Here is a 72,089-nt window from a genome sequence, read left to right as displayed (position 1 = left end):
CCAGGACAAAGGACAATTAACCCATGGGCATAAAACTAAAATCAACACGTCAAACATCATGATTACGGAAGTTTAAATAAGCATAATTCTTTTATTTCATATTTAATTTCCTTTATTTTATATTTAATTGCACTTCTAATTATCGCACTTTTATTTATTTTATTTTATCGCACTTTTAATTATCGTACTTTTTAATTATCGCAATTTAATTTTATCGCATTTTTATTATTCGCAATTTCATTATCGTTATTTACTTTACGCTTTAATTTAAAGTCTTGTATTTATTTTATATTTTACATTAGGTTTTAACTGCGACTAAAGTTTTAAAATCGACAAACCGGTCATTAAACGGTAAAAACCCCCCTTTATAATAATAATATTACCTATATATATATTTGTATTTTTGTAAAAGTTAACTAATATAGCGTTGAGCTTTGTTTAAAGATTTCCCTGTGGAACGAACCGGACTTACTAAAAACTACACTACTGTACGATTAGGTACACTGCCTATAAGTGTTGTAGCAAGGTTTAAGTATATCCATTCTATAAATAAATAAATATCTTGTGTAAAATTGTATCGTATTTAATAGTTTTTCCTAGTAAAATAATAACTATTTTATATACACCTCGTTCGACATCAAGTATTTTTGGCGCCGCTGCCGGGGAACTATCTTAAAAGCCGGAAGCGCAACGCTAATATAAAAAAAAAATAAAAAAAAAATTTAGTTACTTTTATTAAAAGTCGTTTTTGTAAAAATACGTTTTAATTATTCAAAAATATAAAAAGAAAAACAAAAATATAAGCATTTTTAAGATTTTGTTAAATATTTAAGTTTTATAAGTTTCTTTATTTTTATTTTAGTTTATAAAAATATAAGTTTTAATTTTAATATCTTTTATTTAATTAAAAAAACAGAAAACAAAATAAAAAGAAAAAATAATAAAAAGAAAAACGCGTAAAAAGACAAAGCTGTCAACTGAATTCCTGAACCCCGCGACTTGCGGGGTTTTCCTCTTTATTTGCCGCGACTCGCGGAGAGCCTCTGACACACGGACAAAAACCCTAATCACGGGTTATTTTTAATTATTATTATTATTAAAACCTAAATATTATTATTATTATTAATTTTAGTTTTATTTTTACTTTTTACTTTATATTTATGTATTTAGTATTAATTAAGTTTTTATTAAATTGTAAAATTAATAGTTTAGTAAAATAAATAATATAAAATAATATTTTTATAAAAATTGTACTTTTTACAATTTTTTGTATATTTTTATATTTTGTACCTTTTTAATCGTTGTAGCGTAATATTTGTATTTTTTAGCTCATATTTAATTTTAAACTTAGTTTTAGCTATAGTTATTTTTACTCCTAGATTTTTAGGCTTTGCCGTAGAATTCCTTAAGTGCTTTTTCTTTAGACTAAGATTTAGGTGCTTTAGAATTTTGCGACGCCTTTTTAAGTTTTAGTTTCTTTTTAAGTTATTTCCATTTGGAATTTAGTTTTTCCTTGTAAGCTTTAATATTTTTAGACCTTTTACTATGTATCAATTATCATTCCAATTAGTAATTTCAATTTGCGATTATAATTTTAAGTTAGTTGTAGTAATAAGGTTAAATTAGTTAAGTATTTTTAAGTTTTTATAAGTTTCTTTTATTTTTCCGTCGTCCTTTATTTTTCAACCATTTTTTTTTTTTTTCGACCTTTTGCGACGAACTCTTTGTCTTTCTTATTTCTCGCCATTCTAGTTTTTAGGACTTAGAATTTTATTCTACTTCTTATCTAAATTTCTTAAAATTACGAAAATTTATTTTGAGTGGTTAAATTAATAGACATCAAAATTTTCTGGTTCGTAGTAATAGTTGGATTTGTACGTGGACCGGGTTATTGGAGCCAAACAGTCCTCAATTATATTGAGACCAAACGAATCCTGCCCCTCTGCTGCATCTTTTGGCTATTCGAAACGTGGGCAAAATCAGAAAAGTCTATTAATTGGATAACTTATTATAATTTTTCTTTCCTTTTTAAAACTAATAAGATATTCAGTGAATGCACCGAGCAAGACGTTCACCACCTTTTGTACGTTCACCACCTGTAACTCGATCAAGACATCGTTTAACAAATATAACCGCCGTTGATTTTTCTTTAGAATCGTCATCCAGTCGACCAAGTACTTCAGTTCAAAATACCGATAATCCATTTTTTGAACCCGACCTCACAATTGAGAATCCAGAAAATATTCAGGAACGGTTCATAGATCCTGAACCATTAAACTTTCCTCCGGAACCACCAATCATTCAAACAGAGATTGTTGAGGAACGAACTATTAAATCAGAATCATCTAGTGATACCGATTCAACAAATTCAATTATGGAGAATCTGGAACCTTTAAGTATGGAAGACCGAATGAGAGCTAAACGCACTGGCCAAGGTCACGCAATTACTCATCCAGACATTAATGCGCCAGATTATGAAATCAAAGGACAAATTCTACACATGGTGACTAATCAATGCCAATTTAGTGGTGCGCCGAAGGAAGATCCAAATGAACATCTACGTACCTTTAATAGGATCTGCACACTATTTAAAATCCGAGAAGTGGAGGATGAACAGATATATCTCATGTTATTTCCCTGGACTTTAAAGGGAGAAGCCAAAGATTGGTTGGAATCGTTACCTGAAGGGGCGATTGATACATGGGATGTTTTAGTTGACAAATTTCTTAAACAATTCTTTCCTGCATCTAAAGCCGTAAGACTTCAAGCAGAAATTGTTACGTTCACACAGAAGCCAAATGAAACTCTATATGAGGCGTGGACAAGATATGGAAAGTTGTTAAGAGGATGTCCGCAACATGGTTTAGACACCTGTCAAATAGTACAAATATTCTACCAAGGATGCGACATCACTACAAGGAAAGACATAGATATAGCAGCTGGTGGTTCGATTATGAAGAAAACCGAAACTGATGCTTACAAAATTATTGATAACACTGCTTCCCACTCACATGAGTGGCACCAAGAAAAAGATATCATTAGATCATCTAAAGCAGCTAGAGCCGATTCTAGCCATGACTTAGATTCCATTTCCGCAAAGATAGATGCTTTCGAGAGACGAATGGAAAAAATGACTAAAGATATTCATGCTATACGAATTAGTTGTGAGCAGTGTGGAGGACCACATTTGACAAAAGATTGTCTCAATATTGAATTAACAATGGAACAAAGAGAGAATATTTCATACATAAACCAAAGGCCTGGAAATAATTATCAGAATAATTATCAACCGCCAAGACCGATTTACAATCAAAACCCGAATTATAACCGAAATATTCCATACAACAACCAACAAGGTCCTAGCAATCAACAAGTATCCAATAATACTTATAATCAGCAAAGACCGAATTTTCAGAACAAACCACCACAACAAACCGATGATAAAAAGCCGAATTTAGAAGATATGATGACGAAGCTAGTTGAAACTCAAACGCAGTTTTTCACATCTCAAAAACAAACCAATGAACAAAATGCTCAAGCATTTAGAAATCAACAAGCTTCTATTCAAAATCTGGAACAAGAAGTAAGTAACCTAGCAAGGTTAATAGGTGAAAGAAAACCGGGAAGTCTACCGAGCGATACAAACGCTAACCCCCGGAATGAAACAGCTAAAGCTATTACCACAAGAAGTGGTACAACATTTAAACCACCTAAAATACCTGTAACTTCTGATGAAACTATTCCTACTCCACAAGAACCACAACCAGATCAAGATAAGGAAAAAGAACCGGTAGTTGAAAAGGTTAATGAAGATAACACAGTTAAGGATAAACCTTATGTTAAACCATACCAACCACCACTTCCTTACCCAAGTAAAATGAAGAAAGAAAAACTTGAAGCCGAGCAATCCAAATTCTTGGATATGTTTAAACAGATAAATGTAAATCTTCCTTTCATTGACGTAATTTCAGGAATGCCAAGGTATGCTAAATTCTTGAAAGATCTAATCACGAATAGAAAGAAAATGGAAGAACTCTCGGCTGTTACTATGAATGCTAATTGTTCAGCAGTGCTGTTGAATAAGATACCAGAAAAACTATCTGATCCAGGAAGTTTCACAATTCCATGTTTTCTGGGTAGTCTTAGTTCAATAGAAGCATTGGCAGACTTAGGTGCTAGTATAAATCTAATGCCGTATTCACTATACGCTAAACTAGACCTTGGAGAATTGAAACCAACAAGAATAAGCATACAACTAGCCGATCGATCAATAAAATATCCTAGAGGGATAATGGAGAACATGCTAGTTAAAGTTGGTACTTTAGTATTTCCAGTAGATTTTGTTGTTTTAGACATGGAAGAAGATTCTCAAGTTCCTCTCATATTAGGAAGACCATTCTTAAACACGGCTAAAGCAATGATAGACGTGTTCGGTAAGAAACTGACCCTAAGTATAGAGGATGAGAGTGTTACCTTTTCAGTTGATAGAGCAATGCAACAACCACAATCTGCAGATGATACATGTTATTATATTCAAACTATAGATGCACATGCAGAATTATTAGAAGAATTTCCAGAATTACAAGGAACAGGAGAATGTTCTTTAGGAGAAGGTAATGAACCAATTGATGAAGCTGAAATGTTAGCTACACTTATAGCTAATGGATATGAACCAACAACAGAAGAAATTCAAATGCTAAAAGAAGAAGACAGATATCGATATAAATCATCGATAGAAGAACCTCCGAAATTAGAGTTAAAGCCACTTCCAAACCATTTGGAATACGCTTATTTACATGGTGAATCTGAATTACCTGTAATAATATCGTCTTCTCTTACTGAAAATGAGAAATCACAACTCATTTCTGTGTTGAAAGCTCATAAACCAGCCATTGCATGGAAGATTCATGATATTAAAGGAATAAGTCCTTCGTATTGCACACATAAAATCCTTATGGAAGAAGGTCATAAAACGTATGTGCAACGCCAACGAAGACTAAATCCTAATATGCAAGATGTAGTTAAGAAAGAGATTATTAAACTGCTAGATGCAGGTTTGATATATCCAATTTCTGATAGTCCATGGGTAAGCCCAGTTCAATGCGTACCTAAGAAGGGTGGTATGACTGTCATTACAAATGAGAAAAATGAGCTTATTCCTACTAGGACTGTAACAGGATGGCGTGTGTGTATTGATTATAGAAAATTAAATGACGCCACCAGAAAAGATCACTTTCCCTTACCTTTCATAGATCAAATGTTGGAAATGCCACAAAATGTCATCCAAGTATGTGAAGTATTTGACATTTGGGGTATTGACTTTATGGGTCCATTTCCAAAATCTCATAATAATCTATATATACTCGTAGCCATTGATTATGTATCTAAATGGGCGGAAGCACAAGCTCTCCCAACTAACGATGCACGAGTTGTAGTCAACTTTTTAAAACGTCTTTTTGCAAGGTTTGGAACACCGAAAGCTTTAATAAGTGATCGGGGTACTCATTTCTGTAATAATCAACTTGAGAAAGTTCTTAAAAGATATGGAGTAACTCATAAAATCTCCACTGCATATCATCCACAAACAAGTGGACAAGTTGAAAATACCAACCGAGCTTTAAAACGTATTCTAGAGAAAACCGTAGGATCAAATCCGAAGGAATGGTCCATTAAATTGGAGGATGCACTCTGGGCTTTTAGAACAGCCTACAAAACTCCAATTGGAACCACACCTTTTAGACTTGTTTATGGAAAAGCATGTCATCTTCCAGTAGAAATTGAACACAAAGCATTTTGGGCTTTGAAGACATGTAATCTTGATTTACATGAAGCCGGACGTCTACGATTAAGTCAACTAAACGAATTAGAAGAATTAAGACATGAAGCATACGAAAATTCGTTAATCTATAAAGAAAGAACGAAGAAATGGCATGATAAAAGAATCAGAAGTTCAAAAGAATTTAAAGAAGGAGACAGAGTTCTTCTTTTCAATTCACGATTCAAGCTATTTCCTGGAAAATTGAAATCAAGATGGTCTGGACCATTCATAGTCAAAAGAGTTTTCCCATACGGAACGATAGAATTAATAAATTCAAATGGGATTGAATTTAAAGTTAATGGTCACAGAGTTAAACATTACATACATGGTCCGATGGAAGTCGACAACGAAGTTAATCACAATTTCGACACCACAGCTAACTAAGTGTGGGGAGAATCAAGTCTTTAAAGGATAATATATATTTCTGTTAGAGTTAGATTGTCTGTTTTCGTATAGTTCTCGAAAATGGAACACGTATGGTCTTTCCCTAGCAGACCCTAAAGAACTAGTCTTCTCCCCCCATTCTGAATTTTTATTTTTTTTAGGTTTTTACAAAATGAAGACTGCCTGTGAACTAAACCATGGTCTAATGCTACACGCTTTGATCACTAAACGTAATAATGACATACTCCCGAGTGAAATAGTATCAGTAATCAGAGAAAGAATGGACGGAGTTAGAAAAGGATCCAGATGCGAAGATAATAAGTTACAATTTGGTAAAGGAAAATCAAAATCCGCAGCGAAAAGAAGAGCACGACACCTAGAAAAATGTCACAAATGCGGAAAATGGTCACATGGAGGTAAATGTTCAAATAATCAAACCTATTCAAATACCGAATTTGTTACTTTATGCAGAGACGGACCGTTCATATGTTTAGAAGAAAAGACAATGAATGCTCGAGGTTACGCCTATGCAGCCATGGAAAACCAATTAAACCGACTATCTTATGAATATAATAGATCATATAACTAAGAAATCTATTTCACAGGTATGTCTGTACAGTTTTTATTTTTATTTTTATTTTTAACCTTTTGATAATAAACGCTAATTTGTTCGCTAAAAAGTATTAAATTGGTATTAAATAAAATTAGGTTTGGCGACCGAAATTATTGATATCGTTCAAAAATTTATTACATCACTGCGAAATTTAACGTTTATTCTTAAGGTATAAATATCTTTAATCAATCAACCCAAAATATTTCAAAAATTCGTCATGAGTTAAATTAGGTCTTGGAACCGAAATTACTTTACCGAAAAGAGGGGCGCATATTTTTGATAATATTTGATTGATTAAAGTGGGATAAAAAGACAAAAAGATTTTTAAATTTATTTTTACCATGTTTTTAAAATTAATATTTAAATCTTAAGTTAATACTGTAAACTTTATAAAAACAATATTTTTAAAATTGTAAATATTTGAATTTTTAAAATAAGTTTGGTGTGAATTTATAATATGAATTTATAAATTAAGTCTGGTGTGAATTTTTAAAATATGAATTTTTAATTTTATGCATTTCAAATTTTGAGTTTGGTGTGAATTTTTAATTTTAATTTTGAATTTTATATTTATGTTGTGTGAATTTAAAAACAAAAATTTACTTTATCTCATTAAGTTAAGAATATGATTTTTAAAATTCGTCGTAAGTTGAAGACTAGGTCTTTGAACCGAAATTGCTTTACCCGAGGGAGGGACGAGAACTTTTATTATCATTATTTTTAATCTTATTGATTTAAAGTATGCCAAAAACATTAAAAAACCCAAAAATCTTAGCTTTTAAAACAATCGCTACAAAAAGACAAATTTTAAAATTTTGTCGAGGGACGGACTAGGACATCGATCCGAAACGACCTCGTCCTAAATAACAAGGGAAACAAAATTTTAAAATTAATTTCTTAATTGTTTTATAAGTTAAAGATTATAAAAAAAAAAAAAAAAAAAAAAAAAAAAAAAAGGGTAAACTCCGCGACTCGCGGAGTTTGCAGTGAAAAACCTCCGCGACTCGCGGAGGGACAAAATTACAGAAAAAAAAATAAAACTAGCTGCACGATCAGTTCACTCCCACAAACAAAAACACAGCAAAAATACTGCGAAAACACCTCGAAAAAACCCGAAAATCACCCCCAAAAATCTCAATTTTTAACCGTTAATCACCAAATTTTTTGCTAAAATCATGTTGAGAAGGATGATATCTAAGAACTACTCAAGAAAAACGGTAAATTTCTACACCTAAACACCATTTAATTCGAATTTTAGTGTTCTTGAGCTATTTTTCCCCAATTTGATTTTGATGCTTTTTAGTGTAATTAGACTTAAATTGTTTATGTATTATGCTTGTATAACCTAGATTGATGCTGTTTAACATGATTAGAAGCCTTAAACTTCAAATTTTGAATAATCTAGGGTTTGTGTTCTTGAGCAATTTGGGGCTTTTTGATATAAACAGGTTATGGCCGATTTTTGTCATGAATTATTGCTAAATTGAGTAGTGTAATATGTCTAGGTAGTTAAAAGATCCAAACTTTGAGCCTAAACATGATTTTGAGAATTAAAGTGGACTTTTTCAAGTCCAAAATTCATGAACTTGATTTTTGAAAGATAATGCCATTTGAGACTTGTTTATTTGCTAGTAATGATTATTTTGACATGTTATTTGAGTTGAATGCTTATGAACTTGGCGAAAATTTTCGTATATGCTTATTTGAAAAAGTGTAGATTTGATAAAAATGTGAAAATGAGCTTAAGTTTGATATAAATTGATAATGTCATTGTAATTATTTTGATTGATGATTTTGCTGACACTAATGCATATTTGGATGCACAAAATTTGTGTTTGATGTGTTTTGCAGAATGAAAGGGGTGAATCTTCATCCCAAGCCCGTCATGCTCCTGCTGAGAACTTGGAACAACAGGAGGTAGATAACTACTACAAGCAGGATGTACCTCATCCAGTCATGACCTTTTCAGATATGCACTTGGAACAGTTGCACCCGAACCTGCGATTTGACAGACTTTGGATAGATTATCCAAAATATCAACGGGGTTTGCATACTCTTCATTCCAAGGTTGTTGAGGTACCGAGGGTCATAGAATGGGGACCCTTGGAAGCTGTAGAATTGGCCGGGCCAATTAGGGAATTACTGGTACAGAGGTATGGTAATTCTTCTTTTAATGACTGGATATGTTTATTCACCATACGCAGACCTGTATATAAAGTATGGTGTGAAGAGTTGTTATGTAGTATAGAGTTGAATGATCGGGTAGCTAGTTTAACCGATCGTTCTTTTATTAGATTTTTGTTAGGCGGTTCGATGCGCCACATGTCTTTACTGGACATGGCTCAGGCTTTACGTATATACACGCCTGAGGAATTAGCGTCTGCCGATTGTAGAGGATTGATACTAAACGGTAGGAAAATAGATGAAAATTTTGATACACACGGTGTGTGGAGTCAAATGACAAGCCATCACCGTTTTAAAGGGGGAAACTACTCTTATTTGGATATAGATAGAGCCGAATTAAGAGTAATACATAGGTTTTTAGCTAATTCGATTACACAAAGGGGTAAAAACAAAGAAAAGGTAAATGAACAAGATTTGTTTTACCATATGTGTATTCGAGACCCACACAGCGCTGTAAGTATACCATATTGTGTGGGTTATTATTTATCAGCTATGGTTCGAGGGATGCGTCCACATAGCATAATAGGAGGTGGTATTTTTATTACTTTGATTGGTGAATATCTCGGTGTGGATATAAGTCGGGGGGGATTATTAGTAGAAGAGCCGGAACCCCGCGACACTATAGGTTTAAATGTATACCATGGTGCGAAAGTGTTGAAGCGGCGAAATAACGCCGCAGTACGATACAATGGTAGACATCCACAGGTAGAGAGAAACCAGGAACAAGGTAATGTAGGAGGGGGGAATGAGATGCAAGAAATGCATAGGTTTATAGCTTCTCAGGAATACGAAAATGCTAGACAGAGAGCATTTGAAGATTGGCAAGTTCATCAGAACCAGATCATAGCGCATTGCCAACATATAGGTAGAAACTATATTCCTACTCCGAAACCCGTCTTCCCTCCTTGGTCGATAGAGATGCAGCCACCATATCCTACGTATGACCCTGCCGAAGCATTCTATAGCACTTATGGTTATGCGTGGAACCCCTATTGGTACCAATATCATCCTTAGTTTACTTATTTTGTTTTATTATTTTGTAATTTGTAATTATTGATATGTTTAATACTTTTGTTAATATTGTAATCATTTTTATAATTATCTAACTTTTATTCTTAGATTTTAATAATTTTTGAATGTGGGGTAATATACCAAACTTCAAAAATATGTATATATGTTTGCAATTTATCTTATGTACATAACAGGGTAAAACAACGCATTTTCAAAGACTGGCATTAAGTTCAGCAAAAGCAAGTAATTTTGACGACAATGATGAAAAATATATGTGAAATAACAACAAGACGGAATGAACAAATGACGTGCACCATTTATCATTCAGCAAACAAACGCCAATATATTTGGAAACTTTGGTAAAAATTTAATCATTTTCACACAAATCACCCTCAATAATTTAAATTGTTACTGATTTCTTGCAAATGAGGGCATTGCAAGATCTTAAGTGTGGGAAGGGGTTAAATTCTTTCGGATTTTAAAAATTTTTATTAAACACTTGGTTACCATTAAAATACTAGTAAAGCAGTAGTTGTATTAGAATCTAGTGCTCTCTGATAAAAAAGAACAGCACTAGTCTTATATACTGACTACCCAATTCTAGTAAAATTTTTCAATTAAATGAATTCAAATCATGTTTATACATATTTATGAACGATAAAACTAGGTTTTAACACCGAAATTATTGTTACCTCGGAAAGGACATAAATTGAGAAACAAACTAAAATGTTAAAATTCATTTAAAATGGAATAGAGGACGATAAAAAGAAAAATAAAAAGCCAAGTGTGGGAAAATTTACCAAGTTATTTTAAACATATGCCACATATATTTGTAACAAATAACTGAAAATACTTTTGCTTTGAACTAAACTAAACTGTTTTACCCGATGAAAGAAAAGAAGAGATGGATCTACACGATGAATCAATTCCATCATTAAAAGGAAGTAAAGTCTTCCGAAAAAGACACGCGCTTCTTGATTTAGGTCATGAAGTTGTCGTTCAGACCAGCTGTAGGTTGACGAAAAATCTAGAAAAGTCATCACTAAAATCAGCAGGAAATCCACGGACCTCAGCATTAAACAGGGTCGCCAAGTGGTCAGATTTATCCTAACCATGAGAAGGATTTATCTCGTACAATGGAGAGGCACCGTGCAAATTAGCTGGATAAGACTAATGAATCAGATCCCCAGAAAGGATAATCTCCTTAAAGATTAAAAATCAGCTTTTAAGACTGATATTACTCAATCCTAGAGATTGACCTTAAAGATTGAGAATTACAAACTCATGGAATTCAATGATATCTAAACTCGAGCTTGAACGAGAAAATATTTTGATCAAAATTATAAACCGATTTGTTTTCTGAAAACCCTATTTTCAATGCGTTCATTACCATTGAACGTAAAATCCTAGGAATTCACCTGGAATTCATTAGGTCACCTGAACTAAATCGGGTGTCAACCGTAAGAACGGTGGTTGCATAACATGGTCAAAGACAGGACCTTGTGCCAGACCGACAAATTATAAGGGTGAGCTTTACTATTGCTCCTACCAAGGATAGTAATTGCGTCCGACACGTTATAGACCATAATCAAAAGCATGTCACGGGACATTGCCTTAAACAGTTGCTTGTTCAACGCTTTCCTTTACAACCGGACGGTAGTTTGCCGAAAGGTAATATACGGAACAAGTAAACTGGACGTGTTGCTTTCCAAATACAAGGTTAGCAAGTGGGTGACACAAAACCGCAAGTTTTGAGCTAAAATTTTCAAATCTGAAACCCACCAAACCCACAAAAATATTTTGCAAACACCGGTAAAGGGTTATTCCGGAAAACTTATCTAGGGTAAAAAAAAAACTAGATTTAATTTTCAAAAGATCAAATGTTTTCATAAAGATCCAATTTCCTTAATGGATCTAAATTTTTATAGTCATGTGGGACTGTAAACCATATCGTTACTACCATTGTTTATACCGCCGTATAGAAATCACTGATGTACAAAGTGTGAAGAATAAAGAAGTGATTCTAGTATTTCAAGACAATATTGCTTGAGGACAAGCAACGCTCAAGTGTGGGAATATTTGATAATGCTAAAAACGAACATATATTTCATAGCATTATTCCTCAAGAAAGACAAGCTTTTAGTTGCAATTGTTCTATTTACAAGTGATATTCGTTTAAATAATAAAAGGTGAAGACAAAAGACAGATTCGACGATTTGAAGACGCAAACGACCAAAAAGCTCAAAAGAACAAAAGACAATCAAAAAGGTTCCAATTATTGATAAGAAACGTCTCAAAATCACAAGAGTACAAGATTCAAAACGCAAAGTACAAGATATTAAATTGTACGCGAGGACGTTCGAAAATCCGGAACCGGGACCAGAGTCAATTCTTAACGCTCGACGCAACGGACTAAAAATTACAAGTTAACTATATATATAAATATAATATAATATATAATTAATTATATTAATTATATATATATTATATATATATATTTAAAACCGTCGGCAGCAGGAAACTCCAAGGGTGTAAACTGTAAATACCTCTCCGCGACTCGCGGAGTTTTAAGGGTATTTGGCCGCGAGTCGCGGAGCCCCAAAAATCAAGTCTGGCTATAAATCAACCCGAATTCTGATCAAAATCATCAATATTTTTTCTTCTCATTCATACAAAGTAATATATATTTATAATTTATATTTTAATTTTAATTATAATTCTAATAATAAGGGTATGTTAGCGAATGTTGTAAGGGTGTAAGTCGAAATTCTGTCCGTGTAACGCTACGCTATTTTTAATCATTGTAAGTTATGTTCAACCTTTTTATATTAATGTCTCGTAGCTAAGTTATTATTATGCTTGTTTAAAACGAAGTAATCATGATGTTAGGCTAATTATTAAAATTGGGTAATTGGGCTTTGTACCATAATTGGGGTTTGGACAAAAGAACGACACTTGTGGAAACTAGACTATGGGCTATTAATGGGCTTTATATTTGTTTAACTAAATGAAAGTTTGTTAATGTTAATATAAAGATTTACAATTGGGCGTCCCTATAAATTACCATATACACTCGATCGGACACGATGGGCGGGGTATTTATATGTACGAGTAATCGTTCATTTAACCGGACACGGGAATGGATTAATAGCCACTAGAATAATTAAAACAGGGGTGAAATTACATTCAAGGGTAATTGGTGTAATTGTTAACAAAGTAGTAAAACCTTGGTTTACACGCAGTCGATAACCTGGTGTATTCATTAAACAAAGTATTAAAACCTTGTTACAATTCGAATCCCCAATTAGTTGGAATATTTATCTTCGGGTATAATAATAATTTGACAAGGACACTTGCAATTTATATTTATGACTGATGGACTGTTATGGACAAAAACCAGACGGACATATTGAATAATCCAGGACAAAGGACAATTAACCCATGGGCATAAAACTAAAATCAACACGTCAAACATCATGATTACGGAAGTTTAAATAAGCATAATTCTTTTATTTCATATTTAATTTCCTTTATTTTATATTTAATTGCACTTCTAATTATCGCACTTTTATTTATTTTATTTTATCGCACTTTTAATTATCGTACTTTTTAATTATCGCAATTTAATTTTATCGCATTTTTATTATTCGCAATTTCATTATCGTTATTTACTTTACGCTTTAATTTAAAGTCTTGTATTTATTTTATATTTTACATTAGGTTTTAACTGCGACTAAAGTTTTAAAATCGACAAACCGGTCATTAAATGGTAAAAACCCCCCTTTATAATAATAATATTACCTATATATATATTTGTATTTTTGTAAAAGTTAACTAATATAGCGTTGAGCTTTGTTTAAAGATTTCCCTGTGGAACGAACCGGACTTACTAAAAACTACACTACTGTACGATTAGGTACACTGCCTATAAGTGTTGTAGCAAGGTTTAAGTATATCCATTCTATAAATAAATAAATATCTTGTGTAAAATTGTATCGTATTTAATAGTTTTTCCTAGTAAAATAATAACTATTTTATATACACCTCGTTCGACATCATATGACCTTGAAAATATCTTCGTAGACGTCGTGCAGTATGCACAAGGGCATAAACCAGTCGGTGAAGTGGTGGATAATTTGTTTCACTAAGCTGCAACACCTTGCTAAAAAAAATATATGGGCATTTGCACGCCGCTCCGTTCTGCGTTTAGAACAGAACTTATTGCTTCCTTTGAGACAGCTAACTATAAAATTAGGGTTTCCCCCTCTTTTGGTGCTGTTAACGTAGGTAATGTTTTTAACAACTGCTTGATCTCTTGGAATGCATCTTCAGCTTCCGCCGTCCACATAAAATCTTTTTTATTCAGACAGCCCTTTAACACCTTCATGAATGGAAGTGACTTTTCAGCTGCTCTGGACAAGAATCTTGTTAATGCTGCTAGACATCCATGTAACCGTTGAACATCCTTCTTGCTAGTTGGTGACTTCATATCTTCATTTGCTTGAATTTTCTTAGGATTAGCTTTAATTCCACGTTCTGTGACAATATGACCTAAGAATTTTCCCTCTTCCACACCAAACGTGCACTTCTTGGGATTTAATTTCATGTTAATTTTTCGTAGAGATGCAAAAGTTTCCTGTATATCTCGTAAAATCTTTTCTTCAGTATGACTTTTGATGACAATGTCATCAACGTAAGCTTCTAAGTTTCGTCCAATTTGATCCTTAAACGCCATATCAATAAGTCGTTGATATGTTGCTCCTACATTCTTCAAACCAAAAGGCATTTTCATATAACAGAATATGCCTTCCGTCGTGTGAAAAGCCGTTTTGTCTTCGTCCTTTAAAGCCATCGGGATTTGATGATATCCCTTAGCTGCATCTAGAAAACATTTGAATCGATATCCTGCTTGTAGTGACCCGAACTTTTCCATGTTTATATATATTAATTGAGATTGATATTTACATGATTAAATGTTTCCAACATGTTAAGCAATCAAACTTGTTAAGACTTGATTAATTGAAATATGTTTCATATAAATAATTGACCACCCAAGTTGACCGGTGATTCACGAATGTTAAAACTTGTAAAAACTATATGATGACATATATATGGATATATATATAGTTAACATGATACTATGATAAGTAAACATATCATTAAGTATATTAACAATGAACTACATATGTAAAAACAAGACTACTAACTTAATGATTTTTAAACGAGACATATATGTAACGATTATCGTTGTAAAGACATTTAATGTATATATATCATATTAAGAGATATTCATACATGATAATATCATGATAACATAATAATTTAAAATCTCATTTGATATTATAAACATTGGGTTAACAACATTTAACAAGATCGTTAACCTAAAGGTTTCAAAACAACACTTACATGTAACGACTAACGATGACTTAACGACTCAGTTAAAATGTATATACATGTAGTATTTTAATATGTATTTATACACTTTTGAAAGACTTCAATACACTTATCAAAATACTTCTACTTAACAAAAATGCTTACAATTACATCCTCGTTCAGTTTCATCAACAATTCTACTCGTATGCACCCGTATTCGTACTCGTACAATACACAGCTTTTAGATGTATGTACTATTGGTATATACACTCCAATGATCAGCTCTTAGCAGCCCATGTGAGTCACCTAACACATGTGGGAACCATCATTTGGCAACTAGCATGAAATATCTCATAAAATTACAAAAATATGAGTAATCATTCATGACTTATTTACATGAAAACAAAATTACATATCCTTTATATCTAATCCATACACCAATGACCAAAAACACCTACAAACACTTTCATTATTCAATTTTCTTCATCTAATTGATCTCTCTCAAGTTCTATCTTCAAGTTCTAAGTGTTCTTCATAAATTCCAAAAGTTCTAGTTTCATAAAATCAAGAATACTTTCAAGTTTGCTAGCTCACTTCCAATCTTGTAAGGTGATCATCCAACCTCAAGAAATCTTTGTTTCTTACAGTAGGTTATCATTCTAATACAAGGTAATAATCATATTCAAACTTTGGTTCAATTTCTATAACTATAACAATCTTATTTCAAGTGATGATCTTACTTGAACTTGTTTTCGTGTCATGATTCTGCTTCAAGAACTTCGAGCCATCCAAGGATCCATTGAAGCTAGATCCATTTTTCTCTTTTCCAGTAGGTTTATACAAGGAAATTAAGGTAGTAATTATGTTCATAACATCATTCGATTCATACATATAAAGCTATCTTATTCGAAGGTTTAAACTTGTAATCACTAGAACATAGTTTAGTTAATTCTAAACTTGTTCGCAAACAAAAGTTAATCCTTCTAACTTGACTTTTAAAATCAACTAAACACATGTTCTATATCTATATGATATGCTAACTTAATGATTTAAAACCTGGAAACACGAAAAACACCGTAAAACCGGATTTACGCCGTCGTAGTAACACCGCGGGCTGTTTTGGGTTAGTTAATTAAAAACTATGATAAACTTTGATTTAAAAGTTTTTATTCTGAGAAAATGATTTTTATTATGAACATGAAACTATATCCAAAAATTATGGTTAAACTCAAAGTGGAAGTATGTTTTCTAAAATGGTCATCTAGACGTCGTTCTTTCGACTGAAATGACTACCTTTACAAAAACGACTTGTAACTTATTTTTCCGACTATAAACCTATACTTTTTCTGTTTAGATTCATAAAATATAGTTCAATATGAAACCATAGCAATTTTATTCACTCAAAACGGATTTAAAATGAAGAAGTTATGGGTAAAACAACATTGGATAATTTTTCTCATTTTAGCTACGTGAAAATTGGTAACAAATCTATTCCAACCATAACTTAATCAACTTGTATTGTATATTATGTAATCTTGAGATACCATAGACACGTATACAATGTTTCGACCTATCATGTCGACACATCTATATATATTTCGGAACAACCATAGACACTCTATATGTGAATGTTAGAGTTAGCTATACATGGTTGAGGTTGATTCCAAAATATATATAGTTTGAGTTGTGATCAATACTGAGATACGTATACACTGGGTCGTGGATTGATTCAAGATAATATTTATCGATTTATTTCTGTACATCTAACTGTGGACAACTAGTTGTAGGTTACTAACGAGGACAGCTGACTTAATAAACTTAAAACATCAAAATATATTAAAAGTGTTGTAAATATATTTTGAACATACTTTGATATATATGTATATATTGTTATAGGTTCGTGAATCAACCAGTGGTCAACTCTTACTTCCCGACGAAGTAAAAATATGTGAAAGTGAGTTATAGTCCCACTTTTAAAATCTAATATTTTTGGGATGAGAATACATGCAGGTTTTATAAATGATTTACAAAATAGACACAAGTACGTGAAACTACATTCTATGGTTGAATTATCAAAATCGAATATGCCCATTTTTATTAAGTCTGGTAATCTAAGAATTAGGGAACAGACACCCTAATTGACGCGAATCCTAAAGATAGATCTATTGGCCCTAACAAGCCCCATCCAAAGTACCGGATGCTTTAGTACTTCGAAATTTATATCATATCCGAAGGGTGTCCCAGAATGATGGGGATATTCTTATATATGCATCTTGTTAATGTCGGTTACCAGGTGTTCACCATATGAATGATTTTTATCTCTATGTATGGGATGTGTATTGAAATATGAAATCTTGTGGTCTATTATTATGATTTGATATATATAGGTTAAACCTATAACTCACCAACATTTTTGTTGACGTTTTAAGCATGTTTATTCTCAGGTGATTATTAAGAGCTTCCGCTGTCGCATACTTAAATAAGGACGAGATTTGGAGTCCATGCTTGTATGATATTGTGTAAAAACTGCATTCAAGAAACTTATTTTGTTGTAACATATTTGTATTGTAAACCATTATGTAATGGTCGTGTGTAAACAGGATATTTTAGATTATCATTATTTGATAATCTACGTAAAGCTTTTTAAACCTTTATTGATGAAATAAAGGTTATGGTTTGTTTTAAAATGAATGCAGTCTTTGAAAAACGTCTCATATAGAGGTCAAAACCTCGCAAAGAAATCAATTAATATGGAACGTTTTTAATCAATAAGAACGGGACATTTCAGTTGGTATCCGAGCGTTGGTCTTAGAGAACCAGAAAATTTGCATTAGTGTGTCTTATCGAGTTTGTTAGGATGCATTAGTGAGTCTGGACTTCGACCATGTTTTCTTTAAAAATGATTGCTTAACATTTTTGTTGGAAACTATATATTTTTAACATATGAATATTATGTGATATATTAATCTCTTATCGTGTTTGATATTATGTGATAGATGTCTACCTCTAGAACAAGTCCCATTGACTCACCTAATAATAATGAAGAGTCAAATGTAAATTGGAATGATTCGTGGACTGATTCACAAGTTCCCGAAGAGGAACCGGAAGAAGAGTCGGAACCGGAAGAAGAATCGGAACCGGAAGAAGAATCGGAACCGGAAGAAGAAATAGAACCGGTGGGGGAAATAATAAAACGGTTAAGTAAAAGAGAATCCTCAACCAACCGACCAAGGTTAATTATGGTCAATGGTGTTTCCGCCAAGGAAGCAAAATATTGGGAGGATTACCAATTCTCCGATGAATCGGATTCCGACGAGAATTCCGATGATGTTATAGAAATTACCCCAACTGAATTTAAAAAGGCAAAAGAAAATAATAAGGGAAAGGGCATAAAAATAGAGAAATCTAATTCCAACCCCGATGAACTTTATATGTATCGTCAACCCCGAAGTCCTTAAGTTGTAACAATGACCCGGGAACCTCTAAACCACCAGGTTTTTCTAAACCAATGTGGATAACGACGGCTCGTATTAGGGGAACATCATATATCCCTAGAAACTTGGCAAAACGAACCAAAACCGAACAAGAAGAAATGAGCGAGTCGGAATAAGATAGTTATATTCGTGTGGTGTAATATATGTAATATAGTGTGCTTATGCTTTATGATGTATGTAAAAATTGCTTGTATTAATAAGTATTTTTTTTTATGAATCTAACTCTTGTCTATTTTACAGTATAAAAACACAAAATGGATAGACAACCCAATATTTTAAGAGACCTACTCGGAGACATGATTGATGAAATCTTGTCTAGAGTCGGTCAGAATTCCTCGGCACAACTATTTAAGGCGAGATCAGTTTGTAAGACATTCGAAGAACGTTCCAAGAATGCCTTGGTTTATAAAAGGCTTTCGTTCGGAAGATGGGGAATATCACATTGGGAAATCCATAAGTTACGATGTGTTTACTTTGGCGCATATATTGCGGGGAACCCAAATGCTATTTTACGCAACGGGTTAAGAAATTATTTTGACTCAGTATATCCGAATATAGGACTTCGTGATTTAGAAAAAGTGGCTAACATGCAACATAAAGAAGCATGTTATGCTTACGGGTTAGTAATGTTCGCTTCTCACCAAAGTGAGAACAAGAACATCGGGCTACAACTATTAAACAAAACGTTTCCACAAGTGACGGAGTCGGTAATTGGGTTAAGAAATGAGGTTTTTAGATTATTACGAGACTGTTGGACATTATGTAACCCTCGTCCCTTTGACGACGTTACAACATGCTGTCTTATCAATGGCCATAACGGTTATGTTCTACAAGACCAAGGATGGGAAGTAGTCCTAGTAAAACTAGAATGCATGACTTGTTTCTGGACGTATGAATTACGTGTCTTTATTGCCTTTGCTGAACGACTTGTGTACTAGCTAGAATTATCTTCACAACTATCTTGTATCAAAGTTATTGTGTGCTATATTTCATGCTTTATGTAAAATAAGCGGTATTGTAAGTTTGTAAAATATTGTATAAAAGTTTGAACGCGAAATATTATTATAATCAGGTTTTCATATAGAATTGTAGTAGTTGAATTGTATATTAGCTACTAAGTATGAACTTAACGGGTAGGTACTACCCGAATTTAAACTTATAAAACGCTAATATGAAGAAAAAGCTTTTATAAATGAGTTCATATTATGCTACGAAATACTATTAACTACTCTTAATATTCTGTATGATTAACTTGTTCCATTTGACTATTTTGAAGGAAATGGCACCGACTACTCGACACACCGTGAATATGAATGAAGAGGAATTTCGTACTTTTCTAGCTTCAAACATAGCCGCAGTACAGGCTGCGCTACATACCAACAATAACCTTGGATCTAGCAGTACAGGAAATCGTGTAGGATGCACCTACAAAGAATTCACTGCCTGCAAACCTTTGGAATTTGATGGAACCGAAGGACCGATCGGATTGAAACGGTGGACCGAGAAGGTCGAATCGGTGTTTGCCATAAGTAAGTGTACTGAAGAGGACAAAGTGAAGTACGCTACGCATACCTTCACAGGTTCTGCGTTAACATGGTGGAATACCTATCTAGAGCAAGTGGGATAAGACGATGCGTACGCACTACCGTGGACAGCATTCAAGCACTTGATGAACGAGAAGTACCGTCCCAGAACCGAGGTCAATAAGCTCAAGACAGAACTTAGAGGGTTACGAACCCAAGGATTTGATATTACCACATACGAAAGACGATTCACAGAATTGTGCCTATTGTGTCCGGGAGCATTCGAAGATGAGGAAGAGAAGATCGACGCGTTTGTGAAACGATTACCGGAAAGAATCCAAGAAGATATAAGTTCACACGAGCCCGCCTCCATACAACAGGCATGTAGAATGGCTCACAAACTAGTGAACCAGATTGAAGAAAGAATTAAAGAACAGACTGCTGAAGAGGCCAATGTGAAGCAAGTCAAAAGAAAGTGGGAGGAAAACGGTGATAAGAATCACCAATACAACAACAACAACAATTACAACAATAATCGCAACAATTATCCCAACAATCGCAACATCAATCGCAACTACAACAAACGGCCCAACAACAACAACAACAACAACAACAACAACAGCAACTACAACAATCATCCCAACAACAATAATAACCGCAACAACAACAACAATCAGAAGCAGCTATGCCAAAGGTGTGAAAAGAATCACTCGGGGTTCTGCACCAAATTTTGCAACAAGTGTAAAAGAAATGGTCATAGCGCGGCGAAGTGTGAGGTCTACGGACCAGGGGTTAATAGAACGAAAGGAACAAATGGTGTCGGAACGAGTAATGGCGGAGCAAGTAGTGTCGGAGCAAGTTATGCCAATGTAGTTTGTTATAAATATGGAAAACCGGGCCACATTATTAGAAATTGCCCGAACCAGGAGAACACGAATGGACAAGGCCGTGGAAGAGTTTTCAATATTAATGCGGCAGAGGCACAGGAAGACCCGGAGCTTGTTACGGGTACGTTTCTTATTGACAATAAATCTGCTTACGTTTTATTTGATTCGGGTGCGGATAGAAGCTATATGAGTAGAGATGTTTGTGCTAAATTAAGTTGTCCATTGACACCTTTGGATAGTAAATTTTTACTCGAATTAGCAAATGGTAAATTAATTTCAGCAGATAATATATGTCGGAATCGAGAAATTAAACTGGTTAGCGAAACATTTAAGATTGATTTGATACCAGTAGAGTTAGGGAGTTTTGATATGATAATCGGTATGGACTGGTTGAAAGAAGTGAAAGCAGAGATCGTTTGTTACAAAAATGCAATTCGCATTATACGAGAAAAAGGAAAACCCTTAATGGTGTACGAAGAAAAGGGCAACACGAAGCTACATCTTATTAGTAATGTGAAGGCACAAAAACTAATAAGAAAAGGTTGCTATGCTGTTCTAGCACACGTCGAGAAAGTACAAACTGAAGAAAAGAGCATCAATGATGTTCCCATTGCAAAAGAATTTCCCGATGTATTTCCGAAAGAATTACCGGGATTACCCCCACATCGATCCGTTGAATTTTAAATAGATCTTGTACCAGGAGCTGCACCAATAGCTCGTGCTCCTTACAGACTCGCACCCAGCGAGATGAAAGAACTGCAAAGCCAATTACAAGAACTTTTAGAGCGTGGTTTCATTCGACCAAGCACATCACCGTGGGGAGCTCCTGTTTTGTTTGTCAAGAAGAAAGATGGTACATTCAGGTTGTGTATCGACTACCGAGAGTTGAACAAACTTACCATCAAGAACCGCTACCCACTACCGAGAATTGACGACTTATTTGATCAACTACAAGGCTCGTCTGTTTATTCAAAGATTGACTTACGTTCCGGGTATCATCAAATGCGGGTGAAAGAAGATGATATTCCAAAGACTGCTTTCAGAACACGTTACGGTCATTACGAGTTTATGGTCATGCCGTTTGGTTTAACTAATGCACCAGCTGTGTTCATGGACCTTATGAACCGAGTGTGTGGACCATACCTTGACAAGTTTGTCATTGTTTTCATTGATGACATACTTATTTACTCAAAGAATGACCAAGAACACGGTGAACATTTGAGAAAGGTGTTAGAAGTATTGAGGAAGGAAGAATTGTACGCTAAGTTTTCAAAGTGTGCATTTTGGTTGGAAGAAGTTCAATTCCTCGGTCACATAGTGAACAAAGAAGGTATTAAGGTGGATCCGGCAAAGATAGAAACTGTTGAAAAGTGGGAAACCCCGAAAACTCCGAAACACATACGCCCGTTTTTAGGACTAGCTGGTTACTACAGAAGGTTCATCCAAGACTTTTCCAGAATAGCAAAACCCTTGACTGCATTAACGCATAAAGGGAAGAAATTTGAATGGAATGATGAACAAGAGAAAGCGTTTCAGTTATTGAAGAAAAAGCTAACTATGGCACCTATATTGTCATTGCCTGAAGGGAATGATGATTTTGTGATTTATTGTGATGCATCAAAGCAAGGTCTCGGTTGTGTATTAATGCAACGAACGAAGGTGATTACTTATGCGTCTAGACAATTGAAGATTCACGAACAAAATTATACGACGCATGATTTGGAATTAGGCGCGGTTGTTTTTGCATTAAAGACTTGGAGGCACTACTTATATGGGGTCAAAAGTATTATATATACCGACCACAAAAGTCTTCAACACATATTTAATCAGAAACAACTGAATATGAGGCAGCTTAGGTGGATTGAATTATTGAATGATTACGACTTTGAGATTCGTTACCACCCGGGGAAGGCAAATGTGGTAGCCGATGCCTTGAGCAGGAAGGACAGAGAACCCATTCGAGTAAAATCTATGAATATAATGATTCATAATAACCTTATTACTCAAATAAAGGAGGCGCAACAAGGAGTTTTAAAAGAGGGAAATTTAAAGGATGAAATACCCAAAGGATCGGAGAAGCATCTTAATATTCAGGAAGACGGAACTCGGTATAGGGCTGAAAGGATTTGGGTACCAAAATTTGGAGATATGAGAGAAATGGTACTTAGAGAACCTCATAAAACCAGATACTCAATACATCCTGGAACGGGGAAGATGTACAAGGATCTCAATAAACATTTTTGGTGGCCGGGTATGAAAGCCGATGTTGCTAAATACGTAGGAGAATGTTTGACGTGTTCTAAGGTCAAAGCTGAGCATCAGAAACCATCAGGTCTACTTCAACAACCCGAAATCCCGGAATGGAAATGGGAAAACATTACCATGGATTTCATCACTAAATTGCCAAGGACTACAAGTGGTTTTGATACTATTTGGGTGATAGTTGATCGTCTCACCAAATCAGCACACTTCCTGCCAATAAGAGAAGATGACAAGATGGAGAAATTAGCACGACTGTATTTGAAGGAAGTCGTCTCCAGACATGGAATACCAATCTCTATTATCTCTGATAGGGATGGCAGATTTATTTCAAGATTCTGGCAGACATTACAGCAAGCATTAGGAACTCGTCTAGACATGAGTACTGCCTATCATCCACAAACTGATGGGCAGAGCGAAAGGACGATACAAACGCTTGAAGACATGCTACAAGCATGTGTTATTGATTTCGGAAACAGTTGGGATCGACATCTACCGTTAGCAGAATTTTTCTACAACAACAGCTACCATTCAAGCATTGAGATGGCGCTGTTTGAAGCACTTTATGGTAGAAAGTGCAGGTCTCCGATTTATTGGAGTGAAGTGGGGGATAGACAGATTACGGGTCTGGAGATTATACAAGAAACTACCGAGAAGATCATCCAAATTCAACAACGGTTGAAAACCGCCCAAAGTCGTCAAAAGAGCTACGCTGACATTAAAAGAAAAGATATAGAATTTGAAATTGGAGAGATGGTCATGCTTAAAGTTGCACCTTGGAAAGGCGTTGTTCGATTTGGTAAACGAGGGAAATTAAATCCAAGGTATATTGGACCATTCAAGATTATTGATCGTGTCGGACCAGTAGCTTACCGACTTGAGTTACCTCAACAACTCGCAGCTGTACATAACACTTTCCACGTCTCGAATTTGAAGAAATGTTTTGCTAAAGAAGATCTCACTATTCCGTTAGATGAAATCCAAATAAACGAAAAACTTCAATTCATCGAAGAACCCGTCGAAATAATGGATCGTGAGGTTAAAAGACTTAAGCAAAACAAGATACCAATTGTTAAGGTTCGATGGAATGCTCGTAGAGGACCCGAGTTCACCTGGGAGCGTGAAGATCAGATGAAGAAGAAATACCCTCATCTATTTCCAGAAGATTCGTCAACACCTTCAACAGCTTAAAATTTCGGGACGAAATTTATTTAACGGGTAGGTACTGTAGTGACCCGAACTTTTCCATGTTTATATATATTAATTGAGATTGATATTTACATGATTAAATGTTTCCAACATGTTAAGCAATCAAACTTGTTAAGACTTGATTAATTGAAATATGTTTCATATAAATAATTGACCACCCAAGTTGACCGGTGATTCACGAACGTTAAAACTTGTAAAAACTATATGATGACATATATATGGATATATATATAGTTAACATGATACTATGATAAGTAAACATATCATTAAGTATATTAACAATGAACTACATATGTAAAAACAAGACTACTAACTTAATGATTTTTAAACGAGACATATATGTAACGATTATCGTTGTAAAGACATTTAATGTATATATATCATATTAAGAGATATTCATACATGATAATATCATGATAATATAATAATTTAAAATCTCATTTGATATTATAAACATTGGGTTAACAACATTTAACAAGATCGTTAACCTAAAGGTTTCAAAACAACACTTACATGTAACGACTAACGATGACTTAACGACTCAGTTAAAATGTATATACATGTAGTATTTTAATATGTATTTATACACTTTTGAAAGACTTCAATACACTTATCAAAATACTTCTACTTAACAAAAATGCTTACAATTACATCCTCGTTCAGTTTCATCAATAATTCTACTCGTATGCACCCGTATTCGTACTCGTACAATACACAGCTTTTAGATGTATGTACTATTGGTATATACACTCCAATGATCAGCTCTTAGCAGCCCATGTGAGTCACCTAACACATGTGGGAACCATCATTTGGCAACTAGCATGAAATATCTCATAAAATTACAAAAATATGAGTAATCATTCATGACTTATTTACATGAAAACAAAATTACATATCCTTTATATCTAATCCATACACCAACGACCAAAAACACCTACAAACACTTTCATTCTTTAATTTTCTTCATCTAATTGATCTCTCTCAAGTTCTATCTTCAAGTTCTAAGTGTTCTTCATAAATTCCAAAAGTTCTAGTTTCATAAAATCAAGAATACTTTCAAGTTTGCTAGCTCACTTCCAATCTTGTAAGGTGATCATCCAACCTCAAGAAATCTTTGTTTCTTACAGTAGGTTATCATTCTAATACAAGGTAATAATCATATTCAAACTTTGGTTCAATTTCTATAACTATAACAATCTTATTTCAAGTGATGATCTTACTTGAACTTGTTTTCGTGTCATGATTCTGCTTCAAGAACTTCGAGCCATCCAAGGATCCATTGAAGCTAGATCCATTTTTCTCTTTTCCAGTAGGTTTATCCAAGGAAATTAAGGTAGTAATGATGTTCATAACATCATTCGATTCATACATATAAAGCTATCTTATTCGAAGGTTTAAACTTGTAATCACTAGAACATAGTTTAGTTAATTCTAAACTTGTTCGCAAACAAAAGTTAATCCTTCTAACTTGACTTTTAAAATCAACTAAACACATGTTCTATATCTATATGATATGCTAACTTAATGATTTAAAACCTGGAAACACGAAAAACACCGTAAAACCGGATTTACGCCGTCGTAGTAACACCGCGAGCTGTTTTGGGTTAGTTAATTAAAAACTATGATAAACTTTGATTTAAAAGTTGTTATTCTGAGAAAATGATTTTTATTATGAACATGAAACTATATCCAAAAATTATGGTTAAACTCAAAGTGGAAGTATGTTTTCTAAAATGGTCATCTAGACGTCGTTCTTTCGACTGAAATGACTACCTTTACAAAAACGACTTGTAACTTATTTTTCCGACTATAAACCTATACTTTTTCTGTTTAGATTCATAAAATATAGTTCAATATGAAACCATAGCAATTTGATTCACTCAAAACGGATTTAAAATGAAGAAGTTATGGGTAAAACAAAATTGGATAATTTTTCTCATTTTAGCTACGTGAAAATTGGTAACAAATCTATTCCAACCATAACTTAATCAACTTGTATTGTATATTATGTAATCTTGAGATACCATAGACACGTATACAATGTTTCGACCTATCATGTCGAAACATCTATATATATTTCGGAACAACCATAGACACTCTATATGTGAATGTTGGAGTTAGCTATACATGGTTGAGGTTGATTCCAAAATATATATAGTTTGAGTTGTGATCAATACTGAGATACGTATACACTGGGTCGTGGATTGATTCAAGATAATATTTATCGATTTATTTCTATACATCTAACTGTGGACAACTAGTTGTAGGTTACTAACGAGGACAGCTGACTTAATAAACTTAAAACATCAAAATATATTAAAAGTGTTGTAAATATATTTTGAACATACTTTGATATATATGTATATATTGTTATAGGTTCGTGAATCAACCAGTGGCCAAGTCTTACTTCCCGACGAAGTAAAAATATGTGAAAGTGAGTTATAGTCCCACTTTTAAAATCTAATATTTTTGGGATGAGAATACATGCAGGTTTTATAAATGATTTACAAAATAGACACAAGTACGTGAAACTACATTCTATGGTTGAATTATCAAAATCGAATATGCCCATTTTTATTAAGTCTGGTAATCTAAGAATTAGGGAACAGACACCCTAATTGACGCGAATCCTAAAGATAGATCTATTGGGCCTAACAAGCCCCATCCAAAGTACCGGATGCTTTAGTACTTCGAAATTTATATCATATCCGAAGGGTGTCCCGGAATGATGGGGATATTCTTATATATGCATCTTGTTAATGTCGGTTACCAGGTGTTCACCATATGAATGATTTTTATCTCTATGTATGGGATGTGTATTGAAATATGAAATCTTGTGGTCTATTATTATGATTTGATATATATAGGTTAAACCTATAACTCACCAACATTTTTGTTGACGTTTTAAGCATGTTTATTCTCAGGTGATTATTAAGAGCTTCCGCTGTCGCATACTTAAATAAGGACGAGATTTGGAGTCCATGCTTGTATGATATTGTGTAAAAACTGCATTCAAGAAACTTATTTTGTTGTAACATATTTGTATTGTAAACCATTATGTAATGGTCGTGTGTAAACAGGATATTTTAGATTATCATTATTTGATAATCTACGTAAAGCTTTTTAAACCTTTATTGATGAAATAAAGGTTATGGTTTGTTTTAAAATGAATGCAGTCTTTGAAAAACGTCTCATATAGAGGTCAAAACCTCGCAAAGAAATCAATTAATATGGAACGTTTTTAATCAATAAGAACGGGACATTTCACTGCTAATGATTCAACCTTCCAATCAATTTCAGGTAAAGGATAATTGTCCTTTGGACATGCTTTATTGATATCCGTGAAATCCACACACATCCGCCATGAATTATCCGGCTTCCTAACCATGACCGGATTGGCTACCCATGTCTGATATTTGACCTCTCGCAAGATCCCAGCATCTACCAAACTTCGTACCTCATCACGAAGGAACTTGCTTCTTTCTGGCGCCATGCCACGCTTTTTCTGACAAACAGGATGTACATTGGGGTTCACATTTAGCCTATGCTCTGCAATTTCCCTTGGAACACCGGTCATATCGGACGGCTGCCATGCAAAAACGTCTAAATTTGTTGTCAAAATATTGTATAATTTTTCTCTACATTCAGTGGACAACGTATGCCCAATTATGATTTTCTGATCTGGAAATTTAAGATTTAGTGAAATTGACCCATCATCGTTTATGATTGGCTTAATTACTGCCTTTGTTACTTGGGCACACTCAATTGACTTCTGCCGTTCTGCATTTAACGTTGCCACTCCGCCTGGTGTTGGAAACTTCATCATACCATGTACAGTTGATGTTACAGCTCCAAACGTCATTAAAGCAGTTCTTCCCAAAATTATGTTGTACTGTGAATTTGCTTTAACTACCAAGAACTCAATGTTGGCTGTACGTCTTAGGGGTGGCTTGCCCAAGGTTACTTCAAGCAAAATACTTCCCTCAGACCACGATGGCTCACTTGTAAAACTTGCCAACGGCACATATGTTTCCTTTATTCTCTCTTGTACATCTTTGGGTAGCTGTATAAAACAATGTTCATACATAATGTCTGCTCCAGCTCCTGTGTCAATGTAAATGTTGCGTATTAAGCAATTTGCAACTCGCGCTTCTATAACTACTGGACCATCAGATGGGTTTGTGTTACACATAGAAGGAAATGATATTAATTGTTCTTCCCAATCTTCTAATACTTCTGCCTTCCTTCATTGTCCAGCTTTCCATGGATGTATCATGCCCACTTCTATGGGTATGAATTCGTTATCCTCGTCATTTTTATCAGTATTGGTGAGATGATTCGTCTTGATAATGGATGGCGCCATTGTTAACACCTATTTCTTTATGAGGTAAGGCTTAGTATGTCAACAAGAGACCAGAAGTGATCTAGCTTTTAGGAGGACGGAGTGTTGCCGATTGATTTTTACCCTCGGGAAATAATCCCTGCAGACCCGGTACACAAGTGTAAGAACTTGTGGGGTGGCTTAATCAATCTGTCGTCCGCAGAGCGTATAAATTCTAGCCGGATGACTTCTAGTGAGAGAAAGTATAGAGAGAAAGAGAGAGGTGAAGTCTCAGCTCTCAAAGTTGTCAGAATGTCTGAACCTGTAAAATGACGACCCAAGGGGTCTATTTATAGTGTTAGATCCACCAGAATGCTCGGGGACACGTGTCAGATGATGATACGTTCTGTTATTCGTGGTCCGAAATTTATGCTGAAAGTGCCGTTCTCCGGCGAGGGCTTACACGCTAGGCGGCCTTCATGGCTTACGCATGACGGAGCAGCCTGTTCAGATGAGAACGCTGGACGGATAATTCCACAGAACTGTTGTTTCCAGCCTTCCTGATGCTATTTTTATGCAACCATTATGTCTTTTATGTATGTATACGATAGGATACACCATTAATAATACTAATATTAAGATAACTAATAAGATTATTAATATCAATTATAATGTTAATATCATTATTAGTAATTAAAATTATCATTATTATTATTAGTATTAATATTTATCATATTATTATTTGTCATTATTAACCTTTATTAAGTAATATTACTATTAAAAATATTATTATTAGTATTATTAATATTGATATGTATTAGAATAAATATATTAGATAGTTAACAAAAATAGGAATTTGATACATATATATATACCGATATACTACCAGCTTATACAAATACTGTATATAATCATACATATACAAGATATAGGTATACATATATATAAATAAATATACGACTAAATATATAAATATATAAATCGGTAATATTATTTTTAATTTTGATTAATTGGATATTGAAAACACAGAATCAATTAAGGATTTATATCACTCTTAACCTGTATCAAATTGAAGAATTCGTACAAATCATGACATCAAGATAACAAAAACGTCCAAATTCTTTTAACAAATATTATCTTCTTTTATTTCTTTGTTTTCTTCCTTCTGGCTAGAATATCTCGGTCGACACCACAAATCTACAAAACAAAATGTAATCAAATTATTATTTCAGTATTTCACAGAAAATATATATATAATTATATATACCAAGCATATAGATAGAGAGTTATAAATTTTCATTCAACATCACCTTATACTTATGTTCTCGGTTCCAAGTTCCAAACTCATCAGCCATCGAGCTCACACACCACCTTCATTCAAGCTTTGAAATACCATCGATCACCCTTGGTATTGTTAACCGAGACAACCGTCGACCAACCTTCTTCACAACCCACCACCCTCAGTCTTCCATCACCTTAGATCACCTTCGATATTTCTTATCTTTAAACCAATCAAACAACCTTCACCCACGAGAGTCACCAACACCACATAAACTTCCATTCTTTCTTTATTTTCTATTGAACAATTAGAATCAACATCCTCACCATCTTTAAGCCACTTTAAAACTATCATCAACCAATATCTCTTTTTAATTATCAACCAACCAACATCCCTTATATATATATATATATATATATATATATATATATATATATATATATATATATATATATATATATATATATATATATATATATATACATAGACTTATACATAAATTAAAACTTAAACATCTCCCTAGTTTCCTCATCGATCAACCCATCAGACCACCTCCTTGAAGCGAATTATGTTTCACATTTTCCTGTTTCTGCTGCCTGTTGCAACCGAAACCCTGAAACCCATGATATATATTTTTTTCCTCTTTCAAACCTGTACATCGAATATTATATAAATTTTGAGACAGTATTAAAAAGGCCTATTAAAGGCAGGCGTGTGTGCTCCATCTTAACTTTCCAATTGGCCGACAAATCTAAACAAATATTAGAGTATAAACGATAATGGAGAATGATGTAAAAAAGCATTATTGGAAGAAGACTATGTTTTAATTACTTTTGGTGGGTCTCCAAGTGTTGGCCGACAACCTTTAAATCAAGTAACCCTACTTGATATCTGGTATTATAATTTATTCGTTGCTTTTTATCTTGCTGCACCCGAATTTCTAAACATCTCGTAAATGGAATGGCTTTGGAGTTATGTGTTGGGCTATGATTTATTTCGGTGGTACAGTTTTGATGAGGATCCATTTAACAAACAAATAGACATATCTTATTATCATGGGCCGAGTTAATTTTTTTTTTTCTCATTCGACATCTATTTGGACTGTGCATCAGTTTTCATCTTCTATGGATCTGCAAAATAGCAATGAACGATAATGATGGTGATATATGAAAATAATGATGACCGATGACCATGATGATAATGAAATATTGATAACAATGAATATAAGGCATGATATAATGAGATGAGTGATCAAGGTGATGATACGAATTGACGATTGGTAATGATAATGATGATCACATTTATAATCGCGATTATAGAAAATGTTTACGTTGAGGATGATTAATTGATAATGTCGATGTGGTGAGGTAATAATCGAATTCAATAATTAAAGAAGGAGAAATAGAAAGTTTCGGTTATGTATAAATACTAGATGATGTAAATCAGAAAATCTGGATAACTCAGTTGGTTAATTTGGTTGAATGGTTAAAAAGAGGTCTCGGGTTTGAGCTCTGGCGGTGGCATATTTTTTTGGAACCTGTTTCTTCAAAGGTTGTTATTATTATTATTATTGCTATTATTATTGTTATTATTATTATTATTGATATATTATTATTATTAATTACTAGTATTATTATTTTACTAATTATTACCTACAATTAATATTATTAGTATTAACACTATTATTATTATTTGTATTATTATTATTGTAGCATTATTGTTATTAAATTATTATAACAAATAAATATTTTGTATATAAAAATATACTTATACTAAAATTTTATTAATATTACCTATAATTATATATTAAAAATACTAACATTTCTAATATGAATATACAAAATAAATACATATATATAATACAATTGAAGATATAAAATATATTAGAATTTAGTACAAATTATATATAAACTACAACACTAGATACATAATACTATATAATTAATAGATTGAATTATTTGATTTTTAATATATGTTTTAATATATATTTAACTAATATAGGTTCATGAATCCGAGACCAACCCTATACTTGTTCAATGTCGTCATATGTGTTTTTACTACAAAATACAATATGGTGAGTTCATTTGATTCCCTTTTACTCTTTACATTTTTGGGACTGAGAATACATGCGCTGTTTTTACAACTGCTTTATTAAATGCTTTTGAAATATATTTTGAACTGCAAATACATGAAATAATTTTATAAATGTTTGACGAGATAGACATAAGCAAAACATTCCTCGAATGAATTATTGTGCAGACAGAAGTTCTGCGGATTATTATTGAATTATGTGGACATGATAATTGCCACCATTGAATTATGTGGACATGATAATTGCCACCACTGAATTATGTGGACATGATAATTGCCACCAATTGAAGTGAATGTTATATATCGAGAGAATGATTTTATACACAGGTTATGTCTATAATATTTTGTACACGAGATATGTGTACGGTTACAAAGATTTGTTAAAAATGGTTTCGTACACGAGAAAGGTGTACTGTATTTAAAAGATATCGCATGTACATTACAGGTGGGTATAGGATTCGGGCCCATTTATACCATGCAGCATTTAAATTTTGTGATCTATCAAAATGATTCTGGTTCTCTAAGACCAACGCTCGGATACCAACTGAAATGTCCCGTTCTTATTGATTAAAAACGTTCCATATTAATTGATTTCGTTGTGAGGTTTTGACCTCCATATGAGACGTTTTTCAAAGACTGCATTCAGTTTAAAACAAACCATAACCTTTATTTCATCAATAAAGGTTTAAAAAGCTTTACGTAGATTATCAAATAATGATAATCTAAAATATCCTGTTTACACACGACCATTACATAATGGTTTACAATACAAATATGTTACAACAAAATAAGTTTCTTGAATGCAGTTTTTACACAATATCATACAAGCATGGACTCCAAATCTCGTCCTTATTTAAGTATGCGACAGCGGAAGCTCTTAATAATCACCTGAGAATAAACATGCTTAAAACGTCAACAAAAATGTTGGTGAGTTATAGGTTTAACCTATATACATCAAATCATAATAATAGACCACAAGATTTCATATTTCAATACACATCCCATACATAGAGATAAAAATCATTCATATGGTGAACACCTGGTAACCGACATTAACAAGATGCATATATAAGAATATCCCCATCATTCCGGGACACCCTTCGGATATGATATAAATTTCGAAGTACTAAAGCATCCGGTACTTTGGATGGGGTTTGTTAGGCCCAATAGATCTATCTTTAGGATTCGCGTCAATTAGGGTGTCTGTTCCCTAATTCTTAGATTACCAGACTTAATAAAAAGGGGCATATTCGATTTCGATAATTCAACCATAGAATGTAGTTTCACGTACTTGTGTCTATTTTGTAAATCATTTATAAAACCTGCATGTATTCTCATCCCAAAAATATTAGATTTTAAAAGTGGGACTATAACTCACTTTCACGGATTTTTACTTCGTCGGGAAGTAAGACTTGGCCACTGGTTGATTCACGAACATATAACAATATATACATATATATCAAAGTATGTTCAAAATATATTTACAACACTTTTAATATATTTTGATGTTTTAAGTTTATTAAGTCAGCTGTCCTCGTTAGTAACCTACAACTAGTTGTCCACAGTTAGATGTACAGAAATAAATCGATAAATATTATCTTGAATCAATCCTCGACCCAGCGTATACGTATCTCAGTATTGATCACAACTCAAACTATATATATTTTGGAATCAACCTCAACCCTGTATAGCTAACTCCAACATTCACATATAGAGTGTCTATGGTTGTTCCGAAATATATATAGATGTGTCGACATGATAGGTCAAAACATTGTATACGTGTCTATGGTATCTCAAGATTACATAATATACAATACAAGTTGATTAAGTTATGGTTGGAATAGATTTGTTACCAATTTTCACGTAGCTAAAATGAGAAAAATTATCCAATCTTGTTTTACCCATAACTTCTTCATTTTAAATCCGTTTTGAGTGAATCAAATTGCTATGGTTTCATATTGAACTCTATTTTATGAATCTAAACAGAAAAATTATAGGTTTTTAGTCGGAAAAATAAGTTACAAGTCGTTTTTGTAAAGGTAGTCATTTCAGTCGAAAGAACGACGTCTAGATGACCATTTTAGAAAACATACTCCCACTTTGAGTTTAACCATAATTTTTGGATATAGTTTCATGTTCATAATAAAAATCATTTTCTCAGAATAACAACTTTTAAATCAAAGTTTATCATAGTTTTTAATTAACTAACCCAAAACAGCCCGCGGTGTTACTACGACGGCGTAAATCCGGTTTTACTGTGTTTTTCGTGTTTCCAGGTTTTAAATCATTAAGTTAGCATATCATATAGATATAGAACATGTGTTTAGTTGATTTTAAAAGTCAAGTTAGAAGGATTAACTTTTGTTTGCGAACAAGTTTAGAATTAACTAAACTATGTTCTAGTGATTACAAGTTTAAACCTTCGAATAAGATAGCTTTATATGTATGAATCGAATGATGTTATGAACATCATTACTACCTTAAGTTCCTTGGATAAACCTACTGGAAAAGAGAAAAAGGGATCTAGCTTCAACGGATCCTTGGATGGCTCGAAGTTCTTGAAGCAGAATCATGACACGAAAACAAGTTCAAGTAAGATCATCACTTGAAATAAGATTGTTATAGTTATAGAAATTGAACCAAAGTTTGAATATGATTATTACTTTGTATTAGAATGATAACCTACTGTAAGAAACAAAGATTTCTGGAGGTTGGATGATCACCTTACAAGATTGGAAGTGAGCTAGCAAACTTGAAAGTATTCTTGATTTTATGTAACTAGAACTTGTAGAATATATGAAGAACACTTAGAACTTGAAGATAGAACTTGAGAGAGATCAATTAGATGAAGAAAATTGAAGAATGAAAGTGTTTGTAGGTGTTTTTGGTCATTGGTGTATGGATTAGATATAAAGGATATGTAATTTTGTTTTCATGTAAATAAGTCATGAATGATTACTCATATTTTTGTAATTTTATGAGATATTTCATGCTAGTTGCCAAATGACGGTTCCCACATGTGTTAGGTGACTCACATGGGCTGCTAAGAGCTAATCATTGGAGTGTATATACCAATAGTACATACATCTAAAAACTGTGTATTGTACGTGTACGAATACGGGTGCATACGAGTAGAATTGTTGATGAAACTGAACGAGGATGTAATTGTAAGCATTTTTGTTAAGTAGAAGTATTTTGATAAGTGTATTGAAGTCTTTCAAAAGTGTATAAATACATATTAAAACACTACATGTATATACATTTTAACTGAGTCGTTAAGTCATCGTTAGTCGTTACATGTAAGTGTTGTTTTGAAACCTTTAGGTTAACGATCTTGTTAAATGTTGTTAACCCAATGTTTATAATATCAAATGAGATTATAAATTATTATATTATCATGATATTATCATGTATGAATATCTCTTAATATGATATATATACATTAAATGTCTTTACAACGATAATCGTTACATATATGTCTCGTTTAAAAATCATTAAGTTATTAGTCTTGTTTTTACATATGTAGTTCATTGTTAATATACTTAATGATATGTTTACTTATCATAGTATCATGTTAACTATATATATATCCATATATATGTCATCATATAGTTTTTACAAGTTTTAACGTTCGTGAATCACCGGTCAACTTGGGTGGTCAATTGTCTATATGAAACATATTTCAATTAATCAAGTCTTAACAAGTTTGATTGCTTAACATGTTGGAAACATTTAATCATGTAAATATCAATCTCAATTAATATATATAAACATGGAAAAGTTCGGGTCACTACAGTACCTACCCGTTAAATAAATTTCGTCCCGAAATTTTAAGCTGTTGAAGGTGTTGACGAATCTTCTGGAAATAGATGCGGGTATTTCTTCTTCATCTGATCTTCATGCTCCTAGGTGAACTCATATCCTCTACGAGCATTCCATCGAACCTTAACAATTGGTATCTTGTTTTGCTTAAGTCTTTTAACCTCACGATCCATTATTTCGACGGGTTCTTCGATGAATTGAAGTTTTTCGTTGATTTGGATTTCATCTAACGGAATAGTGAGATCTTCTTTAGCAAAACATTTCTTCAAATTCGAGACGTGGAAAGTGTTATGTACAGCCGCGAGTTGTTGAGGTAACTCAAGTCGGTAAGCCACTGGTCCGATACGATCAATAATCTTGAATGGTCCAATATACCTTGGATTTAATTTCCCTCGTTTACCAAATCAAACAACGCCTTTCCAAGGTGCAACTTTAAGCATGACCATCTCTCCAATTTCAAATTCTATATCTTTTCTTTTAATGTCAGCGTATCTCTTTTGTCGACTTTGGGCGGTTTTCAACCGTTGTTGAATTTGGATGATCTTCTCGGTAGTTTCTTGTATAATATCCGGACCCGTAATCTGTCTATCCCCCACTTCACACCAACAAATCGGAGACCTGCACTTTCTACCATAAAGTGCTTCAAACGGCGCCATCTCAATGCTTGAATGGTAGCTGTTGTTGTAGGAAAATTCTGCTAACGGTAGATGTCGATCCCAACTGTTTCCGAAATCAATAACACATGCTCGTAGCATGTCCTCAAGCGTTTGTATCGTCCTTTCGCTCTGCCCATCAGTTTGTGGATGATAGGCAGTACTCATGTCTAGACGAGTTCCTAATGCTTGCTGTAATGTCTGCCAGAATCTTGAAATAAATCTACCATCCCTATCAGAGATAATAGAGATTGGTATTCCATGTCTGGAGATGACTTCCTTCAAATACAGTCGTGCTAACTTCTCCATCTTGTCATCTTCTCTTATTGGCAGGAAGTGTGCTGATTTGGTGAGACGATCAACTATTACCCAAATAGTATCAAAACCACTTGCAGTCCTTGGCAATTTAGTGATGAAATCCATGGTAATGTTTTCCCATTTCCATTCCGGGATTTCGGGTTATTGAAGTAGACCTGATGGTTTCTGATGCTCAGCTTTGACCTTAGAACACGTCAAACATTCTCCTAAGTATTTAGCAACATCGGCTTTCATACCCATCCACCAAAAATGTTTCTTGAGATCCTTGTACATCTTCCCCGTTACAGGATGTATTGAGTATCTGGTTTTATGAGCTTCTCTAAGTACCATTTCTCTCATATCTCCAAATTTTGGTACCCAAATCCTTTCAGCCCTATACCGGGTTCCGTCTTCCCGAATATTAAGATGCTTCTCCGATCCTTTGGGTATTTCATCCTTTAAATTTGCCTCTTTTAAAACTCCTTGTTGCGCCTCCTTTATTTGAGTAGTAAGGTTATTATGAATCATTATATTCATAGATTTTACTCGAATGGGTTCTCTGTCCTTCCTGCTCAAGGCATCGGCTACCACATTTGCCTTTCCCGGGTGGTAACGAATCTCAAAGTCGTAATCATTCAATAATTCAATCCACCTACGCTGCCTCATATTCAGTTGTTTCTGATTAAATATGTGTTGAAGACTTTTGTGGTCGGTATATATAATACTTTTGACCCCATATAAGTAGTGCCTCCAAGTCTTTAATGCAAAAACAACCGCGCCTAATTCCAAATCATGCGTCGTATAATTTTGTTCGTGAATCTTCAATTGTCTAGACGCATAAGCAATCACCTTCATTTGTTGCATTAATACACAACCGAGACCTTGCTTTGATGAGTCACAATAAATCACAAAATCATCATTCCCTTCAGGCAATGACAATATAGGTACCGTAGTTAGCTTTTTCTTCAATAACTAAAACGCTTTCTCTTGTTCATCATTCCATTCAAATTTCTTCCCTTTATGCGTTAATGCAGTCAAGGGTTTTGCTATTCTGGAAAAGTCTTGGATGAACCTTCTGTAGTAACTAGCTAGTCCTAAAAACTGGCGTATGTGTTTCGGAGTTTTCGGGGTTTTCCACTTTTTAATAGTTTCTATCTTTGCCGGATCCACCTTAATACCTTCTTTGTTCACTATGTGACCGAGGAATTGAACTTCTTCCAACCAAAATGCACACTTTGAAAACTTAGCGTACAATTCTTCCTTCCTCAATACTTCTAACACCTTTCTCAAATTTTCACCGTGTTCTTGGTCATTCTTTGAGTAAATAAGTATGTCATCAATGAAAACAATGACAAACTTGTCAAGGTATGGTCCACACACTCGGTTCATAAGGTCCATGAACACAGCTGGTGCATTAGTTAAACCAAACGGCATGACCATAAACTCGTAATGACCGTAACGTGTTCTGAAAGCAGTCTTTGGAATATCATCTTCTTTCACCCACATTTGATGATACCCGGAACGTAAGTCAATCTTTGAATAAACCGACGAGCCTTGTAGTTGATCAAATAAGTCGTCGATTCTCGGTAGTGGGTAGCGGTTCTTGATGGTAAGTTTGTTCAACTCTCGGTAGTCGATACACAACCTGAATGTACCATCTTTCTTCTTGACAAACAAAACAGGAGCTCCCCACGGTGATGTGCTTGGTCGAATGAAACCACGCTCTAAAAGTTCTTGTAATTGGCTTTGCAGTTCTTTCATCTCGCTGGGTGCGAGTCTGTAAGGAGCACGAGCTATTGGTGCAGCTCCTAGTACAAGATCTATTTGAAATTCAACGGATCGATGTGGGGGTAATCCCGGTAATTCTTTCGAAAATACATCGGGAAATTCTTTTGCAATGGGAACATCATTGATGCTCTTTTCTTCAGTTTGTACTTTCTCGACGTGTGTTAGAACAGCATAGCAACCTTTTCTTATTAGTTTTTATGCCTTCAAATTACTAATAAGATGTAGCTTCGTGTTGCCCTTTCCTCCGTACACCATTAAGGGTTTTCCTTTTTCTCGTATAATGCGAATTGCATTTTTGTAACAAACGATCTCTGCTTTCACTTCTTTCAACCAGTCCATACTGATTATCACATCAAAACTCCCTAACTCTACTGGTATCAAATCAATCTTAAATGTTTCGCTAACCAGTTTAATTTCTCGATTCCGACATATATTATCTGCTGAAATTAATTAACCATTTGCTAATTCGAGTAAAAATTTACTATCCAAAGGCGTCAATGGACAACTTAATTTAGCACAAAAATCTCTACTCATATAGTTTCTATCCGCACCCGAATCAAATAAAACGTAAGCAGATTTATTGTCAATAAGAAACGTACCCGTAACAAGCTCCGGGTTTTCCTGTGCCTCTGCCGCATTAATATTGAAAACTCTTCCGCGGCCTTGTCCATTCGTGTTCTCCTGGTTCGGGCAATTTCTAATAATGTGGCCCGGTTTTCCACAGTTATAACAAACTACATTGGCATAACTTGCTCCGACACTACTTGCTCCGCCATTACTCCTTCCGACACCATTTGTTCCTTTCGTTCTATTAACCCCTGGTCTGTAGACCTCACACTTCGCCGCACTATGACCATTTCTTTTACACTTGTTGCAAAATTTGGTGCAGAACCCCGAGTGATACTTTTCACACCTTGGGCATAGCTGCTTCTGATTGTTGTTGTTGTTGCGGTTATTATTGTTATTGGAATGATTGTTGTAGTTGCTTCTGTTGTTGTTGTTGTTGTTGTTGTTGTTGTTGTTGTTATTGTTGTTGTTGTTGTTGTTGTTGTTAGGCCGTTTGTTGTAGTTGCGATTGTTGGGATAATTGTTGCGATTATTGTTGTAATTGATGTTGTTGTTGTATTGGTGATTCTTATCACCGTTTTCCTCCCACTTTCTTTTGACTTGCTTCCCATTGTCCTCTTCAGCAGTCTGTTCTTTAATTCTTTCTTCAATCTGGTTCACTAGTTTGTGAGCCATTCTACATGCCTGTTGTATGGAGGCGGGCTCATGTGAACTTATATCTTCTTGGATTCTTTCCGGTAATCCTTTCACAAACGCGTCGATCTTCTCTTCCTCATCTTCGAATGCTCCTGGACACAATAGGCACAATTCTGTGAATCGTCTTTCGTACGTGGTAATATCAAATCCTTGGGTTCGTAACCCTCTAAGTCTGTCTTGAGCTTATTGACCTCGGTTCTGGGACGGTACTTCTCGTTCATCAAGTGCTTGAATGCTGACCATGGTAGTGCGTACGCATCATCTTGTCCCACTTGCTCTAGATAGGTATTCCACCATGTTAACACAGAACTTGTGAAGGTATGCGTAGCGTACTTCACTTTGTCCTCTTCAGTACACTTACTTATGGCAAACACCGATTCGACCTTCTCGGTCCACCGTTTCAATCCGATCGGTCCTTCGGTTCCATCAAAATCCAAAGGTTTGCAGGCAGTGAATTCTTTGTAGGTGCATCCTACACGATTTCCTGTACTGCTAGATCCAAGGTTATTGTTGGTATGTAGCGCAGCCTGTACTGCGGCTATGTTTGAAGCTAGAAAAGTACAGAATTCCTCTTCATTCATATTCACGGTGTGTCGAGTAGTCGGTGCCATTTCCTTCAAAATAGTCAAATGGAACAAGTTAATCATACAGAATATTAAGAGTAGTTAATAGTATTTTGTAGCATAATATGAACTCATTTATAAAAGCTTTTTCTTCATATTAGCGTTTTATAAGTTTAAATTCGGGTAGTACCTACCCGTTAAGTTCATACCTAGTAGCTAATATACAATTCAACTACTATAATTCTATATGAAAAACTGATTATAATAATATTTCGCGTTCAAACTTTTACACAATATTTTACAAACTTACAATACCGCTTATTTTACATATAGCATGAAATATAGCACACAATAAATTTGATACAAGATGGTTGTGAAGATAATTCTAGCTAGTACACAAGTCGTTCAGCAAAGGCAATAAAGACACGTAATTCATACGTCCAGAAACAAGTCATGCATTCTGGTTTTACTAGGATTACTTCCCATCCTTGGTCTTGTGGAACATAACCGTTATGGCCGTTGATAAGACAGCGTGTTGTAATGTCGTCAAAGGGACGAGGGTTACGTAATGTCCAACAGTCCCGTAACAATCTAAAAACCTAATTTCTTACCCCAATTACCGACTCCGTCACTTGTGGGGACATTTTGTTTAATAGTTGTAGCCCGATGTTCTTGTTCTCACTTTGGTGAGAAGCGAACATTACTAATCTGTAAGCATAACATGCTTCTTTATGTTGCATGTTAGCCGCTTTTTCTAAATCACGAAGTCCAATATTCGGATATATTGAGTCAAAATAATTTCTTAACCCATTGCGTAAAATAGCATTTGGGTTCCCCGCAATATATGCGTCAAAGTAAACACATCGTAACTTATGGATTTCCCAATGTGATATCCCCCATCTTTCGAACGAAAGCCTTTTATAAACCAAGGCATTCTTGGAACGTTCTTCGAATGTCTTACAAACTGATCTCGCCTTAAATAGTTGCGCCGAAGAATTCTGACCGACTCTAGACAAGATTTCATCAATCATGTCTCCGGGTAGGTCTCTTAAAATATTGGGTTGTCTATCCATTTTGTGTTTTTATACTGTAAAATAGACAAGAGTTAGATTCATAAAAAAAATACTTATTAATACAAGCAATTTTTACATATATCATAAAGCATAAACACACTATATTACATATATTACACCACACGAATACAACTATCTTATTCTGACTCGCTTGTTTCTTCTTCTTCGGTTTTGGTTCGTTTTGCCAAGTTTCTAGGGATATATGATGTTCCCCTAATACGAGCCGTCGTTTTCCACATTGGTTTAGAAAAACCTGGTGGTTTAGAGGTTCCCGGGTCATTGTTACAACTTTAGGACTTCGGGGGTTGACGATACATATAAAGTTCATCGGGGTTGGAATTAGATTTCTCTATTTTTATGCCCTTTCCCTTATTATTTTCTTTTGCCTTTTTAAATTCAGTTGGGGTAATTTCTATAACATCATCGGAATTCTCGTCGGAATCCGATTCATCGGAGAATTGGTAATCCTCCCAATATTTTGCTTCCTTGGCGGAAACACCATTGACCATAATTAACCCTGGTCGGTTGGTTGAGGATTTTCTTTTAGTTAACCGTTTTATTATTTCCCCCACCGGTTCTATTTCTTCATCCGGTTCAGATTCTTCTTCCGGTTCCGACTCTTCTTCCGGTTCCTCTTCGGGAACTTGTGAATCAGTCCACGAATCATTCCAATTTACATTTGATTCTTCATTATTATTAGGTGAGTCAATGGGACTTGTTCTAGAGGTAGACATCTATCACATAATATCAAATGCGTTAAGAGATTAATATATCACATAATATTCACATGTTAAAAATATATAGTTTCCAACAAAATTTGTTAAACAATCATTTTTCAAGTAAACACGGTCGAAGTCCAGACTCACTAATGCATCCTAACAAACTCGATAAGACACACTAATGCAAAATTCTGGTTCTCTAAGACCAACGCTCGGATACCAACTGAAATGTCCCGTTCTTATTGATTAAAAACGTTCCATATTAATTGATTTCGTTGCGAGGTTTTGACCTCTATATGAGACGTTTTTCAAAGACTGCATTCAGTTTAAAACAAACCATAACCTTTATTTCATCAATAAAGGTTTAAAAAGCTTTACGTAGATTCTCAAATAATGATAATCTAAAATATCCTGTTTACACACGACCATTACATAATGGTTTACAATACAAATATGTTACAACAAAATAAGTTTCTTGAATGCAGTTTTTACACAATATCATACAAGCATGGACTCCAAATCTTGTCCTTATTTAAGTATGCGACAGCGGAAGCTCTTAATAATCACCTGAGAATAAACATGCTTAAAACGTCAGCAAAAATGTTGGTGAGTTATAGGTTTAACCTATATACATCAAATCATAATAATAGACCACAAGATTTCATATTTCAATACACATCCCATACATAGAGATAAAAATCATTCATATGGTGAACACCTGGTAACCGACATTAACAAGATGCATATATAAGAATATCCCCATCATTCCGGGACACCCTTCGGATATGATATAAATTTCGAAGTACTAAAGCATCCGGTACTTTGGATGGGTTTGTTAGGCCCAATAGATCTATCTTTAGGATTCGCGTCAATTAGGGTGTCTGTTCCCTAATTCTTAGATTACCAGACTTAACAAAAAGGGGCATATTCGATTTCGATAATTCAACCATAGAATGTAGTTTCATGTACTTGTGTCTATTTTGTAAATCATTTATAAAACCTGCATGTATTCTCATCCCAAAAATATTAGATTTTAAAAGTGGGACTATAACTCACTTTCACGGATTTTTACTTCGTCGGGAAGTAAGACTTGGCCACTGGTTGATTCACGAACCTATAACAATATATACATATATATCAAAGTATGTTCAAAATATATTTACAACACTTTTAATATATTTTGATGTTTTAAGTTTATTAAGTCAGCTGTCCTCGTTAGTAACCTACAACTAGTTCTCCACAGTTAGATGTACAGAAATAAATCGATAAATATTATCTTGAATCAATCCTCGACCCAGTGTATACGTATCTCAGTATTGATCACAACTCAAACTATATATATTTTGGAATCAACCTCAACCCTGTATAGCTAACTCCAACATTCACATATAGAGTGTCTATGGTTGTTCCGAAATATATATAGATGTGTCGACATGATAGGTCGAAACATTGTATACGTGTCTATGGTATCTCAAGATTACATAATATACAATACAAGTTGATTAAGTTATGGTTGGAATAGATTTGTTACCAATTTTCACGTAGCTAAAATGAGAAAAATTATCCAATCTTGTTTTACCCATAACTTCTTCATTTTAAATCCGTTTTGAGTGAATCAAATTGCTATGGTTTCATATTGAACTCTATTTTATGAATATAAATAGAAAAAGTATAGGTTTATGGTCGGAAAAATAAGTTACAAGTCGTTTTTGTAAAGGTAGTCATTTCAGTCGAAAGAACGACGTCTAGATGACCATTTTAGAAAACATACTTCCACTTTGAGTTTAACCATAATTTTTGGATATAGTTTCATGTTCATAATAAAAATCATTTTCTCAGAATAAAAACTTTTAAATCAAAGTTTATCATAGTTTTTAATTAACTAACCCAAAACAGCCCGCGGTGTTACTACGACGGCGTAAATCCGGTTTTACGGTGTTTTTCGTGTTTCCAGGTTTTAAATCATTAAGTTAGCATATCATATAGATATAGAACATGTGTTTAGTTGATTTTAAAAGTCAAGTTAGAAGGATTAACTTTTGTTTGCGAACAAATTTAGAATTAACTAAACTATGTTCTAGTGATTACAAGTTTAAACCTTCGAATAAGATAGCTTTATATGTATGAATCGAATGATGTTATGAACATCATTACTACCTTAAGTTCCTTGGATAAACCTACTGGAAAAGAGAAAAATGGATCTAGCTTCAACGGATCCTTGGATGGCTCGAAGTTCTTGAAGCAGAATCATGACACGAAAACAAGTTCAAGTAAGATCATCACTTGAAATAAGATTGTTATAGTTATAGAAATTGAACCAAAGTTTGAATATGATTATTACCTTGTATTAGAATGATAACCTACTGTAAGAAACAAAGATTTCTTGAGGTTGGATGATCACCTTACAAGATTGGAAGTGAGCTAGCAAACTTGAAAGTATTCTTGATTTTATGTAACTAGAACTTGTAGAATATATGAAGAACACTTAGAACTTGAAGATAGAACTTGAGAGAGATCAATTAGATGAAGAAAATTGAAGAATGAAAGTGTTTGTAGGTGTTTTTGGTCGTTGGTGTATGGATTAGATATAAAGGATATGTAATTTTGTTTTCATGTAAATAAGTCATGAATGATTACTCATATTTTTGTAATTTTATGAGATATTTCATGCTAGTTGCCAAATGATGGTTCCCACATATGTTAGGTGACTCACATGGGCTACTAAGAGCTGATCATTGGAGTGTATATACCAATAGTACATACATCTAAAAACTGTGTATTGTACGTGTACGAATACGGGTGCATACGAGTAGAATTGTTGATGAAACTGAACGAGGATGTAATTGTACGCATTTTTGTTAAGTAGAAGTATTTTGATAAGTGTATTGAAGTCTTTCAAAAGTGTATAAATACATATTAAAACACTACATGTATATACATTTTAACTGAGTCGTTAAGTCATCGTTAGTCGTTACATGTAAGTGTTGTTTTGAAACCTTTAGGTTAACGATCTTGTTAAATGTTGTTAACCCAATGTTTATAATATCAAATGAGATTTTAAATTATTATATTATCATGATATTATCATGTATGAATATCTCTTAATATGATATATATACATTAAATGTGTTTACAACGATAATCGTTACATATATGTCTCGTTTAAAAATCATTAAGTTATTAGTCTTGTTTTTACATATGTAGTTCATTGTTAATATACTTAATGATATGTTTACTTATCATAGTATCATGTTAACTATATATATATCCATATATGTGTCATCATATAGTTTTTACAAGTTTTAACGTTCGTGAATCACCGGTCAACTTGGGTGGTCAATTGTCTATATGAAACATATTTCAATTAATCAAGTCTTAACAAGTTTGATTGCTTAACATGTTGGAAACATTTAATCATGTAAATATCAATCTCAATTAATATATATAAACATGGAAAAGTTCGAGTCACTACAGATTAGGACGGGGTTTGACATGTGGTATCTGAGCGGTGGTCTTAGCGAACCAGGTCTTGCATTAGTGTGTCTAACTGATAGTTGTTTAGATGCATTAGTGGGTCTGGACTTCGACCGTGTCTGCATGTCAAACGTTTTGCTTATCATTTCGTGTCAAAAATTAATTGCTTATCATCCTTAAAGTGTAGACACGTCTTACTGACTCTATTGCATAGATACTGTATAGATAAATTCATATCTTAGCATATCTGCTAATTCATATCTTAGCGTATCTGTTATTGTTACCTTTGCCTGAAAGCTTCCGTAGATTCCTCCGTAATTTATGAGATTTTAGTATTATATATGCATATTTAAATTATGTATTGCAGGGTACTAATCTAAATCCTATAATCTATTTCTTATCGAAAATCCTTCATCTGATCTATGAGATGAATCCCTCAACCAGTTCGAATTCCTCGGATTCCGACAGCTATACTGATATGGAGTTTCACCTAAGCTCCAAAAGCAGTGTCACCAGAATGAATCAACCAGTTCATCTGATGGGTTCGTAGTCTACTTAATCAATGGAGACGCGAAGAAGGTGATCCCTTCCACCAACCGAATTCACCTCTTGACGATGAACCTTAAACACTTACCGGCGAACCTATCCGCAACACTATTTTCAGCCTCATTTCCAGAGTAGCTATACATGATTATATTCTATCCATAATTCTAAGCCTTATTCATCCACTCGTTCTGATCGACAATCATCCCGGAGTAATACAAGAAGTCAACGAACTTCGTGCTCAAGTAATAGTTTTGGAGAATATGGTGCAAAAATTACCAGCTTCAGCAACATCACTGGCATCAACAGTACCATCAATAACAGCACCAGTACCATCAACAATCCATGCCTCAACATCTCATTCTGTACCTCGAGTATAATCATAGTCCTACGTATCTTTCTACATCGATTATCTTCGTTCTTCATGGCAATTAAGTAATCTCCAAATGTTTTAGAGATTACGTATTCTAGTTATAACGGTAAACCAAATGAGTTTAATATCATATTAACTCAATGAATCCATGATTACATCTGAAGAGAATATATATGTATATATGTTTTCATAAAGATTGTAATTAAAAATTCTTTCGTACAAAGTGTTATTTGTGAAAATATTTTAACGGGTAGGTAATACCCGAGGAATATTCAGATTTAACATTAATAAGTTACAATATACATTCTTCGAAGCTGATTCAACGGTCGTTTACTATCCTACTTACATCCACCGATATACAATTCTGTTCACCACAGAATAACCATATTCATCCAATTACATATTTGGATTTTGATTTATCAGAATCCAACAAGTGGCATAATGAAGAAAAACATTTGACAAAATAAAATTTGTTAGAAACAAACAAATTAACTATGAGGAATTTTGTTAAGAATCCATGCTAACTGTTCCTAGCTAACCGATTACATTTTATTTATCGCAATTTAATTATCCTAATTTTATTTATCGTCATTAAATTTCTGTTATTTACTTTACGCATTTAATTTATCGTCATTTAATTTCTGTTATTTATTTTACGCACTTTAAATATCAGGACACGTATACAAGGTTTTGACATATCATATCGACGCATCTATATATATTATTTGGAATCACTATAGACACTCTATATGCAGTAATGATCGAGTTCTCTATACAGGGTTGAGGTTGATTCTCAAATAATATATATACTTTGAGTTGTGATCGAGTCTGAGACATGTACACGGGTCACGATACGTATTAATTAATTCGAATATTATATATTAAACTATATATGAATTATTCAACTGTTAACTGTGGACTATTGACTGTGAATTACCAACATTGGACAATTAAAATGAATTAAAATATTGATTATAACATATGAAACTAAACAATTCTTCAAGTTTGCCACTTGATTTCATCTTAAACCTCAATTGTATCTTAACGATTACAATCTGCGTTCAAACCTTTCTTGATTCTTGAAAACACCTCAATCGAGAGGATAACCAACCACACTTCATCTACGGAAGAAAAGATTGATGCATATAGTTATGCACCTGAAAAACTCTAGGAAACTGAGTAAACATTTAACAAGTAGCTGTGCTAAGTCCTTTAGTATTATTATTACCCAAAATAACCTTGCAGTTCTTTTTCAAAGTAGCAAATTTTGTCACAGCTCCAGCAAGTCAACTTCGACTTTTCGTTCGAAACGACCATATTATAACCTTGATATATGTAGTGACCCGAACTTTTCCATGTTTATATATATATTAAATGAAATTGTTATTTACATGATTAAGTGTTTCCAACATGTTAAGCAATCAAACTTGTTAAGACTTGATTAATTGAAATAGGTTTCATATAGACAATTGACCACCCAAGTTGACCGGTGATTCACGAACGTTAAAACTTGTAAAAACTATACGATGACATATATATGGTTATATATATAGTTAACATGATTTTATTATAAGTATGTATCTCATTAGGTATTTTAACAATGAGTTATATACATAAAAATGAGACTATTAATTTAAGAAACTCGAAAACGATATATATAACGATTATCGTTATAACAACGTCTTACTAGGTACATATGAATCATATTAAGATATAGATACACTTGGTTAATTATGTTAAATGATAAGTAAATATATTATTAAGTGTATTAACAATGAAATACATATGTAAAAATAAGACTACTAAATGATTTCGAAACGAGACATATATGTAACGATTATCGTTGTAACGACATTTAACTGTATATATATCATACTATGATATATTATATATCATAATATCATGATAATATAACAATTTAACATCTTTTTTGTTATAATAAACAATGGGTTAACAACATTCAACAAGATCGTTAACCTAAAGGTTTCAAAACAACATTTACATGTAACGACTAACGATGACTTAACGACTCAGTTAAAATGTATATACATGTAGTGTTTTAATATGTATTCATACACTTTTGAAAGACTTCAAGACACTTATCAAAATACTTCTACTTAACAAAAATGCTTACAATTACATCCTCGTTCAGTTTCATCAACAATTCTACTCATATGCACCCGTATTCGTACTCGTACAATACACAGCTTTTAGATGTATGTACTATTGGGATATACACTCCAATGATCAGCTCTTAGCAGCCCATTTGAGTCACCTAACACATGTGGGAACTATCATTTGGCAACTAGCATGAAATATCTCATAAAATTACAAAAATATGAGTAATCATTCATGACTTATTTACATGAAAACAAAATTACATATCCTTTATATCTAATCCATACACCAACGACCAAAAACACCTACAAAAACTTTCATTCTTCAATTTTCTTCTTCTAATTGATCTCTCTCAAGTTCTATCTTCAAGTTCTAAGTGTTCTTCATAAATTCCAAAAGTTCTAGTTTCATAAAATCAAGAATACTTCCAAGTTTTCTAAATCCATTCCAAGTAATCATCCAAGATCAAGAAACCTTTGTTACTTATAGTAGGTTATCTTTCTAATACAAGGTAATAATCATATTCAAACTTTAATTCAATTTCTATAACTATAACAATCTTATTTCGAGCGGAAATCTTACTTGAAATTGTTTTCGTGTCATGATTATGCTTCAAGAACTTTCAAGCCATCCAAGGATCCTTTGAAGCTAGATCTATTTTTCTCATTTCCAGTAGGTTTATCCAAGGAACTTGAGGTAGTAATGATGTTCATAACATCATTCGATTCATACATATAAAGCTATCTAATTCGAAGGTTTAAACTTGTAATCACTAGAACATAGTTTAGTTAATTCTAAATTTGTTCGCAAATAAAAGTTAATCCTTCTAACTTGACTTTTAAAATAAACTAAACACATGTTCTATATCTATATGATATGCTAACTTAATAATTTAAAACCTGGAAACACGAAAAACAACGTAAAACCGGATTTACGCCGTCGTAGTAACACCGCGGGCTGTTTTGGGTTAGTTAATTAAAAACTATGATAAACTTTGATTTAAAAGTTGTTATTCTGGAAAAATGATTTTTATTATGAACATGAAACTATATCCAAAAATTATGGTTAAACTCAAAGTGGAAGTATGTTTTCTAAAATGGTCATCTAGACGTCGTTCTTTCGACTGAAATGACTACCTTTACAAAAATGACTTGTAACTTATTTTTCTGACTATAAACCTATACTTTTTCTGTTTAGATTCATAAAATAGAGTTCAATATGAAACCATAGCAATTTTATTCACTCAAAACGGATTTAAAATGAAGAAGTTATGGGTAAAACAAGATTGGATAATTTTTCGCATTTTAGCTACGTGAAAATTGGTAACAAATCTATTCCAACCATAACTTAATCAACTTGTATTGTATATAATGTAATCTTGAGATACATAGACACGTATACAATGTTTCGACCTATCATGTCGACACATCTATATATATTTCGGAACAACCATAGACACTCTATATGTGAATGTTGGAGTTAGCTATACAGGGTTGAGGTTGATTCCAAAATATATATAGTTTGAGTTGTGATCAATACTGAGATACGTATACACTGGGTCGTGGATTGATTCAAGATAATATTTATCAATTTATTTCTGTACATCTAACTGTGGACAACTAGTTGTAGGTTACTAACGAGGACAGCTGACTTAATAAACTTAAAACATCAAAATATATTATAAGTGTTGTAAATATATTTTGAACATACTTTGATATATATGTATATATTGTTATAGGTTCGGGAATCAACCAGTGGCCAAGTCTTACTTCCCGACGTAGTAAAAATCTGTGAAAGTGAGTTATAGTCCCACTTTTAAAATCTAATATTTTTGGGATGAGAATACATGCAGGTTTTATAAATGATTTACAAAATAGACACAAGTACGTGAAACTACATTCTATGGTTGAATTATCGAAATCGAATATGCCCCTTTTTATTAAGTCTGGTAATCTAAGAATTAGGGAACAGACACCCTAATTGACGCGAATCCTAAAGATAGATCTATTGGGCCTAACAAACCCCATCCAAAGTACCGGATGCTTTAGTACTTCGGAATTTATATCATATCCGAAGGGTGTCCCGGAATGATGGGGATATTCTTATATATGCATCTTGTTAATGTCGGTTACCAGGTGTTCACCATATGAATGATTTTTATCTCTATGTATGGGATGTGTATTGAAATATGAAATCTTGTGGTCTATTATTATGATATGATATATATAGGTTAAACCTATAACTCACCAATATTTTTGTTGAAGTTTTAAACATGTTTATTCCCAGGTGATTATTAAGAGCTTCCGCTGTCGCATACTTAAATAAGGACGAGATTTAGAGTCCATGCTTGTATGATATTATGTAAAAACTGCATTCAAGAAACTTATTTTGTTGTAACATATTTGTATTGTAAACCATTATGTAATGGTCGTGTGTAAACAGGATATTTTAGATTATCATAATTTGATAATCTACGTAAAGCTTTTTAAACCTTTATTGATGAAATAAAGGTTATGTTTTGTTTTAAAATGAATGCAGTCTTTGAAAATCGTCTCATATAGAGGTCAAAACCTCGCAACGAAATCAATTAATATGGAACGTTTTTAATCAATAAGAACGGGACATTTCAGTTGGTATCCGAGCGTTGGTCTTAGAGAACCAGAATTTTGCATTAGTGTGTCTTAACGAGTTTGTTAGGATACATTAGTGAGTCTGGACTTCGACCGTGTTTACTTGAAAAATGATTGCTTAACAAATTTTGTTGGAAACTATATATTTTTAACATGTGAATATTATGTGATATATTAATCTCTTAACGCGTTTGATATTATGTGATAGATGTCTACCTCTAGAACAAGTCCTATTGACTCACCTAATAATAATGAAGAGTCAAATGTAAATTGGAATGATTCGTGGAGTGATTCACAAGTTCCCGAAGAGGAACCGGAAGAAGAGTCGGAACCAGAAGAAGAATCGGAACCGGAAGAAGAATCGGAGCCGGATGAAGAAATAGAACCGGTGGGGGAAATAATAAAACGGTTAAGTAAAAAAAAATCCTCAACCAACCGACCAAGGTTAATTATGGTCAATGGTGTTTCCGCCAAGGAAGCAAAATATTGGGAGGATTACCAATTCTCCGATGAATCGGATTCCGACGAGAATTCTGATGATGTTATAGAAATTACCCCAACTGAATTTAAAAAGGTAAAAGAAAATAATAAGGGAAAGGGCATAAAAATAGAGAAATCTAATTCCAACCCCGATGAACTTTATATGTATCGTCAACCCCCGAAGTCCTTAAGTTGTAACAATGACCCGGGAACCTCTAAACCACCAGGTTTTTCTAAACCAATGTGGAAAACGACGGCTCGTATTAGGGGAACATCATATATCCCTAGAAACTTAGCAAAACGAACCAAAACCGAAAAAGAAGAAACAAGCGAGTCGGAATAAGATAGTTGTATTCGTGTGGTGTAATATATGTAATATAGTGTGCTTATGCTTTATGATATATGTAAAAATTGCTTGTATTAATAAGTATTTTTTTATAAATCTAACTCTTGTCTATTTTACAGTATAAAAACACAAAATGGATAGACAACCCAATATTTTAAGAGACCTACCCTGAGACATGATTGATGAAATCTTGTCTAGAGTCGGTCAGAATTCTTCGGCACAACTAATTACGGTGAAATCAGTTTGTAAGACATTCGAAGAACGTTCCAAGAATGTCTTGGTTTATAAAAGGCTTTCGTTCGAAAGATGGGGGATATCACATTGGGAAATCCATAAGTTACGATGTGTTTACTTTGACGCATATATTGCGGGGAACCCAAATGCTATTTTACGCAATGGGTTAAGAAATTATTTTGACTCAATATATCCGAATATTGGACTTCGTGATTTAGAAAAAGCGGCTAACATGCAACATAAAGAAGCATGTTATGCTTACGGATTAGTAATGTTCGCTTCTCACCAAAGTGAGAACAAGAACATCGGGCTACAACTATTAAACAAAACGTTCCCACAAGTGACGGAGTCGGTAATTGGGGTAAGAAATGAGGTTTTTAGATTGTTACGGGACTGTTGGACATTACGTAACCCTCCTCCCTTTGACGACGTTACAACACGCTGTCTTATCAACGGCCATAACGGTTATGTTCCACAAGACCAAGGATGGGAAGTAATCCTAGTAAAACCAGAATGCATGACTTGTTTCTGGACGTATGAATTACGTGTCTTTATTACCTTTGCTGAACGACTTGTGTACTAGCTAGAATTATCTTCACAACCATCTTGTATCAAATTTATTGTGTGCTATATTTCATGCTATATGTAAAATAAGCGGTATTGTAAGTTTGTAAAATATTGTGTAAAAGTTTGAACGCGAAATATTATTATAATCAGTTTTTCATATAGAATTGTAGTAGTTGAATTGTATATTAGCTACTAAGTATGAACTTAACGGGTAGGTACTACCCGAATTTAAACTTATAAAATGCTAATATGAAGAAAAAGCTTTTATAAATGAGTTCATATTATGCTACGAAATACTATTAACTACTCTTAATATTCTGTATGATTAACTTGTTCCATTTGACTATTTTGAAGGAAATGGCACCGACTACTCGACACACCGTGAATATGAATGAAGAGGAATTCCGTACTTTTCTAGCTTCAAACATAGCCGCAGTACAGGCTGCGCTACATACCAACAATAACCTTGGATCTAGCAGTACAGGAAATCGTGTAGGATGCACCTACAAAGAATTCACTGCCTGCAAACCTTTGGAATTTGATGGAACCGAAGGACCGATCGGATTGAAACGGTGGACCGAGAAGGTCGAATCGGTGTTTGCCATAAGTAAGTGTACTGAAGAGGACAAAGTGAAGTACGCTACGCATACCTTCACAGGTTCTGCGTTAACATGGTGGAATACCTATCTAGAGCAAGTGGGACAAGACGATGCGTACGCACTACCGTGGTCAGCACTCAAGCACTTGATGAACGAGAAGTACCGTCCCAGAACAGAGGTCAATAAGCTCAAGACAGAACTTAGAGGTTTACGAACCCAAGGATTTGATATTACCAAGTACGAAAGACGATTCACAGAATTGTGCCTATTGTGTCCGGGAGCATTCGAAGATGAGGAAGAAAAGATCGACGCGTTTGTGAAAGGATTACCGGAAAGAATCCAAGAAGATATAAGTTCACACGAGCCCGCCTCCATACAACAGGCATGTAGAATGGCTCACAAACTTGTGAACCAGATTGAAGAAAGAATTAAAGGACAGACTGCTGAAGAGGCCAATGTGAAGCAAGTCAAAAGAAAGTGGGAGGAAAACGGTGATAAGAATCACCAATACAACAACAACAGCAATTACAACAATAATCGCAACAATTATCCCAACAATCGCAACATCAATCGCAACTACAACAAACGGCCCAACAACAACAACAACAACAACAACAGCAACTACAACAATCATCCCAACAACAATAACAACCGCAACAACAACAACAACAACAACAACAACAATCAGAAGCAGCTATGCCAAAGGTGTGAAAAGTATCACTCGGGGTTCTGCACCAAATTTTGCAACAAGTGTAAAAGAAATGGTCATAGCGCGGCGAAGTGTGAGGTCTACAGACCAGGGGTTAACAGAATGAAAGGAACAAATGGTGTCGGAACAAGTAATGGCGGAGCAAGTAGTGTCGGAGCAAGTTATGCCAATGTAGTTTGTTATAAATGTGGGAAACCGGGCCACATTATTAGAAATTGCCCAAACCAGGAGAACACGAACGGACAAGGCCGCGGAAGAGTTTTCAATATTAATGCGGCAGAGGCACAGGAAGACCCGGAGCTTATTACGGGTACATTTCTTATAGACAATAAATCTGCTTACGTTTTATTTGATTCGGGTGCGGATAGAAGCTATATGAGTAGAGATTTGTGTGCTAAATTAAGTTGTCTATTGACGCCTTTGGATAGTAAATTTTTACTCGAATTAGCAAATGGTAAATTAATTTCAGCAGATAATATATGTCGGAATCGAGAAATTAAACTGGTTAGCGAAACATTTAAGATTGATTTGATACCAGTAGAGTTAGGGAGTTTTGATGTGATAATCGGTATGGACTGGTTGAAAGAAGTGAAAGCAGAGATCGTTTGTTACAAAAATGCAATTCGCATTATACGAGAAAAAGGAAAACCCTTAATGGTGTACGGAGAAAAGGGCAACACGAAACTACATCTTATTAGTAATTTGAAGGCACAAAAACTAATAAGAAAAGGTTGCTATGCTGTTCTAGCACACGTCGAGAAAGTACAAACTGAAGAAAAGAGCATCAATGATGTTCCCATTGCAAAAGAATTTCTCGATGTATTTCCGAAAGAATTACCGGGATTACCCCCACATCGATCCGTTGAATTTTAAATAGATCTTGTACCAGGAGCTGCACCAATAGCTCGTGCTCCTTACAGACTCGCACCTAGTGAGATGAAAGAACTGCAAAGCCAATTACAAGAACTTTTAGAGCGTGGTTTCATTCGACCAAGCACATCACCGTGGGGAGCTCCTGTTTTGTTTGTCAAGAAGATTGATGGTACATTCAGGTTGTGTATCGACTACCGAGAGTTGAACAAACTTACCATCAAGAACCGCTACCCACTATCGAGAATCGACCACTTATTTGATCAACTACAAGGCTTGTCTGTTTATTCAAAGATTGACTTACGTTCCGGGTATCATCAAATGTGGGTGAAAGAAGATGATATTCCAAAGACTGCTTTCAGAACACGTTACGGTCATTACGAGTTTATGGTCATGCCGTTTGGTTTAACTAATGCACCAGCTGTGTTCATGGACCTTATGAACCGAGTGTGTGGACCATACCTTGACAAGTTTGTCATTGTTTTCATTGATGACACACTTATTTACTCAAAGAATGACCAAGAACACGGTGAACATTTGAGAAAGGTGTTAGAAGTATTGAGGAAAGGAAGACTTGTACGCTAAGTTTTCAAAGTGTGCATTTTGGTTGGAAGAAGTTCAATTCCTCGGTCACATAGTGAACAAAGAAGGTATTAAGGTGGATCCGGCAAAGATAGAAACTGTTGAAAAGTGGGAAACCCCGAAAACTCCGAAACACATACGCCAGTTTTTAGGACTAGCTGGTTACTACAGAAGGTTCATCCAAGACTTTTCCAGAATAGCAAAACCCTTGACTGCATTAACGCATAAAGGGAAGAAATTTGAATGGAATGATGAACAAGAGAAAGCATTTCAGTTATTGAAGAAAAAGCTAACTACAACACCTATATTGTCATTGCCTGAAGGGAATGATGATTTTGTGATTTATTGTGACACATCAAAGCAAGGTCTCGGTTGTGTATTAATGCAACGAACGAAGGTGATTGCTTATGCATCTAGACAATTGAAGATTCACGAACAAAATTATACGACGCATGATTTGGAATTAGGCGCGGTTGTTTTTGCATTAAAGACTTGGAGGCACTACTTATATGGGGTCAAAAGTATTATACATACCGACCACAAAAGTCTTCAACACATATTTAATGAGAAACAACTGAATATGAGGCAGCATAAGTGGATTGAATTATTGAATGATTACGACTTTGAGATTCGTTACCACCCGGGGAAGGCAAATGTGGTAGCCGATGCCTTGAGCAGGAATGACAGAGAACCCATTCGAGTAAAATCTATGAATATAATGATTCATAATAACCTTACTACTCAAATAAAGGAGGCGCAACAAGGAGTTTTAAAAGAGGGAAATTTAAAGGATGAAATACCCAAAGGATCGGAGAAGCATCTTAATATTCAGGAAGACGGAACCCGTTATAGGGCTGAAAGGATTTGGGTACCAAAATTTGGAGATATGAGAGAAATGGTACTTAGAGAAGCTCATAAAACCATATACTCAATACATCCTGGAACGGGGAAGATGTACAAGGATCTTAAGAAACATTTTTGGTGGCCAGGTATGAAAGCCGATATTGCTAAATATGTAGGAGAATGTTTGACGTGTTCTCAGGTCAAAGCTGAACATCAGAAACCATCAGGTCTACTACAACAACCTGAAATCCCGGAATGGAAATGGGAAAACATTACCATGGATTTCATTACTAAATTGCCAAGGACTGCAAGTGGTTATGATACTATTTGGGTAATAGTTGATCGTCTCACCAAGTCAGCACACTTCCTGCCAATAAGAGAAGATGACAAGATGGAGAAGTTAGCACGAGTGTATTTGAAGGAAGTCGTCTCCAGACATGGAATACCAATCTCTATTATCTCTGATAGAGATGGCAGATTTATTTCAAGATTCTGGCAGACATTACAGCAAGCATTGGGAACTCGTCTAGACATGAGTACTGCCTATCATCCACAAACTGATGGGCAGAGTGAAAGGACGATACAAACGCTTGAAGACATGCTACGAGCTTGTGTTATTGATTTCGGAAACAGTTGGGATCGACATCTACCGTTAGCAGAATTTTCCTACAACAACAGCTACCATTCAAGAATTGAGATGGCACCGTTTGAAGCACTTTATGGTAGAAAGTGCAGGTCTTCGATTTGTTGGAGTGAAGTGGGGGATAGACAGATTACGGGTCCGAAGATAATACAAGAAACTACCGAGAAAATCATCCAAATTCAACAAAGATTGAAAAACGCCCAAAGTCGACAAAAGAGCTACGCTGACATTAAAAGAAAAGATATAGAATTTGAAATTCGAGAGATGGTCATGCTTAAAGTTGCACCTTGGAAAGGCGTTGTTCGATTTGGTAAACGAGGAAAATTAAATCCAAGGTATATTGGACCATTCAAGATTATTGATCGTGTCGGACCAGTAGCTTACCGACTTGAGTTACCTCAACAACTCGCGGCTCTACATAACACTTTCCACGTCTCAAATTTGAAGAAATGTTTTGCTAAAGAAGATCTCACTATTCATTTAGATGAAATCCAAATCAACGAAAAACTTCAATTTATCGAAGAACCCGTCGAAATAATGGATCGTGAGGTTAAAAGACTTAAACAAAACAAGATACCAATTGTTAAGGTTCGATGGAATGCTTGTAGAGGACCCGAGGTCAAATGGGAACGAGAAGATCAGATGAAGAAGAAATACCCGCATTTATTTCCAGAAGATACGTCAACACCTCCAACTGCTTAAAATTTCGGGACGAAATTTATTTAACGGGTAGGTACTGTAGTGACCCGAACTTTTCCATGTTTATATATATATTAAATGAAATTGTTATTTACATGATTAAGTGTTTCCAACATGTTAAGCAATCAAACTTATTAAGACTTGATTAATTGAAATAGGTTTCATATAGACAATTGACCACCCAAGTTGACCGGTGATTCACGAACGTTAAAACTTGTAAAAACTATACGATGACATATATATGGTTATATATATAGTTAACATGATTTTATTATAAGTATGTATCTCATTAGGTATTTTAACAATGAGTTATATACATAAAAATGAGACTATTAATTTAAGAAACTCGAAAACGATATATATAACGATTATCGTTATAACAACGTCTTACTAGGTACATATGAATCATATTAAGATATTGATACACTTTGTTAATTATGTTAAATGATAAGTAAATATATTATTAAGTGTATTAACAATGAAATACATATGTAAAAATAAGACTACTAACTTAATGATTTCGAAACGAGACATATATGTAACGATTATCGTTGTAACGACATTTAACTGTAGATATATCATACTAAGATATATTATATATCATAATATCATGATAATATAAGAATTTAACATCTTATTTGTTATAATAAACAATGGGTTAACAACATTCAACAAGATCGTTAACCTAAAGGTTTCAAAACAACATTTACATGTAACGACTAACGATGATTTAACGACTCAGTTAAAATGTATATACATGTAGTGTTTTAATATGTATTCATACAATTTTGAAAGACTTCAAGAAACTTATCAAAATACTTCTACTTAACAAAAATGCTTACAATTACATCCTCGTTCAGTTTCATCAACAATTCTACTCCTATGCACCCGTATTCGTACTCGTACAATACACAGCTTTTAGATGTATGTACTATTGGTATATACACTATAATTATCAGCTCTTAGCAGCCCATGTGAGTCACCTAACACATGTGGGAACCATCATTTGGCAACTAGCATGAAATATCTCATAAAATTACAAAAATATGAGTAATCATTCATGACTTATTTACATGAAAACAAAATTATATATCCTTTATATCTAATCCATACACCAACGACCAAAAACACCTACAAAAACTTTCATTCTTCAATTTTCTTCTTCTAATTGATCTCTCTCAAGTTCTATCTTCAAGTTCTAAGTGTTCTTCATAAATTCCAAAAGTTCTAGTTTCATAAAATCAAGAATACTTCCAAGTTTTCTAAATCCATTCCAAGTAATCATCCAAGATCAAGAAACGTTTGTTACTTACAGTAGGTTATCTTTCTAATACAAGGTAATAATCATATTCAAACTTTAATTCAATTTCTATAACTATAACAATCTTATTTCGAGCGGAAATCTTACTTGAAATTGTTTTCGTGTCATGATTCTGCTTCAAGAACTTTCAAGTCATCCAAGGATCCTTTGAAGCTAGATCTATTTTTCTCATTTCTAGTAGGTTTATCCAAGGAACTTGAATTATTAATGATGTTCATAACATCATTCGATTCATACATATAAAGCTATCTTATTCGAAGGTTTAAACTTGTAATCACTAGAACATAGTTTAGTTAATTCTAAACTTGTTCGCAAATAAAAGTTAATCCTTCTAACTTGACTTTTAAAATCAACTAAACACATGTTCTATATCTATATGATATGCTAACTTAATGATTTAAAACCTGGAAACACGAAAAACAACGTAAAACCGGATTTACGCCGTCGTAGTAACACCGCGGGCTGTTTTGGGTTAGTTAATTAAAAACTATGATAAACTTTGATTTAAAAGTTGTTATTATGGGAAAATGATTTTTATTATGAACATGAAACTATATCCAAAAATTATGGTTAAACTCAAAGTGGAAGTATGTTTTCTAAAATGGTCATCTAGACGTCGTTCTTTCGACTGAAATGACTACCTTTACAAAAACAACTTGTAACTTATTTTTCCGACTATAAATGGATACTTTTTCTGTTTAGATTCATAAAATAGAGTTCAATATGAAACCATAGCAATTTTATTCAATCAAAACAGATTTAAAATGAAGAAGTTATGGGTAAAACAAGATTGGATAATTTTTCTCATTTTAGCTACGTGAAAATTGATAACAAATCTCTTCCAACCATAACTTAATCAACTTGTATTGTATATTATGTAATCTTGAGATACCATAGACACGTATACAATGTTTCGACCTATCATGTCGACACATCTATATATATTTCGGAACAACCATAGACACTCTATATGTGAATGTTGGAGTTAGCTATACAGGGTTGAGGTTGATTCCAAAATATATATAGTTTGAGTTGTGATCAATACTGAGATACGTATACACTGGGTCGTGGATTGATTCAAGATAATATTTATCAATTTATTTCTGTACATCTAACTGTGGACAACTAGTTGTAGGTTACTAACGAGGACAGCTGACTTAATTAACTTAAAACATCAAAATATATTAAAAGTGTTGTAAATATATTTTGAACATACTTTGATATATATGTATATATTGTTATAGGTTCGGGAATCAACCAGTGGCCAAGTCTTACTTCCCGACGTAGTAAAAATCTGTGAAAGTGAGTTATAGTCCCACTTTTAAAATCTAATATTTTTGGGATGAGAATACATGTAGGTTTTATAAATGATTTACAAAATAGACACAAGTACGTGAAACTACATTCTATGGTTGAATTATCAAAATCGAATATGCCCCTTTTTATTAAGTCTGGTAATCTAAGAATTAGGGAACAGACACCCTAATTGACTCGAATCCTAAAGATAGATCTATTGGGCCTAACAAACCCCATCCAAAGTACCGGATGCTTTAGTACTTCGAAATTTATATCATATCTGAAGGGTGTCCCGGAATGATGGGGATATTCTTATATATGCATCTTGTTAATGTCGGTTACCAGGTGTTCACCATATGAATGATTTTTATCTCTATGTATGGGATGTGTATTGAAATATGAAATCTTGTGGTCTATTATTATGATTTGAAATATATAGGTTAAACCTATAACTCACCAACATTTTTGTTGACGTTTTAAGCATGTTTATTCTCAGGTGATTATTAAGAGCTTTTGCTGTCGCATACTTAAATAAGGACGAGATTTGGAGTCCATGGTTGTATGATATTGTGCAAAAACTGCATTCAAGAAACTTATTTTGTTGTAACATATTTGTATTGTAAACCATTATGTAATGGTCGTGTGTAAACAGGATATTTTAGATTATCATTATTTGATAATCTACGTAAAGCTTTTGAAACCTTTATTGATGAAATAAAGGTTATGGTTTGTTTTAAAATGAATGCAGTCTTTGAAAAACGTCTCATATAGAGGTCAAAACCTCGCAACGAAATCAATTAATATGGAACGTTTTTAATCAATAAGAACGGGACATTTCAATATATATGCGTGCTCATTTATTGTTACCGGAGAATCTTTCATATTCCACCATATTACCATCAGCGTTAAATCATCTAAAAACACAATTCATCTGAAACCACCTCAGATTAATAACCGATGATTCAGATATCGTAGCATTGAATGCAGATTAATGGTGTATCCTATCGTATACACGCATAAAAGGCATAACGGTTGCATAAAAGTAGCATCAGGAAGGCTGGAAACAACAGTTTTGTGGAGTTAACCATCCAACGTTCTCCGTTGTACAGGCTGCTCCGTCATGCGTAAGCCCTGAAGGCCGGAGAACGCCACCTTCAGCATAAATTTCGGATCACAAGTAACTGAACGTATCATCATCTGACACGTGTCCCCAAGCAATCTGGTGGATCTGACACTATAAATAGACCCCTTGGGTCGTCATTTTACACGGTTCAGAGATTCTGACAACTTTGAGAGCTGAGACTTCACTTCTCTTTCTCTCTCTACTTTCTCTCACTAGAAGTCATCCGGCTAGCAATCTTATGCTCTACGGACGACAGATTGATTAAGCCACCCCACAAGTTTCTACACTTGTGAACCGGGACTGCAGGGATTTTTTCCCGAGGGTAAAAATCAATCGGCAACACTCCGCCCTCCTAAAGCTAGATTACTTCTAGAATCTTGTTGGCACACTATGTGATGACTCGGAAATTTCCGACCAAATTTAAAATTGATCTTTATATGTTTTCGACACGATAAGCAAAGTCTATAAGGTTGAGTCTCAAAAATTTTGAACTGTCTTCTTATATGCAATTGACTTTGACTATTTTCCCGACGATTCACGAACCATTAATTGTAAATAAATGTGTATACCTATAAACATAAATATAAATATAAATATATGTATATATATAATAACTTAAAATAATATTATATTATTTAATCGTTAGAACTGAGAATAGAAAATAAGATTCGATATATTTAAATTGTTATGATAATAAATCTATATATATATATATATATATATATATATATATATATATATATATATATATATATATATATATATATATGTATGTATATATATATATATATATATATATATAGAGTGTATATCAAATATAATTATTTAATAATTGTAATACTCGATGGACGTTGCGATTATTATTTAGAGAAGTTTAATTTGAATGTTTCTAAAGACTTTCATCCACCACTGATTAACAACGAACCTCTACATAATATCCGAGCTAAAAGTGTTGTCAGAGTATTGGTTCAATAGGCTGCTATGGAATTTAGACATGTTTATTATTTATTAACATATTAATTATTAATTAACTTACTAAAATATATGTGGATAGATGGTAACATGTAACAAATCGATAGATCAAGACAATTAGTGCACTGTTTCATTATGCAATCACTATTGTTGATTGATAAATTTATCTACAATATATAGTACCTAGGAATATGACAGGTATAGATACATGCACATATACACTAACAACCCACTTATATATTCTATCTTATGTTTTAAGTTAGAACCACAAAACAAATGTCAATTAAATCATGCACTTCAAACTCATCAATTACACACACTTTAACAATCCTTATATAATAATATATTCAATCTTACTCTCAAAAACCACCATCAAAGATCATCATGAAACCATTCTATCTGCTACTGCAATCTTCGAATTTATTGCTGCTACTTCCATTATGGTTTTCAGCTCTAAACAATCAAATGAATAATCCAACGAAAACAAATCTTCATCACCATTAAATGTTACATAGACCTGCAAATACTTGTATTGTTGCTACTGCGCCTGCTATGCTTCTACTGCTACCGTTTTATTTTGCCTTTCCTACTCGATTAAACCTAATAACCACTACTAAATCTTACCTGTTTCTGCTGTTTCTACTCGCCAAAACAGACATCAACAAATATCGAAATCGTTATTACTTCCATATCAGACTTACGCAGCAGGTTTATTACCTTATTACCATTTTAATAAATCAAATCATCACTATCAAATACCTTTTTTGCTGCTTTCTGGTTTAATTCTTTTCTTCAACCACCATGTGAACCACTACCTCCTGCACCATGTGTTTCGATCAGTTTCTGTTATAAGCAAACAATCACCAATTTCCTTGTTAGACACACACACAAACTACCATGATTAATTATTAACAAACCACACACATATACACGATTACATACATATATCACAAATTGAACATACTACCTATAAATTTGTTAAATCAAACCATTGCCAAAACCCTGCAACTTCACCTTGAATGCTGCTAATTACTGCTGCTGCACATCTTGGTTTCTATTGCTTGTTCAAACTCAAAATAACACCACTTCTCAAAACAACTCTTATTATCCAATCATTTGTTTATTGCTGCTACTACCTTCTGTCTTGAACAAGCACCATTACTGCTTATTGATCGAACAACATCAAGAAAACCTGGAATAATATTCTATTAATCGAATCTGCTACTGCTAATAGTGATTGTTATGTTATCTAAAAAAAAAACCCAAAAGCATCGAACATGTTTATAACTGCATCCCTTTCCTGCTCCTTTTCTTTTTCTGACAGAACACCATCAAATAACCATCGCTATTATCACCCTTGTTAGTTATTAAACACATAACTGCATCTGTTTATCTCTATTTGCTACTCGAAAATTTCAATTCAAGAACACCATTTATTACCCTTTATGTTTGATTCAATTAAAAGGTACCAGATAGATATATATATATATATATATATATATATATATATATATATATATATATATATATATATAGATGAAGAGTTAAGAAGATATAAAGAACTGATTACCTACTATGACGATTCTTCTGTTTCAATTAATACATCTGCTCAATCGATTGATTGTGTGGATGCTTTAATCAACCTACTCCTGCTCCTACTCTGTCGACAAACATCATCAAAGCGATGATTTTTGATTAATTGACCTAATGATTTGATGATGATTAACGTTCGATGATGGCGGATGATGAAACGATAGATGATGATAACCGATAGAGAATATGGATCGAGCTGCTCTTTTATTTCTCTGTCAAAACCCTAACAACTCCACTTGAGAAGATTCGTTTCATTTTTTTTTTCAACCGTAAATCCCTTGATTTATTTGTTTTAGGTTGGGCCGATTGTGTTGCTTGGGCTGTTAACGGACTGGATACAGAAACAAAGATACTGATTGGTATATTTATTATATTTAGTATATTATTATTATTATTACATTTATTATCATCATCATCATTATTATTATTATTATTATTATTACAAAATAATGCATTTTATTATTATTATCACTAATATTATTATTAATATCATTATTATTATTATTATTATTATTATTATTACAATTATCATCATTATTATTATTATTTCTATTATTAACAGTAAAACATTTATTAACAAGCATTATTATTATGTATTATTAGTATTAAGAATTTTTATCAAAATTGGTATGCTTATTGTAAAAATAATATAACCTTTTTATTCTATTATTATTACTTTCATTATTAAGAATTTTGTATATTTTATTATCATTACCATGTTATTATCAATATTAACATTAATATTAGTAGTACATTATTATTATTATTATTATGAGTACCATCATTATTAATATTATTCCTATTATTAATATTATAACAAATAAATATCAATTATGTAAAAATTTATTTAATACATATAAGATAACTATACTAATATTTTAATGAAACATATAAGATAAAAAGATGATATCACTAATAAATAGATATATAAATCTGTTCGATTACAATTATACGTGTTAATATATATATATATATATATATATATATATATATATATATATATATATATATATATATATATATATATATATATATATATAATGTTATAGGTTCGTGAATCCGAGGCCAACCCTACTTTTGTTCAATGACGTCATATGTATTTATACTACAAAATACAGTATGGTGAGTTTCATTTGCCCTTTTTTACTCTTTACGTTTTTGGGGTGAGAATACATGCAAATGCTTTATTAACTGTTTTACAATATTTATATGAGTGAGTATCATTTGCTCCCTTTTTAAATGCTTTTGCAATATATATTTTTGGGACTGAGAATACATACGCTGCTTTTATAACTGTTTTACAAAATAGACACAAGTAATCAAAACTACATTATATGGTTGAATTATCAAAATCGAATATGCCCCTTTTTATTAAGTCTGGTAATCTAAGAATTAGGGAACATACACCCTAATTGACGCGAACTCTAAAGATAGATCTATCGGGCCCAACAAGCCCCATCCAAAGTACCGGATGCTTTAGTACTTCGAAATTTATATCATGTCCGAAGGAGGATCCCGGAATGATGGGATATTCTTATATGCATATTGTGAATGTCGGTTACCAGGTGTTCAATCCATATGAATGATATTTTTGTCTCTATGCATGGGACGTATGTTTATGAGAAATGGAAATATGAAATCTTGTGGTCGATTAAAATTATAGAATGATTATTTATGTTAAACTAATGAACTCACCAACCTTTTGGTTGACACTTTAAAGCATGTTTATTCTCAGGTATTAAAGAAATCTTCCGCTGTGCATTTGATCATTTTAAAGATATTACTTGGAGTCATTCATGACATATTTCAAAATACGTTGCATTCGAGTCATTGAGTTATCAAGATCATTATTAAGTCAATTATAGTTGGATATATTATGAAATGATATGCATGTCTGTCAACTTTAGATGTAATGAAAGTTTGCCTTTTCAAAACGAATGCAATGTTTGTAAAATGTATCATATAGAGGTCAAGTATCTCGCGATGTAATCAACTGTTGTGAATTGTTTATAATCGATATGGACTTCGTCCGGATGGATTAGGACGGGTCCTTTCAGTTGGTATCAGAGCGGTAGTCTTAGTGAACCAGGTCTTGCATTAGTGTGCCTAATTGATAGTCATTAAAATGCTTTAGTAAGTCTGGACTTCGACCGTGTCTGCATGTCAAAAGTTTTGCTTATCATTTTTGTAGGAAATCATCTGTTTATCATCCTTAGAAAATTACCTGCTTATCATTCTTAGTCTAGACATATATTACTGCAATAATTGCATGAATAGTGTATAGACAAAATTCGTATCTTAGTGCATCTGCTAATTCATATCTTAGCATATCTGTTACTGTAGACTTTGCCTGACAACTTCCGTAGATTCCTCTGTAACTTATGGGATTTTGGTATTATATATACATATGTAAATTATGTATTAAAGGGAACTAATCTATATCCTATAATCTATTTCTTATCGAAAATCCTTCATCTGATCGTACGAGATGAATCCCTCGATAAGTTCGAGTTCCTCGGATTCCGACAGCTATTCCGATAGTTATTCAGGCAGTTATTCAGAATGGATAGTCATCTAAGCTCCGAAAGCAACGACACTAGAATGAAACAACCAATCATCCATCCCCAATTCATCTGATGGATTCATAGTCGATTTAATTAATGGAAACGCACAGAAGGCAATCCCTTCCACCAACTGAATTCATCTCTTGACAATGAACCTGAAGCATTTACCGACGAACCTGTTCGAGACACCATTTTCAGTCTCATTTCCAGGGTAACTCGACAAGATTATATTCTATCCACAATTCTGAATCTTATTCATCCGCTCGTTCCGACCGACAATCATCCCGGAGTAATACAAGAAGTCAATGGACTTCGCGCTCTAGTAATCAATTTGGAGAATATGGTGCAAAACGTACCAGCTTCAGCAACATCACCAGCACCAACATCAATACCAGTACCACCAACAATCCAAGTTCAACATCATACACCTCAACATCTCATTATGTACCTCGAGAATAATCATCAACCTGCGAATCGTTCTATATCATTTATCTTCGTTCGTCATGGTGACTATGTAATATCTAATGTTTTAGAGATTATATATTCTTGTTCTAACGGTAAATCAAATGAGTTTAATATCATAGTGACTCATTAAATCCATGATTATATCTGAAGAAAATATATATGTATATATATTTTTTTCATAAAGATTGTAATTAAAAAAAATTCTCTTGGTCAAACTGTTAATGGTGAAAATATTTTAACGGGTAGGTAATACCCGAGGAATATTTAAATTTCACAATAATAAGTTACATTGTACGTTCTTCGAATCTGTTTCAACAGTCATTTACTATCCTACTTACATCCACCGATATACGTATCCGTTCACCACAGAATAACCATATTCATCCAATTTCATATTTGGATTTTGATTTATCAAAAATCAAGTGGCATAATGAAGGAAACATTTGACAAAATAAAATTTGTTAGAAACAAACAAATTAACTATGAGAAATTTTGTTAAGAATCCACGCTAACTGTTCCTAACTAATTGTTCCCAGCTAACTGATTACACTTTATTTATCGCAATTTTAAATTCTCGCAATTTTATTTATCGTCATTTAATTTCTGTTATTTATTTTACGCACTTTAAATATCGGGACACGTATACAAGGTTTTGATATATCATATCGACACATCTATAAATATTATTTGGAATAACCATATGACACTCTATATGCAGTAATGCGGGAGTTAGCTATACAGGGTTGAGGTTGATTCTACAATAATATATATAGTTTGAGTTATGATCGAGTCTGAGACGTATACGGGTCACGACACGTATTAATTAATTTGAATATTATATATGAATTATTGAAATGCTAACTGTGGACTAGTAACTGTGGACTATCAACATTGGACAATTAAAAGGAATTAAAATACTGATTATAATATATGAAACTAAACAATTCTTCAAGTTTGCCACTTGATTTCATCTTAAACCTCATTTGTATCTTGACAATTCTAATCTACGTTCAAATCTTTCATGATTCTTGAAAATACCTCAATCGAAAGGATGAACCAACTGCACTTCATCAACGAAAGAAAAGATTTATGCATATAGTTATGCACCTGAAAAATACTCGGGACCTGAGTAAACATTTAAAACACATTTGTGCTAGCTCCTTCAGCATTGCTATTACCGAAAATAACCATGCAATTCCTTTTAAAATTAGCCAATTTTGTCACAGCTCCAACAAATCAACATGGACTTTTCATTCAACAAACCTTGTTGTAACTTTGATATATAAGAGTGCTCATTTATTGTTACCGGAGAACATTTATATTCTACCATATAACCATCAGCGTTTAATCATCTAAAAACACAATTCTCCTGAAACCACCTCGGATTGATAACCGATGATTCAGATATCGTAGCTTTAAATGCAGAAGAAACAGAAAAATTGTAGATGGTCTAAACAGCCAAGAGTTTGACGATAAAGAAGGGAGTGTTAGGAACGCTCGATAGAAAATTTGGTACTGATAAACAGATTGAGCAAACCATGAAGGAGATCTAGGTCAAATACAAGGACCATACCATATATTCAAAGAACCCAGGTAATTCTGGATCCGATGAAACCTTCAATGAATATCTTGCTCCGTACCCATGTTAAAATCTTGCGAAAAATCTTTCTTCATCAACCATCGAACTTAGAAATTCCAAAATATCATCATCAATATCTTCGATACTTCTGAGGATATTTTCATAAATATTCTCTTCAGAAATTATATACCTCTTCGTGCTTCCTGTGTATCATTATATTGGAAACATTCAATAGAAAATTTAGTACCAAAAAGCAGATTATGCGAAATTATGAAGAAAGCCGTGGACAAATCACAAAGAATAAGTTTGACTTCAAAGAATCCAACAGATTCAATGTTTGCTAAAGTCTTTAGTGAATATCTCCCTCCTTACTCTAAACCCTTGCGGACAATAGTTTCTATCATTCTCTGATCTTAGATATTCCGAGATATTATCGTATCTTTCATTATAAATATCCTCGATATTTCTGAATATATTTTCATAACTAATCTTATCTGAAATCATTAATCTCTTCGTGCTATCAGTGTTACATCATATAGAAACTGTTAGTTTCTATATTCTGTAAACTTTCGAATTTAAAATATGAATGTTTTTGAAGTAGTGTTGGGAACTGATGCATCAGTTAGTATAATATAATGACACTTGATCAACGTGATTATATTACAGTAAGTCATGCCATGTTACATAACTCTTTCATTCTGCTTAACTTCTAAACATATCAAGAAAATATATTCTTGATAGTTCTATTTTCAGTGATTCAGGTAATTTGACAAAACAAATTGTGCTACTACCTTTCCTTTCTACCTTGTATATTATGATAATTTGAAACTCCATACCTATGAATTCTGGACCGTTACTTGCGAAAAGTAAATCAAAACATGAAGCTCCGAAATAGAAAGGGGGTATATATCGCAGCAAATAAGAGAGCGCATTAACTGTGGATGACAATAATTATTGGAGACAGAAGCAGGGACATTGAAATATAAGGGAAGATATAAAACCCAATAACAACACAGAAGTTACAAACCGTGTATATCAATGTTGATCGCAACATAAAGACACGGGAGAATTAAAAGCACTATAATCCCAAGGGCAAAGTAGAAGTAAGCAGATTCCTCTGGTGGAAGATGAAAAAGGAGAATGATTGTTGCGATAGTTAGGATAAGGACAAGGATCAGAACTGGATTAAGCATCTTTATAAGCTTTAGAAGTATGAATTAAGGAAGAAAGTATAGGGATGGTGAGAATAATAAAACGGGAGAAGTAAATTTATAATGGAAATATCCGACAGAACAATCGAGGCAGATAATCACATTTAATATCAGAGATCTTAATTTCCTTATTCGCTGAAAAATTAAATCTTTTAGATTTTGAAGATTTCCTTTAAATCCCTTGAATTCCGGAATTCAAACGTGACTACGTCAAAAGTCAAGAAAACATTTTTAGACAAATCTCTATTTCTTCATTTCAAATCTGTTGTGATAATTTCACTCGTACGTTTCGAATAATTGAGTTGTTTTATTCAAATCACCCGATGGTGATAAAACTTTAATTATTGACTCATATTCGTCATGAAAACATTTTTATTGTTAGCCATGACGACCACACTCAAATTTCGGGACGAAATTTCTTTAACGGGTAGGTACTTTGATGACCCGGAAATTTCCGACCAAATTTAAAATTGATCTTTATATGTTTTCGACACGATAAGCAAAGTCTATAAGGTTGAGTCTCAAAAATTTTGAACTGTCTTCTTATATGCAATTGACTTTGACTATTTTCCCGACGATTCACGAACCATTAATTGTAAATAAATGTGTATACCTATAAATATAAATATAAATATAAATATATGTATATATATAATAACTTAAAATAATATTATATTATTTAATCGTTAGAACTGAGAATAGAAAATAAGATTCGATATATTTAAATTGTTATGATAATAAATCTATATATATATATAGAGAGTGTATATCAAATATAATTATTTAATAATTGTAATACTCAATGGACGTTGCGATTATTATTTAGAGAAGTTTAATTTGAATGTTTCTAAAGACTTTCATCCACCACTGATTAACAACGAACCTCTACATAATATCCGAGCTAAAAGTGTTGTCAGAGTATTGGTTCAATAGGCTGCTATGGAATTTAGACATGTTTATTATTTATTAACGTATTAATTATTAATTAACTTACTAAAATATATGTGGATAGATGGTAACATGTAACAAATCGATAGATCAAGACAATTAGTGCACTGTTTCATTATTCAATCACTATTGTTGATTGATAAATTTATCTACAATATATAGTACCTAGGAATATGACAGGTATAGATACATGCACATATACACTAACAACCCACTTATATATTCTATCTTCTGTTTTAAGTTAGAACCACAAAACAAATGTCAATTAAATCATGCACTTCAAACTCATCAATCACACACACTTTAACAATCCTTATATAATAATATATTCAATCTTACTCTCAAAACCACCATCAAAGATCATCATGAAACCATTCTATCTGCTACTGCAATCTTCGAATTCATTGCTGCTACTTCCATTATGGTTTTCAGCTCTAAACAATCAAATAAAGAATCCAACGAAAACAAATCTTCATCACCATTAAATGTTACATAGACCTGCAAATACTTGTATTGTTGCTACTGCGCCTGCTATGCTTTTACTCGATTAAACCTAATAACCACTACTAAATCTAATAACCTAATAACCACTACTAAATCTTACCTGTTTCTACTCGATTAAACCTAATAACCACTACTAAATCTTACCTGTTTCTACTGCTTCTACTCGCCAAAACAGACAT

Source organism: Rutidosis leptorrhynchoides, chromosome 7 (assembly GCF_046630445.1).
Source record: "Rutidosis leptorrhynchoides isolate AG116_Rl617_1_P2 chromosome 7, CSIRO_AGI_Rlap_v1, whole genome shotgun sequence".
In the NCBI taxonomy this organism is placed as follows: domain Eukaryota; kingdom Viridiplantae; phylum Streptophyta; class Magnoliopsida; order Asterales; family Asteraceae; genus Rutidosis; species Rutidosis leptorrhynchoides.
The sequence above is the reverse complement of the archived record's forward strand: the minus strand, read 5'-3'. Positions refer to the sequence as shown.